Below are 72,089 nucleotides of genomic sequence, written 5' to 3' on the forward strand. Positions count from 1 at the left end.
ATATTAATTTTTTTTATTTTCAAAGATTACACATCATTATGTCATATATAGTGTCTTAACGACAATATATCAAAAAGTTATTACTAAATTCAATAGTATAATGTTTATTATTTAACGAATTAAATATATAATGAAAAATTTCAAATCTTCAATTTTATATACTCGGCCGATTAATATTTGATATTTATTTTATTAGCTTTGTAAAAATATTTGATCTATAATTTTTTTACAAATACAGCTTATAACTCTAAATCAACTCTTATTCAAATCACTTAACTATCCAACCATGCTCACATTTGATATGTATTTAACAAACGAGCTATATATCAATCATAATATCATCCATAAACTGCTCATTTTGATGAATCAAAATATTTTTCTTTCACTCTAAATTCAATTATTAGTATTACTATATTTAAATATACCGTATCGTTCTAGTACAATCATAATTTTTTTTTTTAAAGACAACCTTTAATTGACTAACTGAATTAAAGAGGTAAATTAAGTTTTTTATTGTCGCAACTTTTCTTTATTTTCAAAAAAAAAAATCTTATGGCAATACTTAAGTTTTAAGTATGAGTGTATAACCAATTAGCTGTACCCCACTCAACCGAATATTAGCCTCGTTTTCGCTTTTGAATTTTCCGTTTAACATCCTGGTTTGAGGTATCTGATAATTTAATTTAAATATTCTGTGCTACACAATTTTCTCTACGTAATATAATTATATATATCATTCTCTTCTCTTCTCCCAGTTTCATTTTCCAGCGCACACTCTCTCTCTAGATCTCTCGCTCACTCTCTCTCTCTAAAACTTCCTCTCGAGGGAGCGAAAGAGCTTTTAACGAATCTCAATTACAAATCGCCTACACATACACCTATACACACAGATAGGCGTGCGTATCTGTGTCTATAATCTCGTCTCTCTCGCAGATCTGATCTCGCGCCTCGTTCACCATGGCGGCCGCGAACGCTCCGATCACTATGAAGGAGGCGCTTACGGTAAATTTGATATCGCATTTGAGCTTAATTTGATTCGTACATACATGTTTTGTATCGATTTTTATTGTTTGAATGTTGTGTTTGGTTAATTGACTCGTGATTCGGATTGTTACGAGTGTTTGTGATGTTGATTTCGTGTTTAATTGTGGTTTTAGATCTGTTTGGTGTGGTTCGTATCAGATCTGTGGCGTGTGTATAGTTTAATTGTGTTGCGAGATTGATAGATTGATGTGAATTGTTGTGTGTGAATACAAGTTCTGCTTTGTGGTTAGTGTTGTGAGAAGTTTGTTTAATTTGATGTTGCAGTTGCCTAGTATTGGGATCAATGCACAATTCATTACCTTTACGAATGTTACCATGGAATCAGAGAAGTATATATGTGTTCGGGAGACTGCACCACAGAACAGTGTTGTGATTATTGATATGAGCATGCCATCGCAGCCTTTGAGGAGGCCTATTACTGCCGATTCGGCTCTCATGAATCCGAATTCGAGAATTCTTGCTTTGAAAGGTAACTTTATATTTTTTATTTACGTGAAAGATTGTTCTATTTTTAAATGTTGTTATCTTCGCGCCATAATGGTGCATCTTGATGTCTCTGTCGTGTGTATGTTTTGAAAGGTATTTTTAGATTTGTAGTTTCTGCGTTTTTCAAATATTGTTGTTTACTTCGCGCCATAATGGTGCACCATTATATCTCTGTCTTCTGTATGGTTTAAAAGGTATCCTTAGATTTGTTGTTCTCGCGAAAGATTATTTTTTAAGAATTCGTAGATCTTTTGCCGCAATAACGGCGCATCTTTTTTATCTTTATTACCCTTATTACGTGCATGGATAGTTGCAATGTTGTTATTTGAATTATTGACTTAACATTGTTTGCCTTCTAGTAACCTCATGAAATTGGTCCGCATTTCATATTTTAAATCTAATACTTATCTTTTTTTTGAAAAGAATCTTTCTTTAATATTCAGTGATTGTTATGTATTACTCGACTTCTATTAAATTCAGCTGCGAGAAACTTCAATTTGGAAGCATGACGTAGTGTCATAGCCGGTGCTTTTGCTGCTGCAGTATACAGATACAATATAATTTTTTGCAACTAACTAAATTAATTTACTACTATATTCATTTGTTAAGAACTGAATTAGTAAATTTAACTTGTATATGCCCTTCTATATCAAACTATAGCATGTTCATCATACTATTGCCATGGTATTTTGTTTTCTTGTCACGAAATTCTAACTAGTAAATTTGATATCTTTTTGAAGCTTCACTTCCTGGAACTACTCAGGACCACCTACAAATATTTAACATTGAGCTGAAAGCAAAGATCAAGTCATATCAAATGCCGGAGCAGGTATTATTTATACATGTTACTGTAAATTTATTGTTTTTGGTTGGCAAATTACTTTTGGGTATTGATAATTTTTTGCCTTTGAATTAGGTGGTCTTTTGGAAGTGGATCACACCCAAGTTGTTGGGTTTGGTCACTCAAGCATCTGTTTATCATTGGTCGATTGAAGGTATGATGCCAACTTCGGTACTAAAGCTAGCATCTATAGCAGATCTGTTTAATGGGTTTCTCGTTTGTCATTGATTCAAATCTGAAAACAATTTTTTGTATTCATGTAGGCGAGTCCGATCCTGTAAAGATGTTTGATAGAACAGCTAACTTATCCAACAATCAGATCATAAATTATAGATGTGATCCTTCAGAGAAATGGTTGGTTCTGATTGGAATTGCTCCTGGCTCACCTGATGTATGTACCTATAGCTCTCAATTACTTGATACCTTAAATTCTTGCAATTGTGTTATCTTATGTATTGTGGGAAGTAGTATATAAGATTACTAATATGACACTGATTTGGTTCAATTAGGTATTTTAATGATCTTGTTATCGTCACAGGATAAATAATTTAGGGATTAACACTCTGTGTTTACCCCAGGTGGGGGTGGGGTTTAATCCAAACATAATTGTTTTTAATAAGTCAGTCTTGGTCTCCTTTGGTTTAATAATTGGGATAAACTAATTGGTTTGGTCTGATTATGTTAATGTAAGATTGTAAGTGCTCATATATAACTATCCACATTGTTGCAACATACAAATCTGTTTACATGTAGTTTCCTGAGCTTAATTTGAAGTATAGTTAATATAGGAACTACTAATTGAATGGAATTTATTTAACTTATTTTGAAAGTATAGTAATATAGAAAATATTATTTGAATGGAAGAACTTATGCTGAAAGGGTAGTTTGTAATTGTTTCCTTTATACAATTTTCGTTTCTAACATTCGGTTCTCTTAATGTTAACAGAGGCCCCAATTGGTAAAGGGCAACATGCAACTTTTTTCTGTGGATCAGCAGCGCAGTCAAGCTCTTGAAGCACATGCAGCCTCATTTGCTTCATTTAAGGTCCGGTTGTAGTTTAATTTGGCATATGAGTTATTCTTTGAACTGGCAATTGAGCTTGTTGCTATTATAGCCTGTTTTGCTCTTTCACTGAGTTCTTTTTCTATATCTTATTTACCTTTTAATTTTGATTCAGGTTCAAGGGAATGAGAATCCTTCAATTCTCATTTCTTTTGCTACAAAAAGCTCTAATGCTGGACAGATTACATCAAAGTTGCATGTTATTGAGCTCGGTGCTCAGCCAGGTACTGTGTTTTTTCTCAAAATACTTCTGCAGATGCATGTTGTGAATCTGACTTACTTTAAAAAGTGAGGGTGGTATGTGAGCATGGCTATATGCAAAAGTTGTACAGAAACTGTAGTATCATACATCTCAGCGGGTTAATATATTTGGACTGTATTCTATCCTCTGGGCAATTGTATGCTATGTGTATTAATTTTTTTCATAGTTCTACTTCAGTTTCATTATTGAGTTCTATTTTGTTTTAGAACTCCTAAATGTTCATATCAATTTAATTGTTCTAGTGCTATAATATTAGGGGCACTGATGCTCTTTCTGCTTGAACCATGTTGGCTTATATAGGAAAAGTGGCTTTTACAAAGAAACAAGCAGACCTGTTCTTTCCTCCTGATTTTAACGACGATTTTCCAGTTGCTATGCAGGTCATAATTCTTTCTGTTGCCATATCAACATCTTAATTTGGTGCTTAACATCAGTAGTTCATTGGATTATGAGTTCACCTATCATGAAATGTTGTGGTTTTGCAGATATCCCATAAATACAGTTTAATCTATGTGATCACCAAGTTGGGACTTCTATTCGTTTATGACCTTGAGACAGCAACTGCAGTCTACAGAAATAGGATCAGCCCAGACCCAATTTTCTTGACATCAGAAGCTTCGTCTGCTGGGGGTTTTTATGCCATCAATAGACGAGGTCAAGTTTTGCTTGCTACTGTAAATGAGGCTACTATTGTCCCGTTTGTCAGTGGCCAAGTAAGTTTTGTATAAGCTTTTCAGTATTTATGTTTTAATATTATAATGGTTACTTATTCAGCAACTTATACTATGTTTATTGCAGTTGAATAATCTTGAGCTTGCTGTCAATCTTGCTAAAAGAGGAAACCTACCTGGTGCAGAGAACTTGGCAAGTTTATTATCTTTTACCTCTCCTGTAGAAAGAAATATTTGGTATTTTATCTATATTTGTGGATTTCTGGTATAAACTTAATTAGATTCGGTTATCATAATTATGCTGCAGGGCAGGCCCTCAGTTAAAAGGCCTTTTTCGAATTTATTCTGGGGGCCCTACTGTATTTTCTTCATAAACCTAATAAACTATATGTACTATGAAAATTTTGGTGAATAGGTTGGTCTTTTTTTGTTTCACATATATGTGGGCTTTTAATCTTGGGCAGCTCTTCAAATCTGTAAGTGTGTTATAAAAGACAAATATGGAGACCATATGTGCATGTACCTATGTGCAAGGAAACTAAAAATCTGATATGAGATTGGCCATCCACAGAAAATTTTGAACCGCACTTTAAACAATTCAGTTTTTAGGGTGAACTAATTGTAATTTATAAATGTTTCAAGTGACTGAGTTATTTGTGTGTTTGACTCTTTGTACCTGTTTGTTTGTATTTATAGGTAGTTCAGCGTTTCCAAGAGTTATTTGCTCAAACGAAGTACAAGGAGGCTGCTGAGCTAGCTGCAGAATCTCCTCAAGGAATACTCCGTACCCCTGACACAGTTGCCAAATTTCAGGTACTTATGTTTATGTTTTAAGTGTAGTGGACCTAAATACATTTAAGGGGGTCGCTGTTTGCGCATCATTGATTTGAAGTTCAGATCTCATGCTCATTACTGTCATGTTTGTTTGGACATTAGATCTGCTATTTACTCCTGTCTCTTGATTTCTCTTAAATAGGATTTGGAAGTTTGTTATATGTTTAAAGTATTTGTGTAACCATTTAACTTAAAAATATGTGATTGTATTGGATCTTAATTCCACTTCCTGTACAGTGATTTGGAAGTAATTATCTTGAATTCTACTACATAATATATACCAATACATCTGTTTTTTAAAGTATACGACCGGCTACCGCAGTATATTTCTGCATTTTTGATATTTTCGTCTTTTTAATCTTGTATAAAATTAGCTTTACATGTGATATAAAATTGGATGTGCATGTAACTTCATTTACTGTTGGTTCGAATTTTTTATGAAATAGAAACTAGTGTTCGTATAATTTGGGGGGGGGGGGGGGCTAATCTTCTAAACAGAAGTGAAAATTACTAGTCTTAGATTCTGTACAATTACAACAAGAAATAATTTTATAAGATAATATAAGATTCTGTAGACTTATATAATCATTTTCAGCTCTTATCTTCTGTATAGATGGAAAATAATAAGCAAGGATGCATTTTTTATTTTCTTTTTGATATTAAGACATTGTGAATATATGTCTGTTTGCTACATGTCTCTGCTAAGATCAGAAATGTCTGAAATCAGTCGCTATACATTTTTTCATTATCATGTGATTTGATTTCTCTATGGAAGTTTTGCAATGCACGAGATGGAAGTAAATGGTTGTCTTGTTTGCAGAGTGTTCCTGTACAAGCTGGACAGACCCCACCTCTGCTACAGTACTTTGGGACTCTACTAACAAAGGGAAAGCTAAATTCATTCGAGTCCATAGAACTTTCTCGCCTTGTTGTGAATCAAAATAAGAAAAATCTTTTGGAGAATTGGTTGGCGGAGGACAAGCTTGAATGTAGCGAGGAACTTGGGGATCTTGTAAAGGTGAATTTTTCGATGGTGGCATGTAAATTATATTTCTGCAGCTCTAATTGTATTGCTGTCTTTTAATTACTTTTTGTTTCTTTCTGACTCTTAATGAATGTTTGTCTTGTAGACTGTTGATAATGATCTTGCCTTGAAAATATATATCAAAGCAAGAGCAACCCCAAAAGTTGTTGCTGCTTTTGCTGAAAGAAGAGAATTTGACAAAATTCTTATATACTCCAAGCAGGTTTGTCACTTGATTTATTTAGTTCTGTGATTGATTATCTATTAATGATAATTTTGATGCCTTTTCCTTTCCTTCAAAGTGACATGTCTTACTTATCTTGGAACAGGTCGGCTATACACCTGATTATCTGTTCCTTCTGCAAACAATCCTTAGATCAGATCCCCAGGTATGCTATATACAAAAATTGTTGAATATCTAATTTGCCAATCCGTATGTACTATATTAAAATTTTCCCCTTGATCGGTGAATGAATCCCTGACCTTATATGTCAAATTTGTTGTTTCTGAACTCCTAAAGTACACACTTGGGATCCGCAAGTCTATATACTGCCAAAACATTTATGTTGGTGCACTTAGTTTTCTATTCTATTTTTATATGAACATCATCTTATTTCTTATCCCACAAGAGGTCACATTGGACAGAGGTGATATCCCCCCCCCCCCCCCCCCCCCCCCCTCTCTCAAAATAGCGTTCTACAGTAGTGCACATAGTCCTAGATCTTTGCTGTCTGTATATTCATTGTGTTTGTTTCCACAACCTCCCTTTGCAGTGATGGTATCATCTGCCTATCAACCGTCATTTCCTAACCTCTGGAAACGTTTTTGGCTGACCTAGTCTAAACTTTTGTGTATTGGTTTGATAGAGTGTGTGAAAGCCTGAGCCCAAAGTTTTATATGGGCTGTCATGGTTCATGTCTTAAAATATTATTTTTGTTATCACTAATTACTTAAGGTTGTAAAGTTACATGACATCATACTCATGACTAGGTAACTACTAACTAGTGACCAGACTTGATAAATTTGTCGGTATAAAAGTTTTTTTTTCTAATTTTTTTAATTATGATTGTTATGCCTATGCTTGTTTCAGGGAGCTGTTAATTTTGCACTTATGATGTCCCAGATGGAGGGAGGTTGTCCAGTTGATTACAACACTATAACCGATCTTTTTCTTCAGGTAAGTGTTTTTAACTATGGTTAGTTGAATATTATCTCGCAAAAATTCCTTTGCATAGAACATATTTGTGTGTATAGAGCATGGTGATATTACTGTTAAATATCCTATAATATTCATTACTCATTTTAACTTCAGATAGTTCACAAGGCAGTGTATTCTGGAGTACATTATATAAAAATATTAAAATTTTTTATAACTCCATTTTAATACTTCCAGAGGAACCTGATCCGGGAGGCAACAGCATTTTTGTTGGACGTCTTGAAGCCAAATTTGCCAGAACATGCTTTCCTGCAAACTAAGGTGATGGTTTATGAATGAAGTGGAATTTTCTGTGCTTATATGATCTTACTTCCGCATCATATAGTTTCTTTTTTATGTAGGTTCTGGAAATAAACCTTGTTACCTTCCCGAATGTTGCTGATGCTATTTTGGCAAATGGCATGTTTAGCCATTATGATCGTCCTCGGATTGCCCAACTTTGTGAAAAAGCTGGTCTTTATGTTAGAGCTCTTCAGGTGTGAGAATTGTCTACTGTTTGTGGGTCTTTTGTTGTGTTTTAGCGCTCTGTTTATAATTTTTGATATAATCTTTGTAACAGCATTACGCGGAGTTACCTGATATCAAACGTGTTATTGTCAATACCCATGCTATTGAGCCACAGGTTTGTCTTTCATTCACGTGCTTGTGCTTGCTATCATCTTCTCGTGATTTGTCCTTAGAATATATCTCTTTGTTTCAGTCCCTTGTGGAATTCTTTGGGACCTTATCAAAAGAATGGGCTTTAGAGTGCATGAAGGACCTTTTACTTGTCAATCTGAGAGGCAACCTTCAAATTATTGTCCAGGTAAGAAAAATAATTGTAACGCATCATTGTGGCTGTCTATGCTTCTTTTGTTGCTTGCTTAATTTATTGCACATTTCTAGTCTAAGAACAAATTTACTCGCTGCAGGTTGCTAAAGAATATTCCGAGCAATTGGGAGTTGAAGCTTGTATTAAACTGTTTGAGCAATTTAAGTCGTACGAGGGGTTGTACTTCTTCCTTGGGTCCTATCTGAGCTCCAGGTGAAATCTGAGTTCTACTTTCTTTTAAAAAATTCCGTACTAAAGTGTCTTTATATTGAACTATATAAAAACTAATTGTTATAATTTCAGTGAGGATCCTGAGATTCACTTCAAGTACATTGAAGCAGCTGCTAAGACTGGACAAATTAAGGAAGTTGAGCGTGTGACACGAGAATCAAATTTCTATGATGCGGAAAAAACAAAGAACTTTCTAATGGAAGCGAAACTTCCAGACGCACGACCACTGATTAATGTTTGTGATCGCTTTGGTTTCGTTCCAGATCTTACACACTACCTATATACAAACAATATGCTTCGGTATATTGAAGGTTATGTGCAGAAGGTAAAACTTTGACCAAGCACCTTTGACCAATTATTCTTCAAAACTTCATCTGCTTATGCTTATATTATTAAATCTAGGTCAATCCCGGAAATGCTCCTTTGGTTGTTGGGCAATTGCTAGATGATGAGTGTCCTGAAGATTTCATTAAAGGTCTGATCCTATCTGTTCGATCTCTACTTCCAGTTGAACCCCTGGTTGATGAGTGTGAGAAAAGGTATGATCATAAACTTCCCGCCATTTTCATTGCTACTTTTGCAGTTTGCATTCTCATAGTTGATGTTTTGCAGGAATCGCCTTCGTTTACTTACTCAGTTCTTGGAGCATCTTGTGAGTGAAGGAAGTCAAGATGTACATGTTCACAATGCTCTTGGTAAAATCATCATAGATAGCAACAACAACCCAGAACACTTCCTCACTACCAACCCGTATTACGATTCACGCGTGGTTGGAAAATACTGTGAGAAGCGTGACCCTACACTTGCTGTGGTTGCTTACCGGAGAGGTCAATGTGATGATGAATTGATTAATGTTACGAACAAGAACTCTTTGTTCAAATTGCAGGCCAGGTTTGTAACTTCAGTTCTAATGTCTGTAATGAACATAGTACTTATTCAGTAAAGTTGTATGCTTAAAACCCATTCTTTTTCATCTTAGGTATGTTGTCGAAAGGATGGATGGAGATCTCTGGGACAAAGTTCTTAATCCTGAAAATGAATACAGAAGACAGCTCATTGATCAAGTTGTTTCTACTGCTCTTCCTGAAAGCAAGAGCCCTGAGCAAGTATCTGCCGCTGTCAAAGCTTTCATGACTGCTGATCTTCCTCATGAGCTCATTGAGCTGCTGGAAAAGATAGTGCTTCAGAATTCTGCATTCAGTGGCAACTTTAATCTGCAGAACTTGCTTATCTTAACTGCTATTAAGGCTGATCCATCTAGGGTAATGGACTACATTAATAGGCTGGATAATTTTGATGGACCTGCCGTTGGGGAGGTGGCAGTGGAAGCCCAGTTGTATGAAGAGGCTTTTGCAATTTTTAAGAAGTTTAACTTGAATGTCCAAGCTGTCAACGTACTACTGGATAATATTCAAAATATTGCACGTGCTGTAGAGTTTGCTTTCCGCGTTGAAGAAGATGCTGTTTGGAGCCAGGTGGGTAAAGCTCAGCTGAGGGATGGTTTAGTGAGTGATGCGATTGAGTCATTTATTCGTGCTGATGATGCTACTCAATTTCTGGAAGTTATTCATGCTGCTGAGGATGGGGATGTATATAATGACTTAGTAAGATACCTTTTGATGGTTAGGCAGAAGACAAAAGAGCCCAGGGTGGACAGTGAACTCATTTATGCCTATGCAAAGATTGATAGACTTGGTGATATTGAAGAGTTTATTCTCATGCCAAATGTTGCTAACCTGCATAATGTTGGAGATCGGTTGTATGATGAAGCCTTGTATGAAGCAGCAAAGATTATCTATGCATTTATTTCGAACTGGGCCAAGTTGGCCGTAACTCTTGTCAAACTAAAACAATTTCAAGGTGCTGTTGATGCTGCTCGGAAAGCAAATAGCTCAAAGACATGGAAAGAAGTTTGTTTTGCTTGTGTTGATGCAGAAGAGTTCCGTTTGGCCCAGATTTGTGGGCTCAATATTATTGTCCAGGTGACTGTTCTCTACCAAATTACTTACCTTTTGCAGTTCTTTTAGTTTAAATGCTCCATGCTGGTATTCTTTATGATGATTATAGAGCTTTCTATGAGAACCCAGTCCATGTTATTAATGTTATTATTTCTTTTGTAGGTCGACGACTTAGAAGAGGTCAGTGAATATTATCAGAACAGAGGATGCTTCAATGAACTGATCTCTCTTATGGAGAGTGGTTTAGGGTTGGAACGTGCTCATATGGGGATTTTCACTGAGTTGGGGGTCCTTTATGCTAGATATCGCCATGAGAAGCTCATGGAACATATTAAACTATTTTCTACCCGTCTCAACATCCCCAAGCTTATTCGAGCTTGCGATGAACAACAACATTGGAAAGAGCTTGTGTATTTGTATATTCAATATGATGAATTTGACAATGCTGCTTCGACTGTTATGAATCATTCTCCAGACGCTTGGGATCACATGCAATTCAAAGATATTGCAGTAAAAGTAGCAAATGTAGAGCTTTATTACAAGGCTGTCCACTTCTACTTACAAGAGCATCCGGATCTCATCAATGACATGCTCAATGTTCTTGCACTTCGAGTGGACCATACACGTGTGGTGGACATAATGCGGAAGGTCCAAACATATTCGCCATCTGCTACATTGTAGAGTTTTGAGTTTGTAGTTTGCTTTTCTAATGTTTGCTTTTACTTAATGGGTTTCAGGCTGGTTATCTGCATCTTGTGAAGCCGTACATGGTAGCTGTTCAGAGCAATGATATTTCTGCAGTGAATGAGGCTCTAAATGAAATCTATGTTGAGGAGGAAGACTATGAAAGGTTGAGGGAGTCAATTGACTTGCATGATAACTTCGATCAGATCGGCCTTGCCCAGAAGGTGAGATTTAACTGCATATCTCTTTTGCTTATTATATTAACTTCCAGAGTATTCCAATTTTGAACCTGTCTTAATTTTGTTGAGCAGATTGAGAAGCATGAACTTCTCGAGATGAGACGTGTAGCTGCTTACATTTATAAAAAGGCTGGAAGGTGGAAGCAGTCAATTGCGCTTTCTAAGAAAGACAATCTTTACAAAGATGCCATGGAGACTGCTTCACAATCTGGAGATCGTGAACTTGCCGAGGACTTGCTTGTATATTTCATTGAGCAGGTAAATTTTATCATAATGTTACAGTTCAGAACTTTTAAGGAGAGATGCTTTCGCGAAATCATCTGTCGTTTTTGTATCCATCTGTGTAGCAGCTTGTTAGATATTATTATTTGAGTTTTCTGCTAGTAATACTTTCTTAATGTCCGTGCAGGGAAAGAAGGAATGTTTTGCATCTTGCCTTTTCGTTTGTTACGACTTGATTCGTGCAGATGTCGCTCTTGAACTCGCTTGGATGAATAACATGATTGACTTTGCATTCCCGTACCTATTGCAGGTGATTTTTTTTCTTATATGTTACTCGAACTGGTTTATGAATTTGGAGGAATGACCTCTTGGGAAATAGTGAGCTTTGTTGTTTCATGTGTGGTGTCATTCAATCTCTAGCTTCAGTCTGCTCTTGTTTGGCGTAAAATATTCTTTTTTTAAAAGTTTAGCAAGCAAATTAAGTTTGTAAAATACTGTTCCAGCTTCTTGAGGTGCTGATATTTACTCTACTTCCTTTGGGATCTTTTCTTTTTTATGCACAATATTACTACAGACTAATTTAACCTCAAAGTAACAGGCATTTGAGAAGTAGGAAAATATTTTCCAAATAATCAGGGCCTCAAAGGCTATGATTACCTAGATCTTTAGGTGTCCCTTTCTCAGTGAGATTTATGGTAGTAGATCTACAAATTCACTTGTTATTTTAACTATGCAACTGATTTTGGCTTCTTTGGTGCAGTTTATACGTGAATACACAGGCAAAGTTGATGAACTAATCAAGGACAAAATAGAGGCAGCAAATGAAATGAAGGCTAAAGAAAGTGAAGAGAAGGATGTGATTAAGCAACAGGTATCGTTTAATCTCCTGCTTATTTTGCAAATAAATGGCTCTCCATCTTATTAGTACTGAATGGAAATGGATTTTAATATTTATAGTTTTATACTTTATCTTCTGAGCTTGAAATGGGATAATATTATGAAACATAAAAATATACATGTATCTGAGAACTTTGAAAAAGGGTGAGAAATTGTGAGTTTTGGCCCACTGCTTTCTGCTATGTATCAGAGTTTAGGACTTGCAATGCACCATCAATTAAATATAATAGGTATCACCATTTAATTGTTTTAATTTTTTTTGCTGATATTTTGTCAATTATTCTCCATTTCAGAAAGTCAGTTTATTATTAATATATAATAATTTGCTGAATATGTTATGAACCTTTCCTTTTTGCAGAATATGTATGCACAGTTGTTGCCTCTTGCTTTACCTGCACCGCCGGGTATGGGAGGAGCTGGAATGTCAGGTTATGGCCAGCCACCACCACCAGGTATGGGTGGAATGGGGATGCCTCCAATGCCCCCATACGGCATGCCACCAATGGGATATTGATTACTGTAGTCGGAATTTGCAAGTGATTAGACATTGCACAGAGTACAAGGAAACTCTAGCATTTATAATCCCCAGTGTTCGGTGCGGCACCTAATGTTCATTTATTTTCCTTCTCTCTCGTGATAGTGTTTTCATTGGTCAAGGCATATAGGTCTCTGGTAATAACATCGTTTTACTTATGGCTGTCAATAGTTTGGATATAGATGTCTCTTTGTAATATTCTTTCCTAGTTGAGCCGATTTTTTGCAGCATTTAGGTGGCGAGTTGAGGATAATCTTGTGTTGTATCAAAAGGATTGATTATGCAATATGCAACAATTTGTATTTGGTTTATGATCATCATTTAGACGTTTTGTTTTCTGCTGATTGTTTATTTTTTCAACTTGGTTTCTCGAGGTCAAATTCTTATGCAGATGGATTACTACCGGGAATCATAATAGGTAGGGATTTCCAATGTCTGATTGAATGAGAATGCATTGTTCAATATATTGATCATAAATGTAGATAAGATAAATTTAGGGAAATGTTGGTTGGGATCTTAAGGAGTAAGTTCTATCTTATCCCCAGTTGCAATGGGGAACAAAGGATGAAGTACAATCGATTCTTCCATATAAGTGGTTCTCGCTTCTCCTTGTTCCTGTTTCTAACTCTTCCCTGGGTAGTTCCCAATGTTTGGCACTTTCCATACTTCATGGGTGCAACATCAACAAATTCCCCCAAGATTTATGACCATATTATGTTAACGTCAAGTTACAACCCAAGATCTATGACCGTATTATGTTAAGACCATATTATGTTAACTGTTCGTATTTCGTTCTGTTCGTATTTCGTTCATTTCAAGATTTATGACCATATTATGTTAACGTCATTTTTTTATGGTTTTTCCGCTTCTCACAGCTGCTCTTTCCAGTATAATTTGGGCAAAGCATTCACTCTCCGTTCCATGATTCACAAGATCCATGGATAGATTTTTTTTAGCCAGTGAACATTGTCTATGCTAAACAGAACTCGTTTGGATACAGAGAACGACCAGCGGGAGTAGGTAGTTTCTTGTTAGAAGTGTTGAAAAACCATGTTTGTTAGACTCATAGGACTGGGTGAACGAAGGGAAGTAGAGATAGACACTGATTGAGTTAACGATGTTGATTCATAAAGCAATCAACCCATTCCGGCATTCCCCTCCAGCCAGGTATAAGCCTGCACCAGCAGCCAGATTAGGAGACCTTAAAGACCGGGCATATAAGATAAGGGCTAGAGCAGAGGATAGAAAGGACACTGTCAGGGGCGAAGTCCTAGAACCTAGCGGCAAAACATTTTTTAAATCATTTTTCAATCAGTTTAGTATGTCATTCTATTTCATGGTGTTATATTTTGTTTCAGGGATGAAGTTGAGAAGCTCAAGGTTGCAAATTGTACATGCAATAATTAATTGAGTTTTGATAATTATATAAAATTGTATATGGCTGTTTAATGAGTTGTGAAACATTTTTTTTTTGTTTTTGAAAGTAAATTTATATAAATTTATTCACATGCATTACTATTTTTTTTTAATAAAAGTTCATTTTAAAGAAGATAATGGCGTAGACATCAAATTAAATATCAAAACTTATACTTAAAGGATATGATATCAAATGTATATAGATGATATGTAAATTCAACATCTTATAATTTGCGAGGTGAATCACATTCAATATTTTTAAATAAAATATGATTAATTGGATAATAATAAATATCATTATGAGAATTACGAGAACAATTAATTATACTTTTTAATAAGAGGAATTCAGTTTTTAGCTATGTAATTCTATAATTTTTATTTTTAATGTTACTAGTTAGTTATAATTTACAAAATTAATAATAAAATAATTTGAAGACTATTGTTTTATTAGAAATCGTGCGGACCACAGTGGCGGAGCCATCCATAAATGCTAGTGGGATAAAATTTTTAGTAAATATTATTTCCTCCGTCTCATATAACACATCCGTTTTGAAAAAATTACGAATATTAAGGTTTTGAAACATTATCCCTAAATTTGTATAGAAATAAGAAATGAACAGATAATATAGGACAAATTTGTTCTTTAAAAAAGACATACATATTAGGAATATTAGGATAGAAGAAATATAATTGATAACAATTTATAACCAAAAATATTACTAGACTAAAGATATAAACGAGTCAAAAGATTAGTGTTCTTACTCCTCAAAACAAATACCATTTTGTTATGATATAAATATGTGGATGACTTTTGGTTTACCCTAAGACTATTGACCTTTTGTTTACTCTCAATAATGTGCAAGACTTTTAACTTTTCACATGATTTGTAACTCACATTTGATGGCTATATAAAGCCATTTGTATGAGTTTGTAAGATACTTGAGATGAATAATAAAATGCTTCCTCATTCTCTTTCTCATTCTTTCTCCCTTGTCTAGCTCTCTAGCTCTCTCAACTTTGTTCTTACATATATTATTATATAATATGTTATCAGCACGACTTGCTCTCGGTTTTGTTACTTTGATGGTGCTTCTTATGGTTAAGAAGTCTAACACTTCAAAATTTGTTTGTACCCAAATTTAAGTGGTTAAGGTTCGCTCTAGTACAAGGTATGGCTTGTCCTTATTATTAAAAGATCGGAGTTCCCTTCTTTCATTTCAAAGTAAAGTGTTTTGGAAGTGATTAATCTGAAAATCGGCCATGATTTTAAGAATGTAAGGTACACATCTTTATCATCTTCTTCATTTTTTTATAATAATTTTTTTAAGTCCTTATGTGTGACTTGTGCTTGTTCATATTTCTCCTAAAATTCATATATTCCTTTGATAAATAATTGAATGTTTTAGACTCCCTGAAAAGATCATTTGTTTATCTAATATTTTTAACTTAATATTTTTCGAAATCTCTCTCTCTCTCTCTCTCTCTCTCTCTCTCTCTCTTTAATATATTGAATTATGAGATAGTCTTAAGTTATTGATGTGATTTTAGAATTGGTACATCTCAAAACTTCATATAAAATTGAATAACATCAAAAATCATGTATAATATCAATTTCTAAAGATTATCTCGAGATATTTAATTTAGAAACATATTTTTCTGTCCTGTTAGAAGTTTACTGATCTTAAAAGTTTAAATTGTATTCTGATCGGGTTCTGAGTTCTATATTATTTTGGTATTCTGTAATTTACTGTGAAATGGCTGCATCTTCGTTTTTGATGAATCTTAGCATTTTTAGAGATAAATGAGCTATTTAAAACTTTTGTGATTTGCATCTTTTCTTGTAGATTATTTTGGATATGACATATTGTCCTTTTTCATGCTCGATAAAATCTGATGTTATTAATGTACGTTGTGTTATTTTTGGAGTATGATAATGCTTTGAGTTCAATACATGTAATTTTGTTGGTGATGTATCTTTGCGAAAGTTTAAATTTTTTTTAATGATGATCATATTATTTAGATATAAACTTGCATTTGTGTGTTTCTTATTATACCTTGGTAGAATTCCTGCAAATTTTTATAATTGTTGTGATTTATGTTAGAATGATTCAACAAGAATTGGTTATGCACAAAATATGTTAGAATAGATTAATTCTACTAGAATGATTTATGCTAAGATTGATTTATGTGATTTTTGTAATTTGAATGAGACATCTTGTGACACATTTACATAAATTTGTTAACTCTACCATTATACCTTTCGCACATGTTAGAATGTTTGTATTATGCATGAATCGAATATTTGTGAGATACTTATTTTTATTAATAAAAATCATAAGTTATTAGTGACTCTCTAATCTAAAAATTCTACATGATCAATTGATAGTCCGTAATCTTTAAGAGGTCATGAGTCATATGTGCTCCACTTTATTCTAAAAAATGATTTTTCTCAAGTCATTATTATCTATTTCATATGAGTTTAAATGGATAGTAAGCTTAATTAATGACTTAGCTAATTTTTCTATGAGAAAGATAAAAAAATTCTATATCATTCTTATATATGTACATTATGTATGACCTCACCTTTAGTCTTTGTCTATATATGCTACAAATCTTTGCTTGTCCATATTTAATCTTTCTATTTCGAGGACACCCCCAAATTTTGAGATAGTCAAAACTTTATATATTATGGTTTGAAAGAGATGGCTTATGCGCACACACTATGTCACTTGTATTAAGTTGTCTTGCTCACTTATTAAAGTGTATTATATCTTATGCATGCTTCAATACGTGATATTTCGAAATCTTTATATGATATCTTGGTAAATGATAAAATCACTGTGTGCCTTTGTGATTTAAACTTGAGATTTGTAAAAGTGATTTTTATCCCACTTGATCTAAATGATGTTGGTATTATCTACAACACCTATTTGACGTTGTTTTTAATAGATTGAGTATATGATTGCAACCAGAAGTTGTCTATATAATAAAAATTAGTTTATTTTTGATCACACATTTTTTTATATGTTTAATTTCTGAAGATGAAGGATGTCAACAGAGTATATATAATATATTTAAACACTTGATTACATTCCAAAAGAATGACATATTAGTATAATATTCAATTTATGTGTTTATCCTAAATAATATAATATCCCTGAAGGATGGCTCTATATAGTATGATATTTGGATATAATGGATTTTAATTGATCAAATAAATATTATATTATGTCCCGCATATACAGTATTATGAAATTGATGAAATATTTGGGTTATTAAATTCACGAGGATATCGTGACTAAATGTGTTTTACTAAATTTGAATTATTGAGGAAAGGATTATATAGGATGCCTCATTATAGTTTTTCAAAATATAAGATTTGAGAAGAGAAAGTATAAAGCTCCGGAAGAGCGTATATAAGGCTCTTGAAGAGCATGTATAAGGCTCTCGAAGAGCATGTATATTTTTATCTACTCTCTGAAGTACATTTTACTCTAGAAGAGCATGTATAGTATTGATGCAATTATACTCTCCCAAGAAGATTGAAGAATGAAATTTATATAATTTATCGCATTGAGATATCAAGGGCCTTTAAATATTGAATTTCATTCAGTCTAAAAAAAAACTTGGAGAAAGATTCTCCACTACTTTATAATAAGCATGTTTGAAATTGATTTTGAAAGTAAACCAGAAGTTTACTTATAAGTTTATAGTCTGGCCTGACTAGCTAAGCCATTTGAATTTGATAAAGATGCGAATAGTAATTTTATATGGACTTTTGTTGAAGAACCTGTAGATTCTTCTTATCAGTGATACATATAGTATTTGCTTATAAAGCAAAATTGATCACCGGCAAAGATATAGTTGTGATTTATCATCTTTGAGAACGAATTTATGAAGATATGACATGAGATAAAAATATCAGTGAGATATTTTGTGAAATACATGGTTGTATACAAAGTTATTACCAACTCGCAACCAGAAGTATGCGAGATTCATTATTTAGAATACATGCTTATAATGCTTGTGCATCTCACAATGAGTATTGTCTCGTCCATAAAAAAAAAATTGCTGATTATTTTGTATCACATATTTATTGATTCGCATCATATAAACCAAATTTTGGAATTTCTCCCCATCATAAACATATTATTTGGTCATCATAGATTTTCCACCATGTTAGTAAGATCGATTCTTCAATTGGATATATATTACATATGAGTGCATTTGGAATCATCAATATATATTTGTTATGACTTGAGTTAATGAGTTTGTTTTTCCAAAATCAGGGGGAGAAAATAAATAGCCGGTGAAAGTGAAAATATAAGAATGAATTATCATTGCCTCATCTTGATCCTCAAAATAAAAAATATGAACCAGAAGTTCATAAGATAATTCATTTTGATGACCAGAAAATAGTGACTATGTCACAAACACCGGCTACATATGCTCCTATGATATAAATGTCGCAAAAGGACATTTATATCATAGGAGCATATCTTATACGAAAAAAAGGGTGAAAAAGGAGCAATAATTGATGATGGCTAGATTGAGAAATAAATAATTTTTGAAGGATCTCAAGAAGAGATTATATTGAAGGATCTCTGGAAGAGATTATAGACATGACAAATTAGAGAAAATATACGTAATGAAAAATATTGAGATCTCGATATATTATGTTTTGTCCAGAATGAAGTGGAATCATAAATCGAATCGACGTCGATAATATTTATAGAACTTGAGGTTATTAATAATGAGGATCATGAAGCAGAACCTGTTAGAAAATATTGATATAATTGGCCAAAGAATAAGGATACAATTGAGGCAATTATAAAGAAAAATTATTTGGACCAGTAGTCCTCTCACACCTGAAGTTGTGAAAATAGTGCGCCCTACGAATCAGTATCTCTGAAAAATAGAGAGATATTTGAAACTGCAGTTAACACACCTAAAAGTGTCAAGTCAGTGGGATATGAATGATTATTTCTGTGAAAACATAATGAAGTTTCAGAAATTATGAATGTAAAGCTCAAATAATTGTATGATAACCTTGTGTTGGTTATGAAGAGTAATAGTATTTATGATGGAAATGATTATTTGATTGCGAAATAGTCCCGCAATATGTGAAGGTTCAGTTTATATTTTATACAACCCACTTGACAATAATCATCCTAGAAGGATCTTAACTGCCAGAAGCAGTATAACAAACTCTCGAGAACTATACCCTCTCAAATGGAAAAAGGGATTCGGACCAGCAGTCCAACATAAAATTATTTTTACAAATACATGTTATTATTGTATATCAAATTATAGGTTACAACTCATAAAGTCTCTGGCCAGAGCAGATGGAAACTAGAATGTGTTTCTAGTTAACATTGAATTGAGTTGCACCTAATTAAAATATTATATGTTATATTATGTGATAAAGTGTTTCTTGGTGTATATATTGAAAGAAAAATTACCTTTTGTTGAATGATATATTGTCATATGTGAATCCCAGAAGGATTATACACGATAGTACACTAACTTTTGTGAACATTTGAAAGAAATTCTCGGCCCTGAAGTACCGTATATAAGTAAACTACAACATGTTTTATCATACACGTTTTGACATAATTATTTAAAGCAAGTCTCCGCTTTCGGTTAGTGTTCATTGTTAGGGGATCACTCGCTTTAAGGGCGTGTTAATCATCAAGTTACAAAGTGAAAATTTTATTCGATTTGCACTAACCTATTCTATAAAGTTTTAAGCTATAATTTTGCAGGCGTAAGGAATAGGGGATCAAAAGTTGAATAAATTATCGTGGAGATTTTCTTTTGTTATGAAACAAATTGCAGGCAACATCACGTACAAGGAAGGATACATTAAAGATGACATGATGGAACATATAGACTCGAAGTTCTTCTTTACTCGTGAAATTTGACAAAAGAGATAAATCAGTGATTTGTTCGAGAAATCAGGACACATGATCGGGATGCGCATACTTCGTCATATTTGCTAATTTTTATATCCTGATGGGGGGGAGACATAAATGAAATATTTTTATTTTGTACAACTCATGTACTCTTTTTCCTTCACTAGGGTTTTTCCCATTGGGTTTTTCCTATTAAGGTTTTAACGAGGCATGATGTTGATACAAGTCATCCAAGGGGGAGTGTGTTGATATGAATATGTGGATGACTTTTGGTTTATCCTAAGACTATTGACCTTTTGTTTACTCTCAATAATGTGCAAGACTTTTAACTTTTCACATGATTTGTAACTCACATTTGATGGCTATATAAAGCCATTTGTATGAGTTTGTAAGATACTTGAGATGAACAATAAAATGCTTCCTCATTCTCTTTCTCATTCTTTCTCCCTTGTCTAGCTCTCTAGCTTTCTCAACTTTGTTCTTACATATATTATTATATAATACATTTTAACAAAATCAATCAACCAGATTTTATACATACGTACATATATACAATGTATATATACAGTGTCATATACAAATCAATAAATTAATAAGTCTAGTGGGGTCCGATGCCCCCACCAGCCTCTATCCCCCTCCGCCCCTGGCGGACCATGTAAGCTTTTCAATTAAAATAAAAAAAATATTTTAAATATTGAGCACGATTGAACAGCTAAAAGAAGAATATGTATTTAATTGTAAGACTATAAGTCATATAAATAAAAAAGATCATTATTTCTTTAAAAATAATGAAAAAATCATGTATGTTCTATGAGAGAGCACGTTTTATAATTTATAATATATGTTTTGCAAAATAACACGTGAGATGTCCACAATATCTTACTTGGAAAACTTCCATTATTTTTGATATTTAATAAAATAGTAGTATTTTAAGTTTATGTTTTATAATATAATATATTTGTTAATATTTTCAAAGCACGATATACATGATCTTCAAAGTATATAAATAATATAGGACTGAAAAAATCTGACAAAAGTCACTTCTAAGACACAAATAAGATTTAAATTTAAAATACTTGATTAACTGAAATAGATTTCTTTGGTTTAAAAAAAAACTGAAATAGATTTCTTGTGATTTATAAAGTCAGATATCATGTTCCAGTTTATTTATTCTTTTAAACTAATAATTTGATGGACGTTTGAAATACGATTATATTTGACTTAATTGTAATTATGCTTTTTAAATATGAAGAGTACCAAGAGTTGTACACATAAAATCTTAAACGAAAAGTTATATGTTTTTTCCTCTTTGCTCGTTTTGTACGATTTTAACTCCTTTGCTAGCTTTTCAGTAATATCACCTTGGAGGGTTGTACATTCCCCCTACACTTTATACTTTTTTTTCTTTTAGTTTTTAGAAAATTGATATATTTTGTGGAATTATAATATTAGTTAGAGTTTGCAGCAGAATGCACATGAAAAAAAATGTCTTATTTATGTTTTATATTTTAATTTTTTTTTAACACATATAACGATGAAAAAAACATATATTTAAATTTATATCCTGAAAATTTATGAATAAATAGGATATTCCAATAGAACCTTAGTGGTTTCATGATTCTATTTTAAACATTTGTCTACCTAATAAGTAATTAAATAATTATATAATTGAAAGAATGTTTTACAATGTCAAAAATTGTAAATAAACTTAATGAAGGTAGTATAATAAGCAAACTTATTAATTGATGTATCACTATAATGATTAGTTTGTTCAATATCTCATCTTTCTCATACATATTTTAACCTACTTTTTTATATTATCTATAAATTTGACAACATATAATTAAATGCACACATTGGGGTTAAAAGTGAAAAATATCATAGTTGAAGAAGTTAAATATATGTATTTATTCAAGGGTTAATGTGTATTAGTGTATAGCTTGTCGAACTTTAAGGGCTAAGCTGTAATTAAGCCTTGATTACTTGCCCTCGGTCGTTGCTGTCACAAAACCCCAGTTAATAAAACCTACTCGTAAACAGAAAAAATTCAAGCTTTAATTCAAGCTTTTTTCTGTGAAAAAATGGAAGATGAAATAGTGATTGCGTCGTCGCCGACCGACGCTGGAATTAGTTGCTTTGACCTACACTCCGGCGCCGAACATTTACGCTACCGGACATGCGCCTCGCCGCCGCACAGTCTTATCTCCGTCGGCGGCCGCTATCTCGCTGCTTCTCAACTCCGTGACGCCGCCGCGACTTCTGGCTCTGTTTTCTATTGGTCTTGGAACAAGGTATGTATTAACTTGTGTGTAAATGTGACTATGTGTATATTTTGATAAATTGCCTGTTAAATAGGAGAAGCTTTAACCTAATTATTTTACATTTTGTAATATCTGTCTCACGAACACACGGAGAGGGAGAGGGAGAGAGAGAGAGAGATGTATATGTATTGCTGTAAGGTGTTTGAGCAATTGTTTGGGTGGGGGAGAGATAGAGAGAGAGGGAGGGACATTTATGTATTGTGACACTTATCTGTGAGGCAATTTTGCGGTTTAGTGAATTTATGAATGTACTTATATAAAATACTTACAGGGCTTTGCGTATGTATTTGAAATGTGCAGCCTCAGGTAGAAGTCAAGTGTTTTCCTTCAGAACCGATAAATGCATTAGTTTGTGATGATGATGGAAGTTTCATAATTGGAGGTGGCGTCTCTGGAGATATTTACATATGGCAGGTGATGTTATTATTCGATATTTTTTCTTCCTACTTTGTTGTGGTTTATAGCGTGTTTGTATTCTGCTATTAGTGCTACTTACATGTCGTTTACACAGGCTGCTACTGGCAGATTGCTCAAGAAATGGCATGCTCACTATAGGGCTGTTTCAAGTTTAGTATATGTTGACCAAACTACTCTGATTTCTGGGGCAGAGGATGGGTGTGTTCGAGTGTGGTCACTTCTCATGTAAATTCTTATTTTCCAATGATTTTACATCCTTTTGATTAGATCGTTTGGCTCTCTTTTTTGAGAATGAATAATTTGTTATCTGTATGATGGATGCACTAGGATTTTTGATGATTTCCGAAGGAACGAAGCAAAACACCTTTTCGAATATAGTTTTTCCGAGCACACTTTACGAGTGACTGATATAGTTACAGGTCATGGGGGATGTAATGCAATCATAGTATCTGCTTCTGAAGACCGGACTTGCAAGGTATGCTACACCTCTTACTAAACTGTATTGGTTTTCATTTGTTAGACATAATCCACCAGGACTCTCCAGCATTTGTTTAATTTGTATAAACATTCAACTTCTGTCATCCATATTTCCATGCACTATCAACAATGTAAGAGCCCATTTTTCTTGGAAGCTTATAGAAAAATATACCAATCAGTTCATATCTAAGATCTTGACTAGTCATTGAACTGTCAAGCATAGAAGGTTTGTGCCTCTTGTGAGGGAGGAATGGTGTGTTTCAGCTTGATGAGGATGTTTCAAAATTGAACGGGCAAAACTATAGCACTTTGTTATTTGAGCTTGGAGCAAATCTTGTTTTGATATAGATTGGGGATTTGATCTGGAGGATTGTATCTAAGTTGACCCCTCTGTATGTATTGGCTCAATCCCCAAAACTAAGTGTAAGGCCAAGTCACAACCTTGTGAGTCTGGTGGCTGGTGGGCTAAGATGACCAATTTTGTTGCACACGGACAAGTAAAAATTGAGTTTGGCTATATAGTGCATCTTATAGCATTACCACTTCATACATACCTAATGCAACTTAGTATTCAGGCTCTATCTAATATTTCCAGTCAGGTGTCTAAAATAACACGGTGATGATCATTATAAAGATTTCATTGTATTCATGATTCTTTGTTTTTATTAATTTTTTTCCGACTATCATATTTACGTAATTTTTCGGAAATAAGTGACTTATTTCTGAAAAATAAGGTAAGCCAAACGGGTCCATAGTCTTTTTGATAAATATTTAAAAGTCTTGATGTTCATCATCTAGGTATGGAGCTTGGCTAAAGGGAAACTTCTGAGAAATATAGTTTTCCCATCAATAATTGATGCTATAGCGTTGGACCCAGGGGAGCATGTCTTTTATGCTGGAGGTAGAGATGGAAAGATATATATTGCTGCCCTTAATGCTCAACTTACATCTACCAGCAATTATGGTCTGTATATCATTGGCACGCTATCTGATCACAGGTTTGTTAGTTTTATTGAGAACCAGATGTTCTACTGTTTCATACTCTTTCTGATGTAGCTCCCCTTAAATTAGGCGGATAATATTAGATTTGTCAGATTTTATTACTGAGAACTTGTTCAATTATAAAATAGTTCGGAATTTATTTAAGTGCCTATATATTTCTGTCACTATGCTAACTTTGTGCTTATATATATGGATACTCTAATAAATACAAATCTCTAAATTTTTGTTCATCTTATTTGTAATAGCAAGGCTGTTACTTGCTTGGCTTTTGCTGTAAATGGGCATCATTTGGTTTCTGGGTCGGAAGATGGCATGATACGGGTATGGGACACAAGATCCCGTAATATCATTCGTATCCTAAAACATGCAAAAGGTATATTTATTGTAATTAGAACTGACAGTGGTTTGGCTAAATAAGTCTCTGTAATTGCAGCATCATTTGTTATATTTTTAAAATTTATATGTATTTACCAGCAACAGGAAAAAAAGTAGGATATTGCAAGCAAAAGTATCTTTACAAATGCTAGTTATAAGATTGCATATCCTTAGCTTACAAAAACTTTAATAGTTACAGTTTTCTGTGTTAGTTTAACTTTCACTCATGGTTTTCATTTAGAGTAGTAGTTTAAATAACACAACATTCACCACAATTATTAAAAAGAACATGCTAGATGTAGTACCATTCTGATTGGTTGTGGTTTCTGTATTATGTAGGTCCTGTGAACAATTTACTTATAATAAGACGACCTCCATCTTTGTATCCTAGAACATCATTGCATTCTCAGTCCCCGTCATTGAGAAGACCAGGAGCCTTGGTGCCTCCTCCACTTGAGAAGTACACAAATTCAACAGATGACAATGCGGATGTTAAGGCTGTCATCATTCCCCAGGCTGAATCAGAAATACCGTTTCATGCTTCGTACATCAGCACCTACACAATGAATAGCCAGATCAAAGAACTTGAGGTCCATATCTTTTTATTAATTTATTGATGATGATCATTTGTCTAAATTTTAAGTACATATTCTGTAATGTAGCATACTCAGATACTCTTGATTCCTCAGTAACATATCTTGGCTAATCTGCATGACTTGTGTTGCACCTATGATAAACATCTTAAATTAGTTTGTTCTTAAAGAGGTTGTGTATCAATTAGAGCTGTTTCTAGGACACTGTAAGCACCTGAAATTATTGATTTGGATTTTTTTTTTTTTCCCTTTTTAATGCATCTCAGAAATGTTAACAAAAATAAAGTTAAATGCATATGTTTGCCATCGGAGTGTCCTAATTCTGATTTGGAGAAGATGGTTTGTAAAGGATTTGTAAATCTTCACTTTTATAAAGGATAATATCTATAATCTTTTGTGATTTGCTTAGTGGCACATTATTACTTTGGTAACTCTTATTATACTTCAGAGTGTTGACTGTTGAGGTAAATAGGCCTCACAACCTCTTTTTTCTAATATCCTATTTTATCTCCACCTGTCTTTAACCACAAAACCACTGTAACATCTAGATATGTTTAAGATTGTATGAAGAAACCACAGTTCTCTGAATGCAGACTTAGTGTAAATGTCCTTAGTGAGTAGTTTATACTTCTACACATTTACCTTTTTGCCAGTGGCGGTGCCAGGATTATTAAATATGAGGAACTCTAAACTAATATATAAATTTTCGACATGCATATCAGCCATCTGGACAGCTGCACACCAGTAGTTAAGCTGCTGACCAGGAGACTATATGTACACTAAACCACCAGTCTATAATATTAAATGTTCTTCCGATGTGTTGTTGATACTTGATAGAAAAAAAATTGAAAATAAGTTGTGAAACTATACTTTATGAGAGCCTTAAAATGCGTGTCGAACCATTTCTCCCCAATGTTAACAATCTGATAGGACTGAGGGACATTTAACAGGTACAAATAGATGCACGTATATGGATACATTGAATTGCACATGAGTTTATGATTTATGGACTGTTTTAGGTCGTTTGGCCTGACTGTTATGTATATTAGAAATCTTTCTTTTTTTAATGAAAAACTAAGCATACTCTGAGGAATCCTCTCGGTTATTTATACCTGCACCCCTGCTTTTAGCTACTTTTTAAGCTGTCTATTTCGTAGCAAATTTAAAAAGACGGGTCAAGTAAAACATATATTGATATTAAATGTCATCTCAGCTCATCCGTGTCATGTTTTATGGGGTGTTAAAAGAACCAACTATTGCAAATCAATTTTGTATATCATGCATTTCAAAGTTTCAAACTGGACTAGTAACTATTTGTTTGCAATTTTTACCAGCAACAGGGTTCTTCTGGAGCTACTGAAATGGAGATAGAGCGACTAAAGCTTGATTGCAAACGATCTATGCATATGCTACAACAATGGAAGAAGATGTATGAGAATTTGAATGAATTTTGTGTCAATGAGCTTTTGGATGGAGACAAGTCCAGAGGACCCAACGCATGAGTGCTCTACCTTCTCTGAGGCAAATAGTTTACAAGTTTTTTGGCGCTAGTTTATGATAGAAACATTTCTGTTGTATTTTTCATTTGGTTTGCTACTTCTGTTAAGATCTTATGTCGTCTCTTTTTCCTTCTCCCCATAACATTAGTAAATGTAATCCTGTCCTTTGCTGAGATGATTTTATCGTAATAGCATTTCGTAGCTAGTTTTAAAAGGTTGTCTTGGTTTACTATGTAACTAACCCTATGCAAGCTAGTGTGATGGATGGTAAAAGCTATACAAGCTTTGACTGTTGCTAACCAACCGAGACGAGCTACTGTGATTGTGTGATGGATGTGAGAAGGTATATAATTTTTAAATGTTTTACAACACCAGATAATATCAAATTATGTTTTCTCGGTGATAACAATTATGTAGTCACACTCGGTCTTGTAGCTATGTCCACAAGAATTTTTTTTCTGCAATTGCATTTTGCAACTACATTATACTCTGCATTTTATAAACTGTTTCAAGTGTGATTTTGCATGGCCTAGCAGTATGATAGAATCCGCAGGAGAATTCCTTTAACCAAAATGAGAGGGCCTTGGTTGCCTTTAAAAACATAAAAATTCAACGGGAAAAAAAAAATCAAAAAATAGAAGGTTCTACCGAGAATTGAACTCGGGTTACTGGATTCAGAGTCCAATGTCCTAACCGCTAGACCATAGAACCAAGTTGTGTTACAATCTAACTTTTCCTTATAAAAAATAAACCACAGGTATCATGATAAAAAAGAGCATCTTGTCTCGGTCCACAACTCAGTACCACATATATTTTCATTCATCTTGTTCTTGTGTTCATTCAGCTCCTGGCTTCAGATGGGTACTTGAACGAGCTTGCACTAATCCACAAAAATGGCTGCACTTTCCTTAAACTCACTTGTCTGCTTCACCTCATCACTGGTATTCATTTCTTTATCTCTTTTCTAATTTCGTCCATTTATTATGTCTCTGTAATCTGTATATAAAAAGCCTCTCATTAGCTAAGCCTTATCACTTCTTAAGTAATAATGTTCTTTTTCATTAATAATAAGACAAATATTGTTAAAACTGGACCCAATTATTCAGCGACAATAAGTATTTATTATTATTATAGCTGAAACGAATATTTTCTACTAAGTATTCTTTTACCAATTTGATGAAATAATTTTGTTTCTCTAAAACCATATTCTAATAAACATGATACAAAGTCTACAGAGTTTTTAAAACCCTAATCTAATAAACATGATACAATACGAAGCTCAATCTCAGTTTACTAGTAATAATAGTCCTCTAAACTCTAAACCCATAGAACGGATCCATGTTATCTCTTTGCATCATTTTCAGTAGCACAATTTAGCAAGTAACTCTGTTCTCACTGCAGAATTTAGCGGGCTGTCTAATTTTTTTTGGAAATGCAGACGCTTTGACCAACTTAAAGATCATATATGCTGTGAACTTGCGTTGCGAAATAAAATTATGAGAGTAAAAGAAAGAAGAAAAAATGAGAAAAAAAGCAGAGAAGGCTCTTGATTTGTGAAGCCCTTTACAAAATTATGTTTAATATGAGTTTTATTGTTCCTTACTATGCTAGTTTATTAATTGTTCCTTTGTGTTAAGGTATCTTATTTATGTTCGTTTGTTAATATATTATGTTGTGTATGTTTCCCGTGTCTAAAAATAGGACAATGTTCCCGTGTTCCCAGTTTTTAGAATTTGTACTCTGCCACTGGGATATGTGTGTTGTTCGACACACCGTATCCAAGTTGTTATGCGTCATACCATAATTACAGAGCGACTAATGACGGGGTCTGACCCGGGCCTGACAAAGGTTTATATTTCCATTCATGTTACCCTATCATAGTAAGTTAGATTGGTTGCAATATACAGACTGAGTTTGTCAATCTTCTGATTGTTGCTTATGGTTAGAGTTCTTATATAGGTGTGCAATGAGGTATCACAGGTTTTTAATAAGTGATCACTGCATGTATAAAGATTCTTGGTGCTTCTATGTATCCTTGATTTTGAGCATATTGTGGTACCTTTGTTATTAATTAGGTCTTAATATGCTGCAGCCTAATTACCATCACACATCAAGAATTGATGTTGGAGCTTCTGTACAAAATGCTGCTCATTTGGTTTCTCATCCTCGGATAGTTGGATTACGAACAAAACTAAAAAAACTAGAGCCTTTTGTTTTATTTGCTAGTGGGGATAATATTGCTGTAGATACCAGTGATAAGGGTTCTGGAAATGCCGAAGTATCACTATCAGATAATCAACCCTCGGCAGAGAATTTACCATCCTCAGGTACCTCAGAAGATAGTCAGTCTTTAGCTAGTTCGAACCTTCAGGTGCAGTCCCAGACCTCAAAGGATTCTAATGGAGCAGTTGTTACTTCTGAGCAGAAAGAGGAAAACTCTCCTGCTAACCTAAAATCTACGCCAATAAGATCATCACGCTTAACTGCAAGAGAGAAACTAAGGGCAGCCCGAATTCTCAGCCGTAAACCAGAACCCAAGAAACCACCTAAGCTGCAACTTGGAAGCCAAGTACTAGAGGTGCTGAGAGAAAGTGATAAAGGGAAAAGAAGGCCTGGGCTTCCTGAAGCACCAACAAACATGTTGGACGACAGCAAAAGAGGGATGCCAAAAAAGGGTCTCACTTTTGAGTTACCGGGAGGGAATGAAGTTTTCTTCATCATACTTTCAGTTGTTTTAATCAGCACGGTGATGTTTTCAACTACATACATAGTGTGGAAAGTTGGCGCCATTCACTTCAACGAGAACTGAGCTTGGTATGTGATTTATCTTCATTCCTAAGAGCAATCAAAAATCTTGATATACAGGTGGTCTCTTGTAGGTAATCCAGATTACTTTTCATGGGTAGAATCGTTTTCATGATCTTCTGAGCAATATATACTGAATGTACAAATTAGATTGCCAACCAACAAATATCCAAGTCTATATCTGTCAAGCGTTCGACTGCTTTATAAATCTGTATTATGCACACATTTTACTTTGAAGTATGAAGATTATACGCAGACACTATTTTGTTTGAGGGACTAAGGACCTCAACAACCTGAGTGTTTGATCCTTTTCCCGCATGCTATTATTTCTGTCTGGTCTTATGCGCTCAGTAAAATTTCATATTATGATTTATGAATACTATTATAACTTTGATTTTGTGTGATTGATATATGTTCCGCTTTCCCTTGGAGCAGTTGCTTGTGATGATTTAATGGGAAAACGGAACCTCGGAATTAAGAACAATAGCCTTCGAGCATGTAGCTGAGTCGGAGAGATCAGCAATGGTTATTGACCTGAACTGAAAAACAATCGGATTTCAATATGATTTATTGAGAGTATAAAACTACTTCCACAACTAGATGATTGATAGTTTCAGAAAAGCTAAAGAGAAAACTGTATATTCATATTGCCAAAAGTATTTACAAGACTAAAAAACTAACTATAAGAGTATGTCTATGCTGTTTATATACAAGTGTGACAGCCTGTAAAAGTAATGACCTTGCTAACAGAATTAGGCGGGAAAACTAACTAACTTAAACACTAAGCATCAGTCAATGTATCTTGTTTTGACTGAGCACTACATATATTACTAATATCCCCCCTCAAGCTGGGAAGGGGAGCTGAAGAACACATTCCCAGCTTGGAAAGTAAAGACTGAAACTGTGCAGAGGGAAGAATTTTAGTTAGAACATCCGCAAGTTGATTCTGAGTTGGGAGATAACTGAGCTGAATTAAGCCTTCTAAAACTTTGTCTCGGGTGAAATGACAATCAATATCTATGTGTTTAGTCCTTTCGTGGAACACAGGATTTCGAGCAATATGTAGAGCAGATTGATTGTCACAATTAAGCTGAACAGGTTTGAGACCTGTAATCCCTAACTCAGTGAGCAAATTGACAGTCCAAACAACCTCAGATGCTGCAGAAGCCATTGCTCGATATTCGGCTTCTGATGACGACCTAGAAACTGTACTCTGCTTCTTAGATTTCCAGGTAATGGGAGAATTTCCTAGAAGCAAAATGTAGCCAGTGACAGACCTTCTTGAATCAGGGCATGAAGCCCAGTCTGAATCTGAAAACGCTTGGAGAGTTAATCTGTCAGTGGCCTTGAGTAAAATTCCTTGGCCAATGGTGTAATTGATATATCTGAGAGTGTGGAGTAAAGCTTCATAATGAGGAATACGAGGCTGTTGTAAGAACTGACTAAGTATTTGAACAGTGTAACTAAGATCAGGTCTGGTGTTGGTTAGAAAATTCAGCTTACCAACTAATGATCTGTATAACTCAGCATCTTCAAAAATAGACCCTTCATCAGCCTGTAATCGAGTGTTTAGTGGGAGAGGAGTGACTGCTTTGGAGGAAAGGTCAATGTCAACTAGCTTCAATATGTCTTTGGTGTACTTGTTTTGACTGAGCACTATACCAGTAGGCAGATAAGACACTTCTATGCCCAGAAAATAGTGCATGAGACCAAGATCTTTGATACCAAAAGAAGAATGGAGATGCTGTTTTAATGCCTGAATAGCAGAAAAATTACTGCCAGTGATTAAAATATCATCCACATAAACTGCAACAATAGTGATATCTGAACCTGACTTATGGATGAACAAGCTGTAATCTAGCTTAGACTGCATAAACCCTTGCTGTAACAGTTCTGCAACCAATTTTGCATTCCATTCCCTGGATGCTTGTTTAAGACCATATAGTGTTTTATTGAGCTTACACACCTGTCCTGGTAAGTGAGGAATACCTTCAGGAACTCTCATATAAACTTCTTCTTTGAGAATACCATGTAGGAAGGCATTATTAACATCCAATTGGTACAATTTCCAATTTCTGTGAGCAGCTAAAGCAATTAAACACCTTACAGTACTGAGTTTAATAACTGGGGAAAAAGTCTCTTGATAATCAATCCCATATTTTTGTGTGAAGCCTTTAGCAACAAGCCTGGCTTTACATCTTTCAAGAGAACCATCTGGATTTAACTTTACCTTGAACACCCATCTACAGGCTATAGCTTTCTTTCCTTTGGGCAATTCAGTTAAAGTCCATGTGTTATTATTTTGCAGAGCCTGGACTTCCTTATTCATAGCCTCAATCCAAAGTGGTTGTGTTGAAGCTTCTAAATAAGAAAGAGGTTCTGTAATGCCAACAGCTTGAGATACAAATGCATGATGTGAAGAAGGAAGCATACTGGAAGTTGTTAAGTTGCACCAATGAGGTGTAGAAGAAACTGACAAACACTGGTAATCTTTAAGGTAAGATGGAGGTTGTTTGTTTCTGGTAGACTGTCTTGGTAAAGAAATACTCATGTCATATAACTGAGATGACTGAGTAGTTGGAGAACCATTTGAACTGGACTGATCTGTAGCAGAAGAAGAATTATGTGTTGTAACTGGAATATCAGAAGCAGAAAGATTATTGTCTGAAGGTGGTGTAACAGGTGGAGTGGTGAAATCTGTATCATGTGGAGTGGTGAAATCTGGATCAGGTGGGGATGGTGGAATGTATGATATAGGATCATCATAACATTCACTATTCTGTGTATTTCTGGGAAGAAAAAGAGCTGACTGATAAAGAGTGGAATTATTGTGTGTTATCATGTGAAAAGGGAAATGTGTTTCATTGAAAAACACATCTCTGGAAACAGTAATAGAATTGGTAGATAAATCAAGAATCTTATATCCTTTAGTATGGACAGGATATCCTAAGAAGACAGCAGGAACAGCTCTAGAATCAAATTTAGATCTGTGGACCTTATGTGTAGATACATAACAGAGACATCCAAAACATCTAAGATTTGACAAATCAGGAACAGATTCATGAAGTCTGAAATAAGGAGTATCAAAATTTATGGCTTTGAGAGGCATTCTATTCACCAAGTAAGTAGCACACATCACACACTCACCCCAATATCTTTCTGGAACCTTAGACTGAATGAAAAGGGATCTAGCTGTTTCTAGCAGGTGTCTATGCTTTCTTTCCACAACACCATTCTGTTGTGGAGTATAAGCACAGGTGGTCTGATTAATAATCCCTTTCTTAAGGAAGAAATCTTTCAATTTACCAGCTGTGAACTCAAGTGCATTATCAGATCTTACACATAACACATCAGCACCAAATTGATTTTTGACATAGGAAATAAAATTTTCAAACACAGACACAACATCAGATTTGTTCTTGATAAGATGAATCCAAGTAAATCTACTATAGTCATCAACTATAGTGAGAAACTGATTACAACCAGAAGAAGTCTTGACCTTATAAGGTCCCCAAATATCAATATGAAGCAACTGAAATTTAGCAGTAGATTTAATACTACTAGAAGGAAAAGAACATCTGACTTGTTTTGCTTTAGGACAAACATTACAGATATTATCAGAAACAAAAGTTTTTGCATCACAGGAGGGCACCACCATTTTTAGTTGTGAAAATGGTAAATGACCCATCCTCATATGCCAGAGATGAGCTTGTGTTGGTGAAGAGGAAGTAACATTGAAGCAGGCTTGATGAAGTGTAGAACAACCACTAGGTTGATGCAACTTAGCTTTGTTCACACTGTACAAGCCATTGATCATATTACCAAGAAGAATTGGAGGACCTTTCATTGAATGGTCCTGAAGCAGACAATGATCAGAATTAAAGATCAAATGACATTTGAGATCATGACAAAGCTTATGTGCAGAAATAAGCTTGAAGTGAAAACTAGGAACATGAAGAACATCCTTTAAGATGATATTATCATGAAGATGAACAGTGCCTATGTGAGTGACTTGGACTTGACTACCATCAGGTATTGTAATAGTACTATCATGATCTGAAACAGGTTTATAAGCAGAAAAATCTGACAAATTATTTGTGATATGGTCAGTTGCTCCACTATCAAGTATCCAACATAACTCAGTGCAAGATAGGAGGCAAGCTTTACCTGTCAACAAAGCAGTGTGGGAAGAAGATTCTGTATGAAGATTTCCAGAATCATGTTCTGAGACATGTTGCTTGTTAAGAAGTTCCATCAGATGAGAATACTGCTCCTGAGAAAATCCATTAGACTGTCCATTATCATCAGTAGGCACATCCTGAAAAGAATCAGATGAAGAAGTGTTCTGAACAAAGTTTGCAACTCTATTGTCTTTTGGTCTAAAGTTTGCAGGAAATCCATGTATCTTAAAGCATCTGTCAATACTGTGTCCTGGAACCTTGCAGTGAGTACAGTAGTAGTTGGAACCAGGTTTGGTGTTAAACTTTCTGTTTCCAGAAGCACCATTAGACTTAAGATTTCCAGAAGAATCATTGTTCTTGAAATTGAAATTAGATCCAGTATTATTACCACCAGGAAATCTTCTTTTATCAGCAACAAAAGCTAAAGACTCAGTTTGAGCAGTGGTCTGAGACACAATCTTATGATTTTCTTCCTGAACAAGCATTCTATAAGCTTCTTGAACAGATGGTAGTGGATTCATGCGCATGATATGACTACGAACAGCAGAAAATTGATCATTCAGTTTCATCAAGAATTGCAACAATCTATGACCTTCAAGTCTCTGATTCATTTTCAGGCTTAAGTCACAATTACAGCTGTGACTGACAGGAAGTGGATCCACATCATCAAGATTATCCCAAATAGCTTTAATAGACGTATAGAACTCAGAAACAGACTGTGAAGCTTGAGAGATCTCAGATAGCTGTTGTTCTAAAGAGTATACCTCAGTAATTGCAGCAATTCCATAACGAGCTTCAAGATCATTCCAGATCTCTCTCGCAGTCTTGAAGTAAAAAACACTCCGAGCAATATTTTCATCAAGATTGAACAATATCCAGGTCGTGACAAGAGAATTACAGCGCTCCCAGTCATGATATTCAGGAGAAGTAACATCAGGCTTAACAATAACACCAGTGACAAACCCTATCTTATTTTTCGTGGTCAATGTAAGCACCATAGAGCGTTTCCAACTCGCAAAACCAGTACCATTGAACTTAACAGAAACAAGTTGATTTGTTGTCGCATCACTAGGATGAATGTAAAACACACTAGATGGATCTTGTGCAGGAGGCATGTTTATATCTCAATTAAGCAAGAAATCAATGAATTACAACGACTTTAAGCCAGATCTTGATCAGATAAAGTACACAAACTCCAGAACAAATCAATCACAATCACGATCAAAATGCACAAATTCAGATCTACTATGAAGAATTCAATCGCAACTCAGAAATCAACGAAAACCAGAGAGAATTCAGATCTGAACAGAGTACGGAAGAAATGAAAGCTGAAAAACAACGATCTACTATGAAGAACCTGTTATGGAGAATCGAAAGCGTGAAGAGAGATGAAAGCTGTGATTACGGATGCGTCGCCATGCTCTGATACCATGATAGTTTCAGAAAAGCTAAAGAGAAAACTGTATATTCATATTGCCAAAAGTATTTACAAGACTAAAAAACTAACTATAAGAGTATGTCTATGCTGTTTATATACAAGTGTGACAGCCTGTAAAAGTAATGACCTTGCTAACAGAATTAGGCGGGAAAACTAACTAACTTAAACACTAAGCATCAGTCAATGTATCTTGTTTTGACTGAGCACTACATATATTACTAATAATGATATCATATAGGAATCACAAATAGAGAACAAATTCACTTATCAATGGTGTGCAACACAAATCATGTAGTTTTTGGAAGTTTTACAAGTATAATAATACAAGTAGTTTTGGTATTCCGTCAGTAATTAACTATGATAAAATTTCCGTTTTCCGTTTGAGCGCTCTTTGAACCAGCACTGCAAGAACTATGTTTCATAACCTTAGCGTTTAGGTGAATGACCGAATAAATTTGAAAAGAATTAAGATTACTTTTAAAAATATGTATTACATTTTATATTAATAATTGAATGTCTCATCTTTCAAATGAAATTCAAGTTCAATTTTCCGCGTATATCCAAACATACTGATGTACTAGTACAGACTTTGGATGAAATTTGAAAATAATCGTAAACAAGTAAAATGTGTTTTAACTTTTAAGTGGCTGCTAAATATTGATATTCCTTACAAAATTCAAGTAGCATCTAGTATGAGCTGACCAAATCTAAATTCCATCACCCAAAATGCCTTTAAAGTTTTAAACACAAAAAATCTCAACGGGTATCTCAAAATGTCAACTCATTATATATTAATAAAAATTAGATACCATTAATACAGTTGTAACACTCTCGTAGGTTTAACAAGCTGCTTTGTTGTTTTTCAATAATAAATTTTTGTAGTATTTGTCAACCCCATACGTGGGGACAGCCAGCATCACCTTCACACCATCCATCTCATTCTGTACCGGCACTAACAAACAGTATCGATCACTGCAAATGGGTCCCACTTGTGCTGGTGGGCCCATCCCCAAGTCAACCTTCTCGAGCCCCAGCCTTGACCATTGTGACATGATGAGTACCCCGACTGAGTCGGGACTCGCCCGAGTCTCACTCACTAACTCGACCACTTGTCGTACGTATTTGTTTCCTACTTTTTCCTTTGCTTGTCTCACTAACTCGGCTACGTGACTCAGGCTCTTGTCAGTCAGATTTTTAGCGGTTGTTTGGGCGCAGCCGAGGACAATTGCGTTTCCGTAAAATTTATCAGGTAAACTCGGCTCGACTCGTTTGCGGATATTTATGCTGAATAATAATTTCAAAATTTGATTAGGTGGGAAGTTAAGCGCTTTGGCCCAGCTTCTCCATATATGAGCCGAAAGTACTTCGAACGAAGTGTACGATACCGTCTCGACTCGACTCGTTAACGCGACACGCTTCAACTCACTCAACGAAATTTTATCGAAAGTAACCGAAGTCGGAGTGAGTTTGTCGTGAGAAAAACGTGACATGAACCCACAAAGGTCCGCGACTCGGTGGAACTCGGGATGCCCTACTGAGTCAGAACCATAATGACTCGGATCCAGCAAGTGTCTATCCCACACAGGCTTAGCATTCGACTTACCGAGTCGCGCGAACTCAGCGAACGAGTTAAGAAACTCAACACTCCCCACCCCATCACACATGCAATGACTAAAGCCCACTCCAAGCGCAACCGCGCCATGAAGTAGCCACGTCAGCTGTACCACCAAAAGTGGGTCCCCCCTCAAAACATCCACCACGTGTAACGACAGCATCTTCCGTCTTTCCGTGACGTAGAGTGGGACCACCTCGAAATCCGAGATATCTGCACTAGATTCTGCTTCAATGAACACAGCACCTTGGGCTTGGCACACAACTTCGAGCCCAGAGCCGTGTTGTCGAGCCCTGACTCGACCGGCTAGGGGATAGTATGGGACCAGGGCTCGAGCCAGGGCTAGCTTGATCTGAGCTATGGTTGTGGATTTGTCTGAGCCGTGAGATGGCTCGTAGGTGAGGAGGTATTCAATGGGAAATCTGAGGAAGAGCTGAGAATCTAGAGCAGAAAGGCTGAGGGTTTGAGTGGGAGTTGGCTCTGAAGGAGTGATGAGAGTGATTTGTTTAACCTCGACTGAGCTAGCCATGTTCGTCTTTGTTTTTATTGTTGTCTAGGAAATGGCTTGTGGGCACTATATATAAATATGAGGCCTTCAGAGCTCTGCACGTACGGTCAGTGTTCTAAAATTTTCGGATATTAAAATTTTGCAAAATTATTATTTTAAAATATTTCATAATTTATTAATTATATTTTATTTCGATTAAAAAATTTTAATTCATCAAAAAATTCTACAATAACTTTTTTTAAAATTAGTTGGTCAGCTAATTAGTTCTTCTTCTCTCTACAAAGAATTCATCTAAAAAATTATAAAAAATTTCATTCAGCAGAATTTAAATTTTATATAGACTATGAACAAATATTTCATGTTGGACTAAATATTTTTGTAAAATTTGGAGGTTGAACTAGTAATTTCACTCTACTGGTGATAGCAAGCACAAGCACTTTCGAGTTAGGTTTCGATAAATCAAATATTTATGTTACGTGCGATCGCCTGGTTCGTCCTTGTAATTACGTTTCTTACGGGGTATAATTATTGGTACTATAGATATAATAAATAATAGCAAGGCAACAGTAATATAAACACACGGTGAGAGAGTCGGATAGAAGGACAGATGATATGTGTGTGTGGGGTAAATGTACCCACAATACTGATGTTTATACGCGGGTAACCTGCCGTCTGTCTTACAATTTCAGTACAGTGTCTGGTTTTCAAATGGCATATTATTATTATGACTTGATGGCCTTGGATACTTTCCTTTTGATTCCTTTTCACCATGTTGTGTGTGAGATTGTTGTGGTCCTTATTCACTACAGTACTACGTCTGTTTTGGCACTGCTGCCAGATCGGGCTTGTTTAAGATTCGGTAAATAACTTATAAGTTGAAAAATCTCGTTTTAACGTTATAAATTCGTTTGGCAGGGTTGTTTAGAGTATGAATGGTTAATTAGTTTGTTTAGCGTATGAACGGGTAAAAATGTTGAGAATCAACCTATCTAAAATTTTATTGTATTAGAATAAGTTTTCATATATATTTTTAACCTTTTTCTTCATTAGAATCTCACTTCTTGAATCGAATAATGATCATGAAATTTTTGAGACAATTGATATTTTCGTATCTATATTATAACATGAACTCTGATATCATTTTGAGAACCGGTTCATCTAACAATCTTAATGTTGTATTTGACTTAGGTAATGGATATCGGAAGGAATCTAATGAAAATTGAACTATTGAACTATATATGGATAATTGTTTAGAAATTGCATTGCTTCCTCCATTTTATTTCTTATTACATCACGAATTATAGACGACACTCTCACTTTGAGAAAGAATGTTTCATGATCTCTTACCTTCAATTTCTTTTCACATCTTATCACAACAATTTTAAACTCAATTTTTTTAAAAACTTCCCTCCTATTTCTATCATCCTAAGAGCAACTCCAATAGGCTACTCAAACAAGCTCTTAACTCTAAAATTTAGGAGGATATGAGAAATTAGAGCTACAATGGGCTCCTAATAGCTCTTTAAAAATTTAAGAGCTTCATCTCTCTCCTTTCTTTTAAAGAGCATCTAGGTGCTCCTAACTTATTTTCATTGAACAAAATAATCACTTCCTTCTATTTCTATTCACTTCTCTCTCCAACTTTTCTCTCAAATAATAATAAAATATGAGTTAAGAGCAACTATAAAGAGTAGCATTGGATCTCACACGTTATTCAATGTACTAACTCACTAGGAGCCACATTTTATATTATTGTTTAAAGAATGATTTAGGTGCACCGTTGGAGATGCTCTAATGATTTCAAATGTTACTCATTTTATTATATTGTTAACCAAACATAATATGAAATATCAAAGAAAATCTCAAATAATTTTCATATTATATATATCTCAACGAGTTCGGTATTATATGAAAGATTTAATCACGAGAGTATATATAAGTTAAAGAATTAACGAAGAAGTGATGGACATAAAAACTAATTTCAACTGCAGGATTTTATTTTGATACTCGATAAGATAATGACGACAATAACTTTATTGCATGGGAGAAACGGGACCTACCAACTTCTCTGTGGAATCATTCACCATCCTCCTTTTGTTGGACAAGTGATGGCCGGGAATATATGGTTTAAAGTGTGCATATATTTCAAAGATAAACGATATCTACTGTATATCGATTAGTACATCAAATCCATGTTGCTAAATTGCAATTCTTCAAATCTTCGTCCACTGACATAAAATGCATAAGCAAAAGAGCGTTTAGTTCAAAATCTCAAATTCATATATTGATGATGTTCGGATGAGTGATTTTGTGGTCTGGAATGTGAATCCAGCACCCATCTGGTGAGTAAATCAATCCTTCTGCACCTCTTAAGGTACTCATTCTCATATTTTTTGTTTTCGTATTCTTTATTCTCATTTCTGATTTTCATTTTTATCTACCATCCAAACACCTCTAAAATTTACCTCTACATGTATACATCCAGTTGAAACGAAGACGCATGTGATTAACTAGCTGCCCGAGTGTGATTGGATAGCCCAGATGTTTGGTTCATCCTCTGTTATCGTGGTACATCCAGGTTCAACTCTCCATCATCCCGAGAAATATTAGAATAGATATTTATTTGTTAGGTGTATAAGCCTAAATTCTAAAAAGTTAATGTAAATAATTTGCTATTCTAGTACAATCTCCGGCTCGGAATCAATTTTGCTGAGTTCAAATCAAATTTTGATTGTGTTTTGAGTATATATTATACCCAAAAGAGCTTAGTAACCCCAGTAAAAATTTAGCATTTTCATTTGAGTTGGACTAAAATTTAACTTAATCAAACATATATCGATATATATAAACGAGTTTGAATTCGAGTTGCTGCGAATAACACTGTAACCACAACATGACATTTTCTTCTGATACTAGATGATAACATGAAGATATGGAACATGCATGCATCTCAAACATCGGAACTTCTGATATGTTCGTAGGATATTTCATTCGGATTACGTACGTACGTGATCGGTTGTTGCATAGTTACTAGCATATCTTATCCACCATGTGCTAGAGGCAGAGATCTGCCATGAATGTAATGTCAATGATGAGCAGGTTGGTTAATTTATTGAAGTTACTCCCTCCATCCCAAATTAGATGGCCCCTTTGACTTTGGGCACACAGTTTAAGGTTCATTGACCGCATAGCTACATGACTTATTTTTAAAATTTTATTTTTGCAAATAAATATTTAAATATGAAATTTTTATTTACAAAAGAAAAAATAAAAAAATAAATTTCGGAAGTAGACGGTCAATGCACCTAAAGTTACGTGCCCAAAGTCAACAGGGCCATCTAATTTGGGATGGAGGTAGTATTTCGGTATTTGCCGGTGAATGAAATGGAAAACAAAAGGTGAATCTAGTTAGTAAAGTTTATATAGGTTGTGATAATTTCAAGAATGTGAAAATAATTGTGCATATTTGAAAAATGTTTTCCATCTTTTGATGCGCATGTGCTCACAATACTCTTTTTATGGGCCATTTTTTTGTCATATCTATAGACTCTGAGACTAGTAAAAAAAGTATACTAGCTAGCATTGAAATTTATTAAAGTTATTAAAGTAAGAGCAAGTCCAGGTGTATATTACTCCATCCATCCGTCCCTTCCATTTCTTACGCTTTCCTTTTTGGGGTGTGCCATTTAATTCTTTACATTTCAAAACTTACCAAATATGGTTAATGGGTCCCATCACTTCTCCACTTTTCTTTCCTTTTCACACTACTTTTACTCCACTATCTCCTTTTTATACATTAAAAATCAGTGGGTCCCATCACTTTACCCACTTTTCTTTCTCTTTTCAACTATTTTATTCATATTTCTTAACCTCCGTGCCCAACCCATTCGATAAGAAATGGGAGGGACGGAGGGAGTATATCATAAGTTATAGTGGGGGTTTGGTTACGACGTATAAGTCTAGCTTCTGGATTATAAATTAGGAGCACTTATTCGTACTGTTTTTATAATAAGTCAAGAAGCACTTATAAAAAGTTAGGAATGTTAGCTTTTGTTTCAGATATTCTACTTATTTCCCAAACACTTTAATCATTTATAAGTCTTATCTTACTTCTAACTTCTACTCCACTTATTTATTTTAAGCAAGAAGCACTTATTTTAAACTCACCCACCTCATAATTTAGTGTATCTAATAAAAAAATTGATCAAACAATGTTTACTAATGTCTTCTATCACGATCCGTTCATGTCATATTTTTGAGTAATCCCTCTCCTTACCCTATTCTATATTTATAATAATTTTTTATTAACCCTCTCTTTCTCTCTACACTTTCTATTATGTTTTAATGGTGAAAGATAATTTTTAATAATAAAATATTAAAATATAATGAGAATAAAACACAATGTTGGAGTTTGAAATTAGTAAAATATGTCCCAAATTATTATGACATGATATTTTATATTATATTTAGGGCTCGAATTAGGACATGGTTGGACTTGCATTTCTTACTGATATCATTTTTATTTTAATATATAAATAATAAAGATAGCACAGCCTAAACTTTTTCTGTTAATATCCGTCACTACTACAAATATGGCCTTAGGAAACGCTATCTATATAGTGTTTTTTTGTGTATGCTATGCAAGTTGGGTTCTTGTATAACGTTTTTAAAAGAAACGCTTTGTAAGGTGTTATAGAAAAAATTGAAAATAAATAAAAAAATTAGATATAACATATATGATATACCGTCTCATTGTATTTTAATTATTTTAAAATAATAATCAAATACGATATTCAAATATACTAATAATAATAATTTTGAACTCATGTCATCATTATGAATCTATATTTACTATTCTATTTAGGTCAAACATTAAAAGTTTGGTCGGTTAGTCTGTACCCGGGCCGATTATGAGCCCATATATAATCAATTATTCTTTTTTTAAAAAACTAAAATTATGATTATTTTTATATTTTATAACTACAAAAACTCAATTTTTTAAAAATATTATTAGACAAGATAGCAATTATCCTTTCTAACTAAAACAAATTATACTTTTCAGATTACTAACTAAAATATCGATTTCCTAAAATAACACATGCAACAGACATAGCAAACGGTTTTCACTGGTGGAAAACCCCAAATCAGTTAATTACTTTGTTTTTTCATAGTTTTCGAATAATACTTCTTCTCGAAAAACTTAGATCGAAAACCATCGGAGATTTCATTGTTTCTCTTCCAAGTGGGTGGGTTTTCTGTCCGATTTCTCTTGTTTTTGTGGTTCTGTTCCAGATTTATTCTCGGGAAGATTCTTAGATCTAAAACCATCGGAGATTTCACTGTCTTTCCTCTTTGTTTCAATCGGGTGGATTTTCAGTCTGATTCCTCTTGTTTTTGTGGTTCCGCTCCAGATCTAAGTTTGTTTTCTCTCCCTCGTGAGATTTTTGTTTTTGCTTCTTCGTTGTAAGCGGGTGTCTTGATTTGATGATGAAAGTTTGCATGGAATCGCAGTTCTGGTCGATAGCTCAAACGATAGCTCTATTAGGGCATGATGAAGAAGGTACTGGTGATTCAACGAGGATGCATGAAGTGGGTATTTGTATTTGTATATACTTTATCTTCAAAATATCGTTTAACTGTCTCTTCATGAGAACATGCGATTGCAATTTTCAGTTTGTTCGACTCGATCTTTGGTGTAGATACCGTATGGCTTTCTATTATTAGATTAACACCTTTGTTTAAAAAAAAACAATAATATATTTCAACTAAATACATTAATGTTATTTTTAATTATTCCATGTTATTACTTTAAAAGTAATATTATAGATCCATACTATCTATTTATACAAAAGTACTCCCTCCGTCCCCCTCAATTGTTTACATTGGAGGGGGACACGGAGACCAAGACAATGTATGAAAAATGAGTAAAGTTAGATGAAAAGTGGGTAAAATGGTGGGACCCATCAATATTTAATAATAGATTTGAGATAGTGGAGGAAAGTAGTGGGTGTAATAGTAGTTTTTATTGTTAAATATGAGATAGTGGGGAAAGATAGTGGGAGTAATGATGGAAAAAATTTACTATTTATAGTAACGTAAAGAAATGAGAGGGACATCCCAAAATAGTAACTGTAAAGAAATGAGAGGGACAGACGGAGTACACTATATCACATCATCATCATTATTATAATTATTATTATACTATTAAAACTGAAATATTAGTAATTTTATTGGTCGGTCGAGTTTTATCAGTCGGTCGGTATTATTCAACGGGTCTCCTTGATATATACATATACTGTGTTCTATTAATCTTTTTTTATGTTCAATTAAGTCAAAACATTTAAAAATTCGATGAGTGTGATCGTTTATATTTCAATTAAATTTAAAATTACAAATATTATCAATCACTCGTGCATTGTATGAGTTATAAGCTTAAGACTGAACAGCTCAATTAAAATTAATCATAACCGAAATAAACAATAACTGAAATACAACTAAATTAAAGTTGAATTTATTAATCTCATTTCAATTCCAAAATTCGATAAAACACTCCCTAATCTAATTGACCCCAACAAAAATAGATGAATTGCCCTAGTCTGAGTATTAAATTAAAATAATAATAACAAGAAAAGTATATTCTTACTCCCAATGGAGTAGAAAGACAGAGAATTGAACGGGAAATAAATAAGTCCACATGAATTGCGTGAAAATCCTACCGACTATGATAACTTCACGCGAGATTATGGATATCTAACCCCACAAAGTGGTTGAAGATACGCTTTGGGCGAAAAGGGAATAGCATGATGTTTTTTCTTTTCATTTTTGTCCTCTCTATATTTACTGTGTCCTAACTCCTATCCGGCACTTGTTCAATACATTTATTTCATATTCACGAGTCCAGGGATGATAAACCAAACCAAACCCACTCTAAAAATGTAGATTTTTTATATTTAATATGACAACTTATATTTTGGTAGAGTTTTTTATAACTGAAGTTGTTATATATTAACTTGCGATCTTCGATATATTAGGGTAATAGCGTGTATATACACACGCACACATAAAGTTATGCAATATCGCAAGTCGCCACACGGGGAGCAGGCATATATGCATGCAGAGACATGGCTGGAACAGTACTAATCTTATCTAAAGTTTAATTGATCTGTGTGCGAGCATTTCTATTATCTATACCACCCCACCCACGACTCACGTTGCGAAACCAGGGGAATGTGTAACAGTATCTGATATATTATTGCGGATTTCTTCCTCTTCATATACATTCATCTGAAGGCTTTCTGCTGGGGAACAATTTTTATGGAAATGCTAATTAATCATCCAAATTCTGATGTCAAAGATTCCACCAATTACTTTCATGGAAAGCTCATAGTACTAAGCTAGTAAGCTTTTCTGCTACTATTTGTCTCACAATTAAGAGTCGTTTAATTTGATTCGAGAGGGGTTATGAGATTGGAACTAAGAGTCAGAATCAGATTAAGATAAGGATGATGTTAATATATTAGAGCAAGTCCAATGGTGAGCTAAATATAGGTGTAGCTATTGCTATAATATAGCACCAAAAAGTGGTTTTTGGTGCTAAAATAATATCACATCTCCAATGGTTGGTGCTATATCTTGTGCCAAATTCATATATGTGCATTCATGTACTTGAATAGGTTGAGATATAAATCTATTTTTTATTCATTTCCCTCCACTTTTTTGCTTTTTGATGAGGTGGCAATTATAGCTATTGCTATAGTTTGTGCTAAATATAGCACCAACTATATCAATATGCTATTTTAGCACCAAGTTTAGCACACCATTGGAGTTGAAATTTTATGATTTTGAGCTATAATATAGATATAGCACAAGATATAGCTCACCATTGGACTTGCTCTTATGATATCATATGTTTGGTTGAAACGTGCAATCAGTATGATTGATTTAATATAAATTGAAGTGATTTATTATAATTACTTTAATTTTTTAAATTAATACTTTATATGTTTTTAACATTAATTTTATTTAGTATTAACAATTTACATATACTAATATAAATAGAGATTAATAAAGTGATTACTCAAGGGTTGCTAATCGATCCGGAGAATATCTAGTGTTCCGGTTTATATCCGGCTCAAAAATATGATATATGTCTTGTATCCGTTTTAAAAATGATCCAAATCTACTGAAAAAATTAAATCCGAATATAATATGATCGAATACGAGCTCTCATATAACGGTTCAACGGTTCAGAGGTCTCATATTATTTCTCATAATATGATTCTACCCGAATACAAGAATATGACCTATCATCTTATTCGAAACTTATATATAGATTATATTTTTAACCATTACATTTATAAGTAAATAGTCATCATTTTTATAAGATTTTAAGATCTTTTTTAAGTTAAATTTTTATAAAATATAATTCATTTTGTCATCTTTATATATATATATATATATATATATATATATATATATATAGGGGCCTTCTCCTTGAGGATCCATAAAACTAGTAACCTGTTAACTCTCAGAAAAAAGACACGGCGTGAATATAGGAAGACACATGCTCTTTTCAAACCTAATGAAGTTCTGTAAATATTTACAAGTTCTGTAAAAACCTACTAGACAAAAATATTATGATCTTATAGAAAATAAGGAATTGAATAATAAAAAATATAGAATACCACAAATACTATGTTCTGTATTTTTTTTTTTTATATATTTGTTCTTTTTCATTTTTAGCATGTCCTGTATTTTTATTATACTACAGTTCCTCACATGTTATGTATTTTAATTTATATATAAATTTCTTTTTCTTTTTGATTGTTTTTCATTTTTAGGATGTCCTGTATTTTTATTATACTACAGTATCTCACATGTTCTGTATTTTAATTTATATATAAATTTCTTTTTCTTTTTGATTGTTTTTCATTTTTAGCATGTCCTGTATTTTTATTTGTGTAAATATTTTATTTTATATTTTTTCCCGCATGTGTATTTTATTAGTTATATATTTAATTCTTTTAAGTTTTGTTATTATAAATATGTTGTAAGTTTTTAAATACAGAACATATTATTTTTTATCTTACAAATATTATTATTTAAATAAACGCTTAAAATTATGTAAAATACAGAAAATAAATTTTCGAAAAATGAATGATAAGAATATATGCATACCATTTTTAAACAGATATAAATAATAACTTTTAAATATGTTCAGTATAATTTTTGAAGTATTTGAATATAGGTAGTGTAATTTAAGAACACACCCAAAAATTAAAAATATGGATTATAAAAAATATGATATCAAAATAAAAATAAAACACATTATTAATTTGAAATATAAACTCAAAATAGAAAAGTATAAGTGGCTACGTGTTTCTGCACAAAATGGGTGCGTGTATACAGTTATACTAAAACATGTGTTGGACGGCTGTGATGAAAAGTTCCTAAGTTACCCGGATACTTGAGTTCCTCGCTGATCCCTCCCATATATATATATATATATATAGATATATTTAATGTTAGTGCATCATATTCGAATTCGGTGAATTATAAACTACGTGGTTAAAAAATTAGAAAATACGATATTGGTTCATATTCGATTCAGATCCTAACCCTTAATATCCGGCATTTAAAATAAAATGATCCCAAATCCAACTCTGGACAATCTAGAAATAATATGATCAAATACTTGCGCAATAATATGATCAAATACTTGCGCAGAGAGTACCCGATGTCATCATCATTTCATAACCCTAACACCTAACTCAGATCATGTTTCATATTCTCTCTCTTCAATATAAATATAAATATTGAACGATGTATTAATTTTGAACCAAACATCAACCGAGTATGAGTTGGAAATGAAAAATCACATATCTAATATTCGAAAAGCACTTGAACTTAACTATCCTTAACATATTTAAATCACGTACGACATGAATACAATCATAAACTATAGAATTGTGTGATGTCTGATAAATTTAACACAAGATTTGTTTGGTTTGATCTTGCAAGAGACCCTTATTTGTTCACGGATCCACGGAATAGCATGAAATCTTCAAGTAGATATTCCACAACTTTTCTTTTGGTAGACGTTATCAACTTATCAAGCTTATATCTGCTTGGTCAAATAGTTTGTATTTTGTAATATTTGGCTCATGATCAATAACTTTCTCAGCAGGACAAAATAATTCCAAATTCATTAACATGCATGAATTTGGTTATCCAAAGTAACCATTTTCTGATTCCTATAGCTACGTACTCTACGAGTACGAGAAATTAACTTAATAGAAAATAATTAGAAACTCGTTTAACAAAAAGTTCAACGGTAATTATCCTTTTTTTTTGGACAAATTCAAAACAAATTTCATTAATTTAAATAAGACTCAGTAGGAATAAATCCCCAACCGACTATGCAATATTTGAAGCTAAAATGAATATAATGATTTCTCGAGCAATCTAGTTTATGTCAGCTTTCGGCGTCTTCCAAGAAACAATATCATTATAATTGATTTCGCACAATTAAATCTAATTTGTTTTTCAACTATTCAATTATACTAGTAGTTGAGATTACATATACAAATATTCTTATAATATAAATATTTTTTATGATGAAAGATGAGCCTTTATTTATATACAATAGTCACCTCTGATCTTAGGTCAAACAGAAGATGAGAGAACATTTTGTTTATCGCTCGCTTCCTCTTCTAAATTCTCTCCATACTTCAATTAATTTTCTTTCTTTCCTTTTCCTAGTCATCGTTTTTGTCGAATTAATTTTCTTTATGATCTTTTCCCGGCTTTCTTCATCAATACTCAATATATGCTTCACAGTCACAATCACCACCATTTCTGCAAACTCATGATTAAAGCCAAAAATAGTTAATTTTGGACTTACACTATCACTTAACTCTGATAATCCGCAATTAAAGAACTAATAGAAAACAATATAAGACCAACATTTCAACTCGTACAAATTACGCTAGCATTTAATAGGTTGAAATCTGAATAAATTTCGAAACTTAAAACCAAACTGACGCACCTAGCCAATACAAATACAGTGAACAAGCCTGTGACAAAAAATATCGCCACACAGAGATATGGCTGTTTATTAAAACGGTTTGGCTAGTGTGTGCCCATGGGCACATGCTAAGTACTAAAATTAATAAAAATGGAGGGTTTTGATTGGTGTGGTTGTTGTAACTGCAGGGGGTCCACCATTAATAAAGAAGGTAAGCCAATAGAAACCCTCCAATTTCATAAATTTTGGTGCTTAATGTGTGCCCATGGGCACACCATAAAAAAACCGTTATTAAAATATAATTATACTATTAATATAATCCTCGGAACTATGTAAGCATTTGTCAAATGATTAAATGATGGCGGCACAAAATTCCACTGAATTACCGGCATCTTTGTTTGCTACTGTCTACAACAGCACATAGTTGGTCCCCTTTCCATATCTTTCCGAGCAGCCCCCATATTTATTTCATTCATCGGTCTATTTTCTTTTATTTTACATGAAATTTATTTCCTTTTCAGAACATGGGCTATGAAAAGGTTTAGGCGAATAAAATTAATTTGTTCTGCTCAATAAAATTAAGAAAATGTCAAATAATTAATTTAATATGTACAAATATCATTTCTGAAATAAATTACATAACTAACGAGTTGCGATCTCGTGATCAGCCGTAATTAGAAGTTGTGAGACATATAATTGAAAATAGATGATGAAAAGGAAAATGCTAAATATTTTAAATTTATTTTTAATTATTTTTTTTAATATTCTAGTCGGTAATATTTGATTTGTTATACCTGCATTAATAATAATATGTTCTCATACATATAAATCATTCAATTAAAATCATCTTTGTGTATTTTATCATATTTAGAAACAAAAATTAGAACAAAATTTGAGATGCATAACATTATACGGGGAAAAAAGAGAGAATATTTCTGCCAACTATTTTTAAAGATCCATTAACTGGGTTGGTAAGTATGATAAAAAGCGGAAATCGTAATTAATCAGTAGAACTACTGTTTAAGTGAATGATTAATCAAGATAATAAATTGGATATTTTAAAATAATATAAAATTAAATTTATTATATATTAATTTTGAAAATTATTAGTTAAATCAAAAAATCGAATAAACAGATAAATCAATGAAATAAGTGATTTTTAGACTTATGAGTAGGCTACAATGCCGGCCAATTCATGCCAAGTTGACTATGTAATATAGCATGGGCTTGGAAAGCCCATCCTGATCCCTCAACCGAAATTCATGGGTTGCATCAGCAAATCGAAGTTATTTTTTATAAAGTATCTAATTGATGTCCATTTGAGCAGGGTGTACACGGTTCGGGTTGGGCGGGTTAAAGAAATTTAAAGATCCAACCCAATTAAATCGGGTTTTCAAATTCTCAACCCAAACCATGAAAAATAAATTCATAACCCAAACCAATTTGTATTACTTCGGTTCAGATTGGTTCGGATCGGTTTGATCGGATTATGAAATATAAAATAATTTCTTTTCCATAATCTAGCAAAACCAAATTTCGACACATAAAAAGATAAAATTTTAACCGAATGTACTACAAGAAGCATGTGAAATACCCGGTGTATACAAAATGAGTTAATCACTATAACATCTTAAGAAACTTGCACTACTGATCAAAATAATTAAAGCTCGATACTAAGTTAAGCTCGATACCACAAACTTTAGAATTACAGCAATAAATTTAAAAATCAAGTTGAACAGAAACAATTAGTAAAGCACAACAAATCAACAATTGCAAAATACAACAAATCAACAATTAGTTAAATGAACTAGGCTAACATATTATGGGTTACTAGGGTGGGGTGAATGATTTTTATATGTAATTTAATATTTTTTAATCGGGTTGGGTTGGATCGGTTAAAAAAAACCGAAACCCGTGTCCAACCCAATTAAATCGGGTTACTCATTTTTCAATCCAATTATCAATGGGTCAAAAAAATTCGGATTGGTTCAGGTGATATATGGTCGGTTTGGGTTGGTTCGGTCGGTTTCACCAACCCGTGTACACCCCTGCATTTGAGCATAGTTTTCATAAATCTCGTTCTTTTAAATCAAGAATTGATATTTCTTACATGCGGTACGAATTTATTGTATGAAACCAAATATATTTAAGGTGTTTCATATCTATACTATAGTATTAAAATCGAAATTTCAAAATTTTGGTCAATCGGACTCTTGGTCGGTATATACTTGGGCCGAACTCTTGGCCTTTTTATAAAATTAATTATTCTTTTCAACTAAAATTATTATCTTCTTTATATTTTCCAACTAAAAAAACTCATTTTTTCTAAAAATAACATTGAACAACATAACAACTAATCCTTTTCAACTAAAACACATTATTTTTTTTTTCAGATTTCTGACTAATAAACCGATTTTCTAAAAATAACACATTCATCATACATATAAAAAATATTATGATATATAATTATTAATATACAACCGATGATATGTTTCAACTAAATATATTAATAAAAAGATAGTTTAAAAACCGAAAAGATTAGCATAGCTTGCAAAGTTTGATATAATATTGTAACATATAGTATAATTTATTATATAATACACATATATTAATAATTTAATCCAATAGCAATTTATAAGTACATATCGTTTCCATTGATTTTGATTGTTTACATTTGAGACAAAGGATTCAACCCGCATTATAAACTTTCTATGAAATATAGTTTAATAAATTATTTTAATTTTTTTTCTTGTTAATAACAAATTAATGTCTAAAATTTTATTCTGAAAAAATATATTTTAAAACCAGGGTATGATTCTTTCGTAACTCCCGAAGTTTTTTCGTAATGGCCCATCCCATGTCTGATTTCGAACGGAACCATAAATTTTCAGATGCACTTTAAAATGTGTGAAAAATAGACAATATTTTCCCGAAGTCTTAGTTTACTATATTTTTTTCCCAGCTCCCGATTAGTTTGCATGCTTTATATCTTTTATTTTAATTTTTTTTATTGGAATAAGACGATATATATAAATATAAAATAGTGAACTGAGCGTAATTCATGGATCATATCTAATCTTGCAATTCAAGATAAAACATTTAAGTGGCAATATTTTTCTAATAAATGTATTAACCTAATTTATCGATATCTTCATATTTTATATGTGATATTTAAGATATATATGAAGTTAAATTTCAAATTTTTTTTTTATAATTTTTCAGAAATGTGATCAAGGAAAATGGTGATTCAAGAAGATACACTAATAAGAAATTGTAGAAATCGAACACTATTTTTTGCAACAAGTTCATGAATGGTTGCATAATAGAAAAACTTTCAACCAAGGTATGTTTCGAAATAATTATCTAAAAGAATGTGAGAGCATTATATAAAAATATTTATTTTTTGAAAGAGATTTTGTTTTCGTTCATTCTTCTTCCGTCATATGAAAAGTATTAATACGAATAAATTTAGTTTTTTAGTTGGTTCCTATGAGCTGATAAATTTGTAACTAGTAATAGTCTATTTAGACATAATCAAAATGATTAATTTGAACTAATAATGTGATATATTGAAATAAATTTGAAATTTCTAGTTAAATAATGTGATATACTTGAAATGATTAATTTATATGTGATAATTAAGATATATATGAAGTTAAATAATTTTTTTTATAATTTTAAATCAGAAACAAAACACAATATTGATATATATTTAAACTCAAATCGCACTAATTTTTTTTTTTTTCAGAACTTTGCAGGAGGGCAAAGAAGAAAGAAAGTCACACCTTGAAGCTTGAAGTTAAAAATGGGGTAAAATATTAGCACGATAAGAATTACAAAAGTTGTGGTAGAAAACAGTAAAACTGTAAAAAAGACAAGGAAGGTGAAAAAAAAAAGTAAAATTGTCGACTACCGAGAACTTAACTCACTCCGTCAAACTAACCTGACCGATACCCCCTTCCGGTCAACCAAATGCACGGCCACTTTTTCACCCTCTTTCTCTCCTTTTCTCTCCCTTTCATCTCTCCTCTCTCCTTCTTATCCTACACCTCCGGCGCACTTTAGCAACCTGCCACGTCAGATCTAAACCCTCTCTCTTATGGACAATCAAATCACACTCGCTCCCACGCGCCGCCCTGGCGGCGGCCGCGACGACTGCTGGAGCGAAGCCGCCACCGAGACGCTCATCGAAGCTTGGGGCGAGCGTTACGTGCATCTCAATCGCGGTAATCTCCGGCAGAAAGACTGGAGGCAAGTCGCCGACGCGGTGAATGTTCATCGGACCGGGATTAAACCGCCGCGGACCGATATTCAGTGTAAGAACCGGATTGATACGCTTAAGAAGAAGTACAAAGTTGAGAAATTGAAGGCGGCGCCGTCGAAGTGGCCGTTCTTTTATCGGTTAGAGGAGCTGATTGGACCGAGTTCGATGAGTGTTGGTACGAAGAAGTCGAAGAGGAGTTCGGTTTTAGCAAAGGCGAAGGCGAAAGAGATGGTAGGGTATTCGATTAATACGAGGATGAGGATGGAGGATTCGAGTGGTTCGGATGAGAGTGAGGAGTTTGGTGGAGGTAGAGAGGAGGTGGAGGAGGAGGATGATGTGGCTTTTAGTGGCGGTAGAAAGGCGAGAATGGATTATGTGGATTTTACTGAGGAGAGTGCGTATAAAGAGTTGGCGAGGGCGATACTTAGGTTTGGGGAGATTTATGAGAGGATTGAGAGTTCGAAGCAGCAACAGATGATGGAACTGGAGAAGCAGAGGATGGAGTTTACCAAGGATTTAGAGGTTCAGAGGATGAATATGTTTATGGATACACAGCTTGAGCTCGAGAAGATGAAGCGGATCGGAAATGACCGGTCTAATGGAGGTGAGATCTTGGGACTTCTCATTAGTTATTTGCTTATATGATAATCTGATTTATCTGATAATTAGCACAATATTTGACTTTTGTGTGTGTTAATATCGAGATTGGCTTTGTTATACTCATCGTTTGATGATTAAGTGGGAAGAAAATGAAGAAATGGAGTTAGCGTGGTTTACGAATTTCTCATGAATGTCTATATAAATGCTTGTTATGTGTTCATATCTCTCAAGTCCCAAAACGTATTAAGGTGCAGTCTGTACTTGAAACATTTTTGGCCTTCCTTTTAAGTTTTAAGCTATTGTTATTGCATGGAAATTCTTTGGGAGAATCTAATTTAATGGTTTACTTAAAAACCAATATTATTCTGGTGTTACTTGAAAGATTTTTGGCCTTCCTTTTAAGCTATTATTAGACTTTGCACACTTGGAACTGGGATTCTGTAGTTTCCGATCAACTTAAGTGTAGGGGGCTTCTAAATTCTGATTAACATGGTTATTCCAGAAGATTGAATTGAAACAAGTATAGCCGTTTAGGTCCAAATATGATTACAAATAAGCAAGATATATATGCTGTAATATGCTGCAACAACTATTGAAGAGATATATTGTCCCTAAATAATAAATCGTTTAAATGACTTTATTATAGTAGCACTAGCATATCTTAATTTGGAATTTGACTATTTATTTGATGATCTTCTTAGAACTGAAAGAGTATTACAAAGAGAAGGGGTGGTTTGGGCGGATTCAAATGGTGTTTTTATACATTATATATGCTAGTGTGCTTATTAAACACAATATAATGTGTGCTTAGCAGGTTAAAATTTACAAGTTTCTTTTTGAAATCCTGGATTGGTTCTTTAGTACCCATTTCTTGTTCCATTCTGCAATCTGCACTTTCTGAGTTTTTCATCCAACTTGTACCTTTTATTCCTTGTATTTTATGGGGTCAAAACCTCAAGTGATCATCTATGTTTTTTACTTTTCAAATTGTTCTTGTTATAATAAATAACACCTCAGGTCGAACTCTTTGCAAGTTGTAAAGAGTAATATTCACAAGTTCCAGATATCTTATACTAGCTATACTATACAATTGATATTTATAGTAAGAGAATCTATTGTAATATCTATAAACTATCTTCTAAAAATCCTTTGACTTTTGAATATAAAATTCATCCTGCCATTAACAAGGAAGAAGGGAAAACGTTCCTTAACATATGCAGTACATATGTATTAATGAAATTTGTCAACAGCAAAACATCCTAATAGCATTGTGAAGCCCCCGAGCTGTTAAAATTATCTCATAGGTGTGTGTAGTCAGAGTGAAGCCTTTTTGCAACGAGATCATCTCATAATGTATGTAGTCGGAGTGAAGCTAGAGGCCTTGCAAATCAGAAAAAAGTGTTTGGTACTTGCAAATTTCACTGAAGCAAAATAATACACAGAAACATAATATGACATGCCCAGAGTTTTAGTGATACTGAAAGTCTCCAATATATCACCAAACATTAAACTGCCTCCGTTAAGCAAGCATGTCCAAGCATATTTCGTTAACAAATTTCGTTGAAGGTGGCTACCATTCAGTGTACTACAAACCATATGGCTAAGCACATTTATAAATTTAAGTGAGCTGACCATGGTGGAATCCAGATGATAAAGTCATGGGCATTGTGGGGGGCACGAGATTCTTTTGGGTGAAAAAGTTTGTTGAAACAAGATTACTTTCCACATATGAAGACATTTTTTGTCAGCATCTTTAGATGCAGATAGACCCTTTTAAGTATCATTCTTGCTCTTTTCTCAATCGTTAAATTTACCCTCAGATCCTCAATTAGAAGTCAGGGACTCACCTAGGGGGTGTCGAACTGCCCACAGGATGTCCCTGGGAGTAGAGCTGTTCACGAACCGAGCCGAGCCGAGTTTTGACCGAACCGAGCCGAGCTTTAATTTTTTTTCTGACGAGCCGAGCCGAGCCGAGCTTTTTAATCGAACAAAAATTGTGTTCAAGCTCGGCTCGTTAACTAACGAGCCGAACACGAGCTTGTTCGCGAACAAATACGAGCCGAGCCGAGTCGAGTCGAGTCGAGCCGAGCCAGAAAAAAAATAAGGACAAACCGCTAGTTGACTCTTAAAATAGCTAACCTAATAATTTCAATTTTTTTGAAACTTTGTTTATATCACTAAAATGTATATATGTTAACATCCATACAGTTGGATCGGTAAAAAATATTTTTTAAAATATTGAAACACTAAATTAGGATTAAACACTAGTTAGCGGTACTAGTCAAACTTCTACTTGCCTGTTAAAAACCAAATAAAATTATTATTTCCTAAAATTTTGTTTACATCACTAAAATATATATATATTATGTTGAATTCTGAGTCCAATAACATATATAAATTATAAAAAAATCCCGAAAATATTACATTTTTTCGAGCTTTAACGAGCCGAACTCGAGCCGAACGAGCTCGAGCCGAGCTCGAGCTCAACATACTAAAAGCTCGGCTCGAGCTCGTTTACTTAACGAACAATTTTTTGTGTTCGAGCTCGAGCTCGTTAACTTAACGAGCCGTGCCGAACGAGCTCTTAACGAGCCGAGCTCGAGCTTGTTCGCGAACAGCTCGGTTCGTTAAACAGCCCTACCTGGGAGGTGGGGGCAGTATTGGTAAATTTTATTTGGGCAAAATGAATGAGAAGAACGGGACTTGCCAATTGAATCCTAATTTCAAATTCAAGCTTATCGAGAAAGAGAGGAGGCGAATTGTCACTGTTCAATTTATTTGGCAGCATCTGCTCCTTTCTCTTCTCCGCTAAGATATCTGTTGTTTCTTCTCCTCTCCAGTTCTCCGGTGTGTGTATATGTAACAATGTGATAAATGTGTATCTGTTGACTGTAGCTACTAGTTATATATGTATTGTACGTACACTTGTGTGTGTGTATGAATGTATTTACTTGACAGTTGTGTGCCTCTAATAGTTTGTAGTTTATTATCTTTTTATCAGTTTTTTTTATTTTGTTTGAATACCGAGCGTATTATTCTGAATATTATATATATTGATGATATTATTTTAATTGCAATTAAAATATCCCTCGTACTTGCCGAATCCCAATATCCTCGTTCTGTGCACCTGTATCCCTGCTTCACAGGTTCCTACTGATACCCATGAAATATCCTATTGCACAAGACACTCTTAAATCCCTTGAAGAAGCAGAGGCCTAGCCACCTAGGTCATGATTTATCCTTTCCTGACTCATTTTAATCGTGTTAGGAAGTTCCATGTTAAAACTTGATAATGTTATGATAATAAATTAGGCTTGAACAATTGGATAATTTGATTCAATCATTTTTAACCTAGATGAAGATGGAAAAATGTTGTGTGAATGGACTATGGGCCTTAACTGCAAATCATGTCAAAAGTTGAATTTGTTGGTTACGAGGTAGTTAAGAGGCCAACTGTGATTTTCAAAAAACAATGTCCTATTTAGCCTTGGTCAACGGGAATCAAAAAGTTGAAACTCATAATTTGTGAAGAAATTTCAGTCTTATCTCTATCCTCTCAGAATAAGTTGGTAAAGAGAATAGGAGACAAGAAACACATGGCTCTAGGAATTAGAATTTAATAATCTCAATTGACTGGCCATAATTTGATTGTAACATACAAGTGAGGGGGAGAGGTTGTACATGCTGTGCAGTTTCTTCTGCTTGTATGTAGAGATACTCAGTGGGTGAACTCTTCAGTGTGCAAGTATCGTTTGCGAAACTGAGGATGCAATAGGCATGCTTGGCAAGGATTATTGAAGTACTATTTGTCTTCTTCTTGAGAATCTTACAGGGTCTAGGATGATAGGTTCAGTTTCACTTTTTCAGTGAAGTTTGTTGTTTTTTATGATGTCCATTTGTCTTATCCATCTCGAGCTAGAACGTTAATAAATTGCATATATGTTAAAATTCCCTTGTTTATCCAAATAGCCCAACTTTAAGAAGGGTTTTAACTGTTAAATGTTAGTGCCAGTTCTCTATATACTTGTAGGTATATGATTGTCAATCAAATATTTTTTGGGCTCATGTAGACCATATGGTGATGGTAAATTAAGCTGATCTGTGAATGTGTTTGAACTTCCATCATTTAGATTATGGAAGAGCCATATTTTTCTTTCACAAAGGTTTTAATAAATCATTTGTATTTTATAAATTCACTGAACACAGTAGCTCTTATTTGAAGTGATTATATGACAAGGAATATATGTTATAATCTGTGAAGACACTTGCTTATATGGTATGAGTGGCCTCTTTATGTGGAACTAGTAAAGACTCTTAGAATCTCTACTAGTGAGGCTCTTTATGTGTAAGGTGTATTGAATTCTTTTACATGAACTTGTAACAAAAATTTTGTGTTTCTTTGCTATCGTAAGCCTATATGTTTGAACTATATATAGTATTCCCTTCTGATCATTATTATTTTCTGGTTAGCTATTTTTTTTCCCTGAAGAGAGAAAGCTGGATTTGTGTAATGGCACAACTAAAACCTTTTGGCTTTTATTAGATTTATCATTTGGTATCTGAAGTACAATTGCAATGCAGCTTTCACATGTTTTGGTGATCTGAATGACAGCATGTGGAAGAACTTTTTTATTGTGAGATGTTTTACAAAATGTCGAACAAAGTGTAATTGCTATCTGGATAAGCATTCAGCCAAGTTATTAAGAAATGTTTATAATTCCCATTTGTTATGCCTGGCTTTGTTGGTTCCATGTAAATACATGCAATGACCTTCTGTGTAAATATGAGCACAAGTATATGATGTGCTGCTCTCTTCTCTTCAGGAAAGAAGTTATAGATTATATCAAGTGGAGACAGAGAATGGAGTGAGCAGTGCCAGGAAATGGTTGCTTCCCAAAACACACCGTCTAGCGACCTCCTTTCGACATTGCTATGCACTTTTGTCCTGAAGTAGTAGTTTATGTGCAATGAAAGACTGTAATATTGCAGCTCTGTAATTTGTGGTGTTGTACATGATAAGTTAATTTTCTCTCAAAATGTTGTACTCTATCTTTTGATTGTAACATGTAACCTTTATCTAGTTAGGTTTGAGTATCGATCACGATTCGTCAAATTTGTGATTATTATCTATTATTACAAGTGCAGATAATATTGATTCCACCATCATTCTTCTACACTGATGCTGTCAAGTGACTTTGCTATGAAAATGATAGGATCAAGTCTCGTTTCAATGAGATTGGACAGCTTTGCCTTTGTTTTAAAGGACTATCATGTACTTTGGGTTAATCAATCACACATTATTTATTTATTTTTTTAATTTGTTGCAACTCTTACAGCACTAGTCAGATTCGTTTTTGGAGCTTACAAGTTATAGGACACATGCTGATTATTATTGTTAATGTAACATGAGAGAAACCACAGATTCTGATCATAAACTGGACTTACATACAGGTACATATGAGGATCAAGGAGAGATCACAACCGAAAAGGAGCTTCGTGAAAGCCATTGATGAAGTCACTTTGATCCCTGTGTTCGACATATATATGGAGATCAGCTAGAGATCATAAGAGAAACGGAGCTTCACTGAACCCGTCGACGACATGAGTTTGATCAATATCAAAGACTTGCCCGTCGAAGAATCCATCGTACACAGGATTGAAAGGAAGCATTTCCAGCTGATCATCAACTGGCAGCAACGAAGTGGAAGCCTTGACGACAGCACAGTGAGCAAGCCGAGCCTTAGCAACAGCAAGATCATGCTGAAGCTGCGCCATCTTCCCTTGCAACGAAGCAATCTCCCCAATGCATCCGTAAACCGGGTCCTTGAGCCTCGCCTCGGCCTCAAAAACAAGCGTGTTGACAGCATCCTCCCGCTGCTCCTTCACCACCTCATTCAGAATCTTGCTCACATTGCTAGCTCCAAACACCTTATGAACCTTGACAAACTTCTTCGGCTCATCAGACGGAAAGTAAGGCGCGAACAAGCAATTCGGCACACATCTCCTCTTCAACAGCTTACAAGCTGAACAAGAAGAGGTGGAACGAGGCTCTTGACTCCTCATCACTTTTGTTTATGTCAAGACCTCCTATGCTCCCGGTCCACCACCTTTATACCCCTCTTAACTCATCAAATTATCACCCTAATAACACAATTAACAAGATCATGATCTCGCAGCACAAGCCAAAAAAAAACACAAAACGTTACGAAAATCAAAGTGCAGAAAAGGGGAACATGACTTTATAAGGCCAGAGATTACAAGAGACATGATAATGCATTGAAGAAAGCAGATGTGACCATTATGGCTTAGGTGTGCCAAGACATGATGGTTCATCAACAAAGTAGATTGATGGAGATATTTTTTTAAGTAGAGATGAAAAGATAAAACATTCAACAAGGAAACCTAGGTCTGTAAAATGGCGTAGACTGCAAGGGTATGTTGGGGAATCTGGTTAACATGGAAGATAAACATGATCAACTAGTAGGAAACAAGTATTGGCCAGGAGGGTATGATAGGGAATCTGGGTAAGATGTAATGGGGCCAAAACTGAAGAAACCAACAGTAACACCAACAACATTGTATCACCTTATTATATATGTAATCTCTGGACTATGGAGATATGCATCTGCTGCCTAGTAGTGTCTTGTCTCAGCTCTCACATGTGTTTTTATAATTTTATATTATTTTCACTAATTATTTTGATTTTTCATGTCCTCCTATTCTTTTTCTTATTTAAAGGTCGAATGTTCAAATAAAATTTTTTGTCGTATAAATTGAGAATACCTGGACTATATAATTCTTCCTCTGTCCCATTCAATTTTTTGATGAAGTCCCGTACCGATTACGTGTATAGTGATAAATAAAACAGTCAATATATGTATTTATCCTCCATATGCCGCAGGCTTTAGCTGATCTCCATTTCAATTCTCTGGTTTAGGGTTGCCCTAATTTCCAAGATATTTTCATATAAAATCATCAGGACTTGCAAGTACAAGTGATATTGAGAATATTTATGGCCATGCAATGTTAATCTTCTACAGTAGTTCTGGTAAAAGCTAAAACGCAACATGCAAGTTGCAACACTACTTTTTGATCATCTTTCTCCACTTTGGAACCCAGATTCAATTACCTCTCATTCTAATCAATTCACTCAAATATTGCCTTGCATCTCCAGTCATTCCGTCAAATGTGAATCATATACGAGTCATGTGAATACGCTTGTTTCTAAAATTTACGAGATCAATAAATAAATTCAACTTTAAAATCAATAACTAAAAATCACTTATCTTATTATATATTTACAAAAGGAGTACAAGACATTGGAAAGTTTTAAATCTATCATAAACACAAATTTTGTTCATATGTAATCAATCTTCTGTAATCATGACCATTGGCCCTGTATGATTGTATGAACACAACTTAAATGCATGTATAGATGTGCATGCACATCAACTATAGTTCTGAATTGTGTATGCTTGTGATACCCCTGCCGTTGGATCAATGAGTCCGAAAATGGATGCGTTTATTACATGATCTGACTACCTTCCGGTACTCTTGTACTGTTGTACAACTGCCAATTTATTACAAAATAAATTCTATTGAATACCATCCATATCATATGCACAAAGTATGCGGTGTTAGAGAAGATGTCTCGGTAAATCTTTTTCAATATTGTCGACTTCGACAAAATTTTAATTTATACTTAAAATGTGCTTCCAATAGACACTAGTATAGTAGTGCATACATATGTTTGGAAAGGAAGCGTTTTAAGACTTTTATAAATATGATTCTATAAATTATTTCTACATAAATTTTAAAATGTGTGTTAAACAATACAAATACAGAAATGAGTGATGAATAGAGTAATATACTAATAATATACATGAGCTAAAATTAAAAATACTTAATATTTTTAAATAAGAAATTATTTATAAATGATCTATAATTCTTAATTATTAATTTAAATAAGTTTATTAGTAATTTACAACTTGTTAGTTATAAAACTAGTAATATAATAATAATATATTACAAAATCAAATTTCAAGAAGTAAGTGAAAGAAGTCACGTACAAGTAAGAAATAAACTTTATAATTTATTACATTAACAATAAGTTGATTCTGGTTTATAAGTCAAACGTATTTATTTTTTAATATTTTAGGAGTAATATAATTTAAAATGTGTGACTTATAAGCTTCTAAATGAAAAAAAATTGACAATAATATAAGAATATTATGAATATTAAAAGTATAACCACTTTTTATGCTCAATTTTTTATTTATAATAGTTCCGCCGTAAATTTTATCAAAGCCTCCACGAAAGTATATATATATAGGATACTAGTGATATTACAGTATGTTTTATATGAACAGAAAAAGGATATTGTAAAAGGAAAGTGAAAGGAAGAATGAACTACACTATGATATGAGACTGATAGCATGATGCATGGTTACGGGCCAGCCCACTATTGATTTAGTACTTGAAGGGATTATTTTGTTGGATCGAGCCTTTTTGTTTTGTAGCCCATAGCGGTTCACTTCGATCATATTACTCAAATTCCTTGTTTTAATCCGAGATGCTCTTTCTAAGTTATAGTTTACGACTACCCTTCCATGATTATTTATCATTTGAAGATAAAACTATGTATTTACATGAAAATTCTAGTCTATCTCTTTAGATCTTTTCTATGTATGGAAAGTTCAAAAATCATCATATAATAATCAATATTTCGTTATTATTGATTAATAATATCGTATATTATATATTATAAATTAAGGAGACACATAAATCCAAATATCGACCCATCATACTGATCTAATTTATAATATTTTAGTCTATTAGGAAAAAAAATATATATTATAATATGTTATAAATTAAAGAGGTCTCGGGGTCGAATATAAACCGGCTCGCCAAAATCAACCAACCGACCAACTGAACTTTTCCTATTTCGGCTTTAGTGATATAATAATAAATATAGTATAGATTTATAATATTACTTTTAAAGTGAGACTATTAGAGCATTTAGAAATAATATTAAGTATTTTAATTGAATAATATCACCGGTTATTTATTAATAATTATATATAATAATATTATAGTTTTATGTATGTGTCGCCCGTGTTAATTGTAGAAGAATCTGTCTTTTTAAGTTAGAAAATCTAAAAAAGATAATATGTTTTATTTAGAAAGATAATTACTATGTTGTTTAATGTTATTTTAGAAGATTGAGTTATTTTAGTTAGAAAATATAATGAAGATAATTTATATTAGTTAAAAAGAATAGTTGGTTATATAGATAGGCCATATTTCGGCCCATGTATCGAATAATGTTTTACTTTTAATAATATAGTATAGATATATAATAATATTGTCTTTTTTATGCGTATGTTCCATGTGTTATGTTTAGAAAAATCCGTTTTTAATTAGGAATGTGAAAAAGATAATGTGTTTTAGTTAGAAAGGGTAATTGTCATGTCCAATATTACTTTTAGAAAATTGAGTTTTTTTGGTTAGAAAATATAAAAAAGATAATAGTTTTAATTAAAAAGGATGTTTTTTTTTTTAAAATAATTAAAAAGGATGTTTGATTATATAAATAGGTCCATAACTCGGCCCGAGTACCGACCTACCAAACTTTTAATGTTTCGGTTTTAATAGTACTAGCCTTTAACCCCGTGCAAAGCACGGGCGGGTATATGATTCGTAATTTATTAATTATAATTTAATTCTTAACACCATTTTATTATTATTTTAGTATTAATGAATTGGATTTTAGTTAAATTATATTAACCAACTCGTTATATCTTCTAACCGAAATTTAGCTTTCACAATTTATTATCTATCTATAAATATTTTTCTATATTAATATGTGACAGTTTATTATTCAATTTAAATCAAATTTTTCATATTTCATATATCTTCATATGTTACGTAATGGCTCGTGTTTGTAATAAAATAGAATAAGTAAGTGTTAAATTTCGAGTAGAATACGTTATTAAAAAGTAGCGTCTTTAATTATTTATATGTATTTTAGACAAAAGATATTCAAAATTGTATATTTATAATTAGTTATACGTTTATCTATAAGTAATTTTTAATATTAATATATGTTATTAACAATAGTTTCACCTTTTTTTTTTAACTAATTATAAATTATATTTACAAAGATATTAATATACATAAGGAGAGTTTTTTTAGTATATGAAACTGTTTAATAGATATCTACTTGTAGACTTTTAGTTTTAGAGGAGAGTACCAAACCAAAATTTTGTACGACTACAAATTATACCTATGTTGGCTTTTTATAGTATAGTATAGATAGTATAGATGTGTAAATCTTAGTTGGTAAATTTGACCATTCAAAAGTCAAACAGCATACTTAAAATGGGATGAAGGGAGTAATATTTACTTGTTACAGATACCGACTAGCTCTTTTTCTCTTTTCTTAATAAAAACAGATACGGACCCTTATTCTAAATTTCTAATTCTGGTATGAATCATATATCATTGTATATTTCTTCATGCACGGAGTCGTGGTGTAGATGCAACAGTACTACTGTCTTTGTTTCCGGATATAGCTATTACTATACATGATAAAGCGTACAAATCGTCAAAAATGAATTGCAAAGATTATATAATGTTATCTTAAATATGCCCTATAATACTACACAGTTCAACTAGCTATAAACTAATACTGACGCTCACAGCCAAAATACAATAATGAAAAGATAAAGAACAGGAGTCCAATTCATCCCTTAATTATATATTATATCGGCACATGACAATCCTGATGATCCGTATGTCTTATCTTTTGAGTAGCACGAAATCTCACTCAGAAATTTGTCTCATTTCACAAAGTCAGATCCAGACTACTTGCCATTCTTCTTGCATGCTTTTTACCAGTAATACTCATGTCTCTTTCTTCTAATCTACTTGTACAATTTGAAGCTGACGATGAAAACAAACAAAGGGATAAACTACTAGCCTCCAATTTATCATTTGCTTCCTGTTTTTCGGGTTGTTTTAGTGATAAGTTCAAATCAAGTTCGGAATCTGAATTTTCTGCAGCCTTCCTTTTTTGTGCCTTTGGTGTGATCACTTCATTGTTTCCCCCTCTATCTTGCTGTTCTTTATGCATGTTAAGTTGAATTAGATGGCTTCGAAACGATTCTTGATTTCTGCATACTCTAGGTTGATCCTCGGCACTGAATGAAAGATTAGTCCTGTAAAAATCAAAGCCTAATGTATGGCTTGTGCTGCCTGCAGTTCCGAAGTTATTTTTAGCAGGCATTGGCTGGAGAAGGCTTTGCTTGAAACTGCTTGACCCGAATCCTCCCATGAAAGATGTGTAAGTTGGATTGTTATGTCGACTCCAAGGTTCATTCGCGTATCTGGAAAATTGGTAGCAAAAATAAGTAAAAAAACTAGCTAGCTATGGAACCTTCAAGAAATTGCTTTTAACAAATTAGTCCGTCTCAAATTGCATGATATTCTTGTGGTGGCTAATTAAGTAGACAATTCATGTATATACCTTCGGGAATTAGGGCTATGACCGGAACCTTGAAGCATCGGAAGCTGGCTAAAGTTATAAATATGATGATTATAATCTCTGGTACCTAGAAGCCCTGGCTCCGATAGAACTGCATGTTGAAGATTACATATATTTTAGTGGTTCAATAAATCGAATTGGAATGTGCAACTGAAAACCCTAATTACATGCAGCAGATATCTGATGCCTAATAATATAAATGATTTAATTCAAATTATACCTTCATCCGGGTCTTCCATTTTCTTGCTCCTGTGCATCTGACATAACAAGACCAAAATGACAAAACCAGACCAAATTTAATTATTGTGTTAAAAAAATGCCATAAGATGGCTAATAATATATGTATGGCATATAAGCTATGAAGCATGGGTTATAATGATGAGATGATTACCTGAAGATGACTCTTTACATGAGAGATGCTGAGGCCTTTAATATTCATCATCTGAAGTACCAATTTAGGTGTAGCGCCTGCACCATGATTATCGATCAGATATCCTTAACAGGGATTTAATCCATAACTAATCAAACGAAGAAAGCAAAAAATGTATACAATTATTTTAGTCACTTTGATAATCAAATCAATCACAAAAGCTAGCATTACATGATGTTCATTGATCTGGTACATGACACGAAAACACGAGTCTTAATTAACGAATGAATTTGGTTGTGACAAGTGGGGAGTACTCACGTTCTTGTCCTCCTAACTTGTCAACGGCCTGAATGAAGCAACGGTGAAGATCAGGCGTCCAGCGAAGCCTAGGGTTCTTGGATCGATTGTACTGCCTCACCGATCCTGACGCTCCCTTGGTACTCTTTTCGCTCTCTTCCACCGTGCTGTTGCTCGAGCTAATTCCTCCATTCTTCCTCGCACAAACTAATTTCTCTTCTGATCCTCCTCCATCTTCTTCCTTGTCGATGTTATCGTAGCTAATTGTCTTCCAATCTTCAGAATTAGTGTCACTAGTTTCTTTCATTGCTTCCCAACTATTAAATGAACCAGTATCAATTGATTTTAGTAACAAATAAGAACATATATGTGGAGAAAATGTTGTGCAGAAAATGCAAAACAAGGAAGATAGGTGTGTATATATGAGTAGTGGAAATATATTAAACTAAACACACTGACTAGTCCCTAGTCCCTACATATATATAGAATTCATATCAGTGTACATATCTTTTATTTGTGTAAATATTCTCTAATGTACTGCTTACGTATATACGTTATCATTATTATATATACCAGTGTCTGATACTATGTATATAATTTGGTTGATGAATATGTGCTGTCAGGAATGGGAGTGTTCTTCGAAATTGTGTATACAATAATAAGAAGTTATGTTTATAAATAATATTTTTTATATTTTTTATTTTTCAGCCAAGAAATGTGTTATTATTAATAATAATTTGGTTTTAAATATTTGTTTAGACCAAAAAAAATCTAACTTAATCAATGAAGATGTGGAATAAAGATTAATGTAGATTAATCAGACGATAATTACTGAACAACGTACTTCTCGTAGTAATGTGCCTCCTCGGGATTTTGCTGTCGTTACAGAGGATATCAGATTTATGACATCTGTTTCGAGAATATCTTTCTTTTATGTGCCTCGATCTAGAAAGCTTTTCATAATTGTCTTCATCTGGACCGGGTTTTTATTCCTCTGTGTTATCCTCGATCTTGAGGAGTGATGTTGGCTCTCTTAGTTTCTCTCGGTTAGTCTTCCCAAACCTTAATGTCAAAATAAATAAATAAAAATCAAACGATTAATTGAATAATCGGAGATTTAATCTACTGTTCGATGAGTTATGAAATCAAAATTGATCGTCGGTGATTGATCATGATTAATCACCAATGTTTTGAACTATATATTGAATTAATGATAGCTCTGTTTCCAACCATATATAAGCAACTTTTCTGCTGCGCTGCTGTTTCAACTGTATATACATGTATATTCACACACACATTCGAAAAGGCAATGAATATGAGAAGTATATATGTATATTGACCTAGTGATCATGAATATGGAAAATATTGAAACATTCCTCGTTCGTGTGGACTTGCATGCATTAAATGGAAGATATGTGTTTTATGTGAATGGAACACCATATATATTTATATTGCTGGCTGTTTTTCAACTTCCTATGACTTTTCGTCACGGGCATCATAACAAATATTCACAGACCTTCTAAAGAAGGGGAAGAAAAGTACTTGAAATCATCTATTCCTGTGAATTTCTGCATGGAAAGGCATTCTTTTTTCCCTAAGCTCAAGTTAACTATATAGTATATGTGTATCGCTATTAGGCTCCTCATTGTTGACAAACTTCTATTGTGCATATATTTTGTAACGTTATATGCAAAAAGAAGTAGTAATTATTTCTGGCTTTTGTGTGTATAATTGTTTACGACAGGGTGAGATTCCCCGTGGCAAAACGGTCCAATACTACAAATACTCAAATCACTCCAACTTTATCGAACCCGAAATTCAGGATTTGGTTCAAGTTGAATTAAATTTTCAAACTCAAAAGGGTGCAGATTTGGATTGAATTTCATATATATGCCCAACAAAAATTTACATTTAAGTTCTAAAATCGATTTATTATCCGAAATATGAAAAGAACCTGATTTAAGCCATAATCTGACTAAAACACGACATATATGTCTCTATACATTATAATAATTTAATCTTTTAGGCTATAAATTATGTTGTAGTATTATTTTAAATATAGGATGCATGAATGGTATATATCGGTTTCGCTTTATTATTTTATAGATAGTTAGTATCAATATTTATTCTATATTCGGTTAGAGATTAATCGGATTTTCGGAGATTAATTGAAATCATTAATTTTTTTTTTGAAAGCAATTGAAATCATTAATTGAACTACTAATTAAATAATGTAATATTATTTTGAAATTATATATAATTACTTTATCATATAGTATAAATTTTATGATTTTATAAAATCAAAATATCATAAATTTATATATCATAACCTATTATATATGTAGCAAATATCATTAGCAAAATGATATATGTATTTTTAAATTATCACACAAAAACACTGCATCTTTTCATTAATTTCATTTTAATTAAATATTTAAATTTTAAAATTTAACTTTTTTATAATTTAATTACCATATATCAGATTTTGACCGATTTCTACCAATTTAACAAAAATGAATTTTGACCCGTTTAATCCAGGCGAAATCGTGCGAACATGCAACAATTAATTGATAATTAATTTTTATTAATCACCAAAATTTAAAAAATTGATTACGCCACAATATAATTAACATTTCGTCTTACTATATACATCTGGAATTCGTAAATATTGCGTTGGACCATACCTATGTCAAAAAGTTGTCACTCTTTTACAATAATGGTCACTTGTGACAACTTTAAAGTATAAATGCACTAATTTTTTTAGACAACATTGAGAAAACTTAGAATCCAGCCTATCCTATCTAGGCTTTATCACAGAGGGTACTACTCACAAAATGCAATATAAATTCTACCAACAAGAAGCAAAAGTTATATGTACAATCCCTTATATATATAGACAATTATACATGCACACATTAATTAGTTATATATTATAGATCACTTGTATACCAGCAAGATGAAATGAAATGACAAAATAAAGGGTTAATAAAATGATAGGGAGGAGTAAAGAATGTGTATAAGAACTTAGCAAAAAAAGAGAAAAGAATGTGTATAAGAGGAAAGTGCAAATGAGTGAGCTAATACCTAAAAATTGGTGGGCTGCTATTTCTCATCTGTGAATACTATTATTAAAACTACAGTTGGTTCATTACCAACCTGTAAAGTCAACTCTCCATGGTACTTCTGTTTTTTCTTCCCTTTATTTCTTTTTTATTGTGATTGCAAATAACAATTGCATTTTAATATTAGTATCAGTATTATTTAAACGATCTGTGAAGCTATAAAAACGGATCAATCTACATTCATCCCTCTGGGAATATGAGCATGTCAGTCTGTATGTCCTTTTCTTCTATCATTCAACTCTGTCATGCATGCAATGGATTTATTAGAGCTAAAATATTATGTACACTGGAATTAAAAAAATTCAGTCCTGCTCAGTGACTAGCTAGGAAAATCAAAATTAATTCAACTGAAGATTCTTGAGATCGCAGAGTTGCAACTACTACACATATTATTTATTATAATATGCAACCTATGGAATATCATAATTCCCACTACTATTAGTATCAGATCATACATAATTCTAAATTATTTATTAGCTTAGAGCTGTATTTTCTTTGAAAACAACACTTTCAAGATTATGTTATTATTGTCGAAGTTGCAGTAGTTTTACGAGATTGATGATTTGTAGTGCAGAGACGCCAAATAATATCAAGTTTGGACCAAGGTCAAGTCCCTGTAAATAAACTTAGACCAGGGTGATGAGTACGTTTGGCATAATCGGGGTCATATATTGATCATTATTCGACATCAGTCAGAATCTTAATGTGCTGCATTGTGTTTGAAAGAATCATGAATTTTAGGGAAATTTTAAGAAAATTTGTAAAAGATTACATATTTCGAACTTCTCAAAAAATATATGCAATATTTTTGGAAAAAATATCTGATTGGAATATCTTCGGGAAAAAACTCTAAATTTTATTTATTACTCCCTCTGTCCCATTTTAACTGCCTTTTTAGAGAGATGCACACAAACCAATTTTTACATTTATGGAGGTGTTTATTTGAATACTTTTACCTAACTACCCCTCGTAAAGTCAAACTAAACCACTATTTGTATTGCATAGAAAATATAAGGTGCATTAATGAGGGGTAGAATTGAAATTCACCTACCAAATAGTTCACGAAAACAAGAAAAAATCACTTATTTTGGGACAACAACCAAATTCTAAAAAGGCTGTTAAAATGGGACGGAGGGATTATTTAGAAGTTTTGATAAAACCATCACTTCGGGTTCGGCCTAAAGTCGGAACGAACCGTATATATTGAAAACCGAAATTAAACCGAGATTCTATTATAGACAGGACCGGATCGTCGCGAAATAATTCAGTTTCGTCTGATCCGGCTCAAAAGAACTGAAATTCATTTTAAAAATTAAAATTTATATAATAAATAAAACTAAAATTCATGATACATTTAAGAATTAATATTTATTAATCACCACTATTTTATCAACATTAAATATAATCATATTTACAAATTAAATATTATAATTATAACTTATAAGATACATACCAAATATATAAAATATTAATATAAATTAATATTATATATTATTTGGACTTCTAGTCTATTCTGTCCGGACTGAAATAATTTTTTAAGAACCGGACCGAACCGAAATTTGTATCTATCTACTTGATCCGGACCGAAGTTTTAGAACATTAGGATTGAGCCGAATTTACACGGTTCACTTTGGTTTTTCGATTCTGATTCAATTTTGTTTACCCATAATCCCCATTCATTATAATTTTAGAAATTTTTGTATTTTTCCAAAAAAAATAATAATTTATTTTTAAAAATAAGAAGTCACATGCAGGCTTTATTTGTGCTGCACATATGTAACTTCATTTGTTTTTAAACTTTTATCATAGGCGTTTGGTATAATATTGAATTGAATATTATATTCTTTTACTCTTAATAACTTCACAATATTGATGAAATTCCTAATAAATTGTCATTTTTAGTGAGGGCAAATATTATTCATGATATAATTGCTGGTAATGAGTAAATAATACGTAAATTTCAATACAACAGTTTTCGCATTCTGCTACGAAAAATTTCGTTGTTGATTTATAAATTCCTTCGGTAATCGAGAGTAGCGACGGAATTTGCGACAGATTATTTAGTTGCAAAAATCGCCGTAGAGAATGCATTGCAACGAATTTTTTCCGTCGGCAAATATTTACGACGGAGTTGCAACAGTTTAACAACAGAATTCCAGTTGTTTTTTACTCACACCCATCACCTAAGTAGCGAATGAATATCTGTTGGGAATTTTGCAACGATTTATTACGACGGAATTCCATTGGGAATAATAACAATGGTTGGAATTGCAACGGAATTTTCCATCAAAAAATTAGCAACTGTAAATAGCAACGGAATTTTTTAGTTGGAAATTTATCATTATATTGCAACTAAATACCTACGGAATTCCATCAATAATTACCAACACATTTTCAACGAAACAGATCTACATCTTTGTCGGTAAATAAAAAAATGAAAACCTGTTTTACGCTAACTTAATGAAAATAAATTAAACCAATCAAAATAAAATTAATCAACCACAACAACAAAATTCTTGCAAGTCATTGAACCAAATATATTACTGTCAATAAATTCAACATTACAAGCTATCTAATTAGGATGACTAAAGTTAAAAATCTAATAGTAGCAAGATAACATAATATTCTGCCCTAATTAAGTTACTATTACATAATGCAGATAGTCAAGTCACTTGAGCTCCACATCAAACTTGAGCTCCATATTAGACAAATGAACAAAATATGTGTTAGTGACATTCCAAAAGTTGTCATCCAGTCAGCCACCAAAACATTACCCTAACAAAATTAATACAAAAAAACAAATTAGTAAATGCACATGTAGTGAGTTTTTGTTTTAGCAGTAAAAGATGTAATGAACCTGATATTTTCCCCCCTGAAATTAGCCAAGAACTAACTTACCTTAAGACCACCTACTACTGATTCTGAAAGTCCAACATCTTCGCAAGTTGGCTCTCCATCTCCTTCATTCGTTGCTTCACTTCTTCCATCTCTTTAATTCGTTCCTTCATCTGCTCGAGCTCCGTCTCTAACTTCTGGTAATCTTGACTATTAGGCTGGAAAGAGTTTAGATGAGAAATCGTGTTGCTACTTGGACCATAAAAGATACTCTGCGATGAACCTAAGCCATATATCCTATTGCGCTCGTCATGTCCACAAGAGAAGTGTGAACATTACTAGCAGTGAAGAAATCGAGCAAGAGAAGTGTTATTTAAATATGTGAAATGTGTACAACTAGTATATATATTCTATATATAAGAACTGAACAATAATCTAATTAACGAGATTATA

General features: G+C 33.3%; 7 protein-coding genes and 1 non-coding gene across 10 annotated transcripts; 4 read left to right on the forward strand and 4 right to left on the reverse strand.

The window, feature by feature from the left end:
* The first annotated feature begins 680 nt into the window (after window positions 1–680).
* On the forward strand, window positions 681–13,356 carry LOC108214021 (clathrin heavy chain 1). Of its 2 annotated transcripts, XM_064089481.1 has the most exons (30): window positions 681–1,002; window positions 1,309–1,513; window positions 2,271–2,359; window positions 2,447–2,525; window positions 2,635–2,762; window positions 3,318–3,416; window positions 3,550–3,658; window positions 3,997–4,076; window positions 4,182–4,409; window positions 4,495–4,564; window positions 5,068–5,180; window positions 6,022–6,219; window positions 6,332–6,448; window positions 6,555–6,614; window positions 7,316–7,402; window positions 7,619–7,702; window positions 7,783–7,917; window positions 8,001–8,063; window positions 8,142–8,246; window positions 8,353–8,465; window positions 8,556–8,808; window positions 8,886–9,022; window positions 9,096–9,374; window positions 9,463–10,465; window positions 10,604–11,089; window positions 11,179–11,349; window positions 11,437–11,622; window positions 11,774–11,896; window positions 12,347–12,457; window positions 12,842–13,356. In XM_064089481.1, the coding sequence occupies exons 1-30, from the start codon at window positions 958–960 to the stop codon at window positions 12,995–12,997; spliced, it is 5,112 nt and encodes a 1,703-aa protein (XP_063945551.1). In that variant the 5' UTR covers window positions 681–957; the 3' UTR covers window positions 12,998–13,356. The 2 variants fall into 2 exon arrangements, with proteins under 2 accessions (XP_063945551.1, XP_063945549.1); XM_064089479.1 differs by having other exon boundaries at window positions 8,001–8,246.
* An 8,976-nt stretch (window positions 13,357–22,332) lies between these two features.
* LOC108210894 (protein ROOT INITIATION DEFECTIVE 3) lies at window positions 22,333–27,247 on the forward strand. Of its 2 annotated transcripts, none has more exons than XM_017382353.2 (8): window positions 22,333–22,640; window positions 22,971–23,084; window positions 23,182–23,312; window positions 23,415–23,562; window positions 24,363–24,562; window positions 24,812–24,939; window positions 25,281–25,531; window positions 26,875–27,247. In XM_017382353.2, exons 1-8 carry the CDS (start codon window positions 22,431–22,433, stop codon window positions 27,034–27,036), a joined length of 1,344 nt encoding a protein of 447 aa, XP_017237842.1. In that variant the 5' UTR covers window positions 22,333–22,430; the 3' UTR covers window positions 27,037–27,247. The 2 variants fall into 2 exon arrangements, with proteins under 2 accessions (XP_017237842.1, XP_017237841.1); XM_017382352.2 differs by having other exon boundaries at window positions 22,336–22,640; window positions 26,869–27,247.
* Window positions 27,248–27,672: 425 nt separating this feature from the next.
* TRNAQ-CUG (transfer RNA glutamine (anticodon CUG)) lies at window positions 27,673–27,744 on the reverse strand. The gene has a single exon. It is a non-coding gene; the product is annotated as a tRNA-Gln (tRNA).
* A 72-nt stretch (window positions 27,745–27,816) lies between these two features.
* On the forward strand, window positions 27,817–30,156 carry LOC108211003 (uncharacterized). The gene is made up of 2 exons (XM_017382482.2): window positions 27,817–27,974; window positions 29,126–30,156. Exons 1-2 carry the CDS (start codon window positions 27,927–27,929, stop codon window positions 29,840–29,842), a joined length of 765 nt encoding a protein of 254 aa, XP_017237971.1. The 5' UTR covers window positions 27,817–27,926; the 3' UTR covers window positions 29,843–30,156.
* A 6,065-nt stretch (window positions 30,157–36,221) lies between these two features.
* LOC108211482 (alcohol acyltransferase 9) lies at window positions 36,222–37,629 on the reverse strand. The gene has a single exon (XM_017383090.2). It carries the CDS (start codon window positions 37,596–37,598, stop codon window positions 36,297–36,299), a length of 1,302 nt encoding a protein of 433 aa, XP_017238579.1. The 5' UTR covers window positions 37,599–37,629; the 3' UTR covers window positions 36,222–36,296.
* A 14,888-nt stretch (window positions 37,630–52,517) lies between these two features.
* On the forward strand, window positions 52,518–58,600 carry LOC108214956 (trihelix transcription factor ENAP1). The gene is made up of 2 exons (XM_017387229.2): window positions 52,518–53,471; window positions 58,291–58,600. Exons 1-2 carry the CDS (start codon window positions 52,703–52,705, stop codon window positions 58,302–58,304), a joined length of 783 nt encoding a protein of 260 aa, XP_017242718.1. The 5' UTR covers window positions 52,518–52,702; the 3' UTR covers window positions 58,305–58,600.
* A 149-nt stretch (window positions 58,601–58,749) lies between these two features.
* On the reverse strand, window positions 58,750–60,098 carry LOC108214957 (LOB domain-containing protein 21). Its single transcript, XM_017387230.2, has one exon. It carries the CDS (start codon window positions 59,528–59,530, stop codon window positions 59,030–59,032), a length of 501 nt encoding a protein of 166 aa, XP_017242719.1. The 5' UTR covers window positions 59,531–60,098; the 3' UTR covers window positions 58,750–59,029.
* Window positions 60,099–64,201: 4,103 nt separating this feature from the next.
* LOC108213781 (putative Myb family transcription factor At1g14600) lies at window positions 64,202–66,113 on the reverse strand. The gene is made up of 5 exons (XM_017385570.2): window positions 65,701–66,113; window positions 65,404–65,480; window positions 65,233–65,269; window positions 64,995–65,103; window positions 64,202–64,854 (listed from the first exon to the last, which is right to left on the reverse strand). Exons 1-5 carry the CDS (start codon window positions 65,984–65,986, stop codon window positions 64,314–64,316), a joined length of 1,050 nt encoding a protein of 349 aa, XP_017241059.1. The 5' UTR covers window positions 65,987–66,113; the 3' UTR covers window positions 64,202–64,313.
* Between the last annotated feature and the right edge of the window lie 5,976 nt (window positions 66,114–72,089).

The sequence above is a fragment of the Daucus carota genome, chromosome 3 (assembly GCF_001625215.2).
Source record: "Daucus carota subsp. sativus chromosome 3, DH1 v3.0, whole genome shotgun sequence".
Classification (NCBI taxonomy): Eukaryota; Viridiplantae; Streptophyta; class Magnoliopsida; order Apiales; family Apiaceae; genus Daucus; species Daucus carota.

Excerpts from the sequence above, each read along its gene's own strand:
- LOC108214021 (XM_064089479.1), top strand. The coding sequence starts at position 958 with ATGGCGGCCGCGAACGCTCCGATCACTATGAAGGAGGCGCTTACG. Across the intron at positions 1,003-1,308 it reads CTATGAAGGAGGCGCTTACG|TTGCCTAGTATTGGGATCAA; the intron begins GTAAATTTGATA and ends TTGATGTTGCAG. Across the intron at positions 5,181-6,021 it reads ACACAGTTGCCAAATTTCAG|AGTGTTCCTGTACAAGCTGG; the intron begins GTACTTATGTTT and ends TCTTGTTTGCAG.
- LOC108210894 (XM_017382352.2), top strand. The coding sequence starts at position 22,431 with ATGGAAGATGAAATAGTGATTGCGTCGTCGCCGACCGACGCTGGAATT. Across the intron at positions 23,085-23,181 it reads GAGATATTTACATATGGCAG|GCTGCTACTGGCAGATTGCT; the intron begins GTGATGTTATTA and ends TCGTTTACACAG. Across the intron at positions 23,313-23,414 it reads CGAGTGTGGTCACTTCTCAT|GATTTTTGATGATTTCCGAA; the intron begins GTAAATTCTTAT and ends TGGATGCACTAG.
- LOC108211003 (XM_017382482.2), top strand. The coding sequence starts at position 27,927 with ATGGCTGCACTTTCCTTAAACTCACTTGTCTGCTTCACCTCATCACTG. Across the intron at positions 27,975-29,125 it reads TCTGCTTCACCTCATCACTG|CCTAATTACCATCACACATC; the intron begins GTATTCATTTCT and ends AATATGCTGCAG.
- LOC108211482 (XM_017383090.2), bottom strand. The coding sequence starts at position 37,598 with ATGGCTAGCTCAGTCGAGGTTAAACAAATCACTCTCATCACTCCTTCA.
- LOC108214956 (XM_017387229.2), top strand. The coding sequence starts at position 52,703 with ATGGACAATCAAATCACACTCGCTCCCACGCGCCGCCCTGGCGGCGGC.
- LOC108214957 (XM_017387230.2), bottom strand. The coding sequence starts at position 59,530 with ATGAGGAGTCAAGAGCCTCGTTCCACCTCTTCTTGTTCAGCTTGTAAG.
- LOC108213781 (XM_017385570.2), bottom strand. The coding sequence starts at position 65,986 with ATGAAAGAAACTAGTGACACTAATTCTGAAGATTGGAAGACAATTAGC. Across the intron at positions 65,104-65,232 it reads AATGGAAGACCCGGATGAAG|TTCTATCGGAGCCAGGGCTT; the intron begins GTATAATTTGAA and ends TTCAACATGCAG. Across the intron at positions 64,855-64,994 it reads CATAGCCCTAATTCCCGAAG|ATACGCGAATGAACCTTGGA; the intron begins GTATATACATGA and ends CCAATTTTCCAG.